Raw genomic sequence first — 66,153 nt, forward strand, 5'->3', positions numbered from 1 at the left:
TAGCAGCGGTTGCGATGAACTCTGTGATGTTTTGTGTTAACTTATTAACATGTTTTGTGGTGTTAGCTGGTTTGTGGGGGTCTAAAACATCTCATCCTGTTTTATTAAATTTACAGAAATCAGTAGCCTAAGAGAAAATCAGAACGTCTAAAGATGGTTAAGAATATATTAAATTCAAATCGGTTGTCACCTAAAACCACGTACTCAGCAATGGCTAACTCTCCACTTTTATCATGTTATGTATATTATTTCCGTTAAAGTCTATTGTAGCTTATTTCAAGTAACAATATTTTATGGGTTTAGTTAGCCTAACTATAATAACACAAAACAAAAAAAAAATTACTTTTATACAATAACAATTCAGGGTTTAATATAATAGGAATGAGCCAGGTCGCACAAACAGACAGAGAGACATCCAGAGGAAGGCAAAGGGCGACCGTACAGTTCAAGCGCGGTTTGTGCATCATGACTGTCCTGTCACCCTTTGGCTGCCCGGTGCGCACCTGATCTCGCGGCTGCGGAGCTGCTTGGAAACAAACTGCGGCGTCTCGAGTTACCGCGCGCGCGATCGATGGCTGATGTGAGAGAGCCCCGCGCGCCGGGCGACAGTATCGCGTTGCGCGCGCGGGGGAGACTGAGTATCGACGCGTGACCGATCGGTATCATAATCACACTTCCCCTCTTATCGCCTCAACTTGCTGAATAAAACATACCGCTTTCCTGCCAAGAGCAGTCACCCCGAGCAAACTTATTCAAGTTCATTTCACACTCTCTGGGGAAAAAGAAAAAGAGGAGAAAGATGAATTGGGAAGACGAGATAAATCCTGAAATAAAACATCGTTCATTCTTCAAATTAATAGCCTATGCTTGTGTTGTAATTTGAAGTATAAAGTCATATAACAGATTTTAAGAAATATGCTCTGGTCTGGCTCAAAAACGTTATTCGTTTTAACAATGGCATGAAAATGTTTCCAGAATTTCCATCAGGTGTTTGTTTCGTGCTTCGTCAGGTGGATTGTTGATGGGATTTTTCAACGTGTTTTCTGAAACATTTCCATCAGAGAAACGAAATGAAGGTGTGGAGAAACGCGTATGACAAGATCCATCAATGACTGGAGGGCTGCATTTTAGGTTCCCCCCATAGGCTACATTAGTACTACAAATAATACTACAAATAATTAGTGCTCTGTATGGGGGAAGGACGTTTTTCGAAGTTGTAAATAAAAGAAAGATTATTTGAGTATTACAAGAAAACAGTCTATTTAAGTTTTACAAAAAATAAAAAATAAATAGCCTAAAAAATCGTTTATTCCAGTGTATTATTCACTGATTGTTTGTAATTATTTGATTTCTGAGTGAAAATTGTTTCTACGCCATTTTTAGTGTAATATTATAATCTTGTATATATATTTTAGTGGCCAATATCACATTTCTAAGGTTTTATTCTGGTAGAATAAATTGTAAAAATTCTGCCTTTTTGTGTTACCTTCAGTATTATATAAAACTAATATTTTTCAATGTAAATGTTCTGTGGTCCGTTTTCATACAAATGTAGAGCCTAAAAACCCTTAAAATGGAGCTATCAAAAATAAATGCATGTGGCATTTTTAGTGGAAATAGAGCACTATTCTAAAGTCATATTTCATAAAAGCTTAATTTCAAGTGATGAAACAAGGAGTAACAGAAATAATATGCCTGATTATATTTCAGGATGTGTTTTTTCAAATGCATGCAAATATGCAACTATGACTTTCAAATAAAAATGCAATTCCACCTCTCATTCTGTATTTTGCTCCATGTTAACCACCTTATTAACAAGCTAGTTTTTAGTACCAGTGTTTGTAATATTATTAATATTTGTGAAAGTATATAATATGGTTTTATACACTGACAGTTTAACAACATTTGTGATATTTTTAGAAGTTAATGAAAATTTATTGACATTAAAATCATTCTACCTGCCATGTGTACAATATACTTGTTTACACCGTTTTTCATTTTTATCTATTTTATCATTTTCAACTATTCCTTTTTTTAAAAACAACAAAAAAAATCCTATTTTACATTTTACACTGACCATGACTCTCTACACCTGTAGAGGTTAAACTTGAGGAGAACTGACTTCACACGTCCACTAAATAGCACCCTAACTGAAACAAAAATAGCTATGTTTTATATGTTAGTTCTAAACATTATTTGTTTGCAAATTTGTATAAAATTGCTTTTATATTTTATGGAAAATAATTCAACGAGATTCAGAAATGTGGTTTTAGTATCCAAATATGTTTGGGACGAAAACTGTGTATAGACTGTGAAAAATGGGGGAAGAAACAAATAGTGCAATTATTATTATCACATTATTTCCCCTAAATATGATGGCATATTATTTTGGTACCATGGTATTTTTTGAAAGGTTTTTGAAGGGCAGAATCACTGAATTATGTCCTGTTTTAACATAGAAACAATCCAGATAACTACATTTAATAAGCCTGCAGTGCCAAATTAATTCACATCTTTTTCTAGAGCAATAGTGAGGGTCTGTTTTGGGTTGATTTGACTGTAACTGTACAAAGTGCTAGAAGTCACAACGGATCAAGTCTTAACCAATACATTTCCCAAAAGCTCATTAAAAGTTCCCTTTTTAGGTGTATGCTATATGGGTTGTTCAGGGTATTACATTATCCATTGTTTAATGGGATTATTTCTGTGTACAATCATGTAGCTGTCAAGAAAGTGGAGAAAATATTATTACTAATAACAGACACTAATATGCCGTAAGATCAGGAACATTATTTATTTATTTTTTACCTGCCAAGTAAGGATTAAGTATTCACTGCTGAGTGATGAGTATTTAATATTTAGACGGTACATATCATATTGTATAAACAAACCAAGGTCCAATAGATAATTCCCCACAAAATGACTCTTTGTTGAAAAAAAGGACAAGTCAAACATGACCAAAACACTGCAGACTTCAGCCTATAAATCACAATTGTGACAGCAGTTCGTGATAAGATCTAAGGCTGAAGCGTCACCTGTAAGTCAGGACTCTAGTATTCCGAGCTCCAGGCAAACCCACACGCAGCATCCAGGTGCAGCGGCCCAGGGGAAAACTCGCTGATGGACAGGAGGAACTGGAGAAGTACCTCAAGGTGCAGAACACAACTCAGTTCAGGAGCCTGGGAAAATGTCATCAACTGATTATCTAAAACACACTGGAAATCGTACAGTAATCCAATTTAAAATGTTTCTTTACCATTCAATCATTGATCGTTCTTGAGATCACAAGCAGCTTTTGTGAAGCTGATATTTTTCACAAATGTATTGTGCGCCAGCTTTTAAAGTAAAAGCTGTACAATTTGAGGTATCGTTCATGTCTACATGGTGTGGTGGAAATTATGATCTTAAGTGTAATACTTAAAAAAATCATAAAAACAGTAATATTTTGAAATATTATTACAGTTATATAACAGGTGTTATACAAGTGTGTGTGTATATATATATATATATATATATATATATATATATATATATAATTGAAGTTGTATTTATTCCTGTTATCTAAACTGTATTTTCAGCAGCAATAACTTCAGTTTTTAGTTTCACATGATCCTTCAGAAATCATTCTAATATCCTGATTTTTTATTTATAATTTTTTTAATAGAAAACTTAATACATTTTTTTAGGATTTTTTGATGAATATAAGGCTAAAAAGAACAGCATTTATTTAAAATAGAAATTATTTACTGTCACTTTTGCTGAATTAAATGCGACTTTGCTGAATGAAATAATTATTTTCTTACAAAAAAAAAGTTTAAATATTTAAAATAAAACACACTGACTCCATTAATAAAATGACTAAATCTAAATATTTTAATGTAGCCCTTATTAACAATTGATGTACCGTATCAAAGCAGATTCTATCAGCGTTCATTTGTTTTATCCAGTTTTGTATTAAAACACATTAAAAGAAACGAATAAACAAATTTAATGAATATGACACCAGTGGATAACAATAAGCCAAACTGATACAGTGTTAGATTTTCACTGTTCCACTGAATATTTAAGTAACCTGACTGAGACTGTCCTCTCAGGTCAAGTCCTGAGATAACCCTTTTGTCTATACACTTTAAAAACACATTAAATTTAAAGATTTATTATTAATTTTTTTTCATGGTAAACCCCTTTCAGAAAGCTCATTCTAATTTTCAAAACAAAGATTTTGGTCATTTTCAAAAACATTAGAGAAATCAGTTTAAACAAGAAGGAATGGTTTTAAGCGGCTTTTAGTACGAGGGGTCAGCGGAGCCCACGGTGGAGGGCAGGGGTGTGAAGTGACAGTCAGCACATCTGGTCACATTAATAATGCAGAGAGCTTTAAACGGCAGTTTGTCACTTATTGAGTGCTGCCTGCTGAAATCTACACTGACACCCAAGCTGCTGCCAAGGGACTCTACCAAATGAGAGTCGGATGGAAAGAGGGGGAAAGAGAGGATGAGAGGGGCACCAGACAGCGGGAGGGGAGGGAAGAGGACAAACAGCAACGTGAAACTTTTGTCTGACGAACACTCTTTCTGCTTTGTCTGTAAACGGTCAATTTCTGAAAGAATCATACAACAGATTTAAAGGTTTGAATATCCAAAAGTTTATTTAGAAAAAAAAAAGCAAATTTTTATACAACTTCAAAAAAAAAAAAAAAGTTTCAAATGGCATCTTCTTCGTATCTTTTCTTTGACCAGACAATCTCTTATGATGCTAAACATTTCGAATCAAAAATATGTACTGTTCCTCGAGTGCAAAGCACTTAATTTGCTCAAACACTTTAACACGGCCAATGAGAGTTGAGCTCACAGCTGAGCTGGTGTACGAGTGTCCAGGAGATCACCTGTACTTGAACAGACGTGTTACATGTCAGGTTTATTTCCCAGTGATGAGTGGGTTCCTCAGCACCACGATGACTGAATCGCCTCTCAGGAACATCTTTGAGATGTATCGATCCTTGTTCACTGGCTTTGACTTCTTCTTGCCCTTGCCACTCTTGGGCACCTCCGTCCACATTTCTTTGACATTCTCTAGAACCATGTTACAATGCCTGAAAATACAGAGAAGAGAGAAAATTATGTGAGGTCCTAAAGTATGAAAACTTTTTACCACTTTTATCTAAATATGACCCCATACATTTTTCAGTAGCTGTGTGTCTTCTCATTCTGACTGCGATAAATCTGAATTTAAATCCTATCAGAGGTGACGGAAATTTTTGGGACAGTCGTGGCCTAGTGGTTAGAGAGTTTGACTCCTAACCCTAAGGTTGGGGGTTCGAGTCTTGGGCCGGCAATACCACGACTGAGGTGCCCTTGAGCAAGGCACCGAATCCCGAACTTGGCTGTATGTCACTTCACTTAATCATCAATTATGTGTTAAAACTAAAAAATAATAATAATTGCAACGTAAAGTACAATTACAATCAGATTTGAAAAATTTGTATGTGATATGACAGTACTGTGCTACAAACGTACACACGATATACTTACTCCCTTAGGGGTAAAAAGAAAAAAATTTGATATACGCACACACAAATCAGGACTCACCAGTAACAATCACACTAAAATTTACTTAAAATGTAGGAACTGAAACCACATGAATGCAAAAATCATGCTCTTTTCATAATCATGTTAAGATTAAATTATTAGATATGTATATATTAGACATATAATATACTTATACCTATATACAGTAAAGGAGGTAAGAAAAACTGTGTTATAGTTCAAGCTGCAAGGGTTCTATGCATATGTACAGCTGGCTAAGGAGAGATCTGTAATCTGGGTTTGTATAAAAGGTGTTTATGGTGTTAGACATTTTTTTTTGCACACTTGGCATCGCTTGAGAATCTTGCTGCGCATATTGTAGGCGAGAGAGCATGTCATATATTTACTAAAAGTGATTAAAAGGTATGGAAAGCCCTTACAAAGCAATGAATTGGGTATGTTCTATGCAAATTAATAACCTTGGGTGCACACTCAAATTCATTAACATTAGAACAAGGCTATGTACAAATCCTTGTGTGTATGCACATGCTGTGAATTGGGATGACATTTTAATGTGCGTACAAACATGAAATAATCCACACAGTTATTACTGAACGAGACCCACTGTCTTGGCAAGCTTTTGTGTGTGTGTGTTATATGAACAGTGTGTTACAGCTAAAGCTAGTTTATAGTTACAACAACAACGTTCATCATAAGCCGAACACATCAGGTACCTGTCGAACGCTTTGACTCTGCCCAGCAGCTTCTTATTGTTGCGGCAGTTGATAAGAACCTGTGTGTTGTTCTTCACAGACTGGGTGAGCACTGAAAGTGGACCGGTGTTAAACTCTTCCTCCTCTCGCTTCTGGAGCTCCTCTGGGGTCATCTCAGATTTGGGCTTGTTTAACAAACTCCTAATAAACAGAATAAGGAATTTCAAGAGTTAAAAATGTCTGAATGAAGAGCTGAGACGAATATCACAGTTTACAGTGCATGCATATCTACAGGTACTAGTTATATTTATACCTAAAATACCACAAATCTAAAAACTTTCTTTCATGTTTAAGAAATAGATATAAATATTAAAAACACCAGCAAATTAACAGTATAACGACTCCAAAATAAAGTGCACAGAAGAAATCAATGAGAAAAACAACCAATCAATTGCACAAACGAAAAAACCCTTACAAGGCAAACACATAAAGATTATATGTGTATTCAGTTATAGAGAGGAGAATCCTAATGAGCAGTACAACAGAAGGTTCATTGTGGCTGCTAACATTAGCATTAGTCTTGCTAAATGACTTCTTCAGCGGTCATAAAACTACAAAGCTACTGTTTACGTCTTGGCAGTATCGCTCAAACACTTATAATAATATACTCTGAGCAGAAGAGTTAACTTACATGTTTTAGTAGGTTTCAGCGTTTCAACTGTTTTCAGTGAAATGAGACCAGCTGCACACAGGCGCCTCACGTTTCCTCAACGTTAAAGTCACTTCCGGGTCTGAGCCGCCTTACTCAGAGGTAAGTTCCGGTTCCGGTTTTCACCCGCAATGTAAATTTATAAACTTGTCTTTAGGTTTTATATAGAATTGTATTAGGTAAATTATAATTAATAATTCAATTTAAACTAAAATTAGGAATGTATGATATTCTGTATTTGATCTCCTACAGAAATATAAAATACAATTAGAAACAAAAACAGTTCAATAGTGTCAATAAGACAAACTCAGCCTTTCAAAATACTCTGACCATCAAAATTTTTAAATCATTAAAATCATTAATCTCATTAAACTAATCAACTCATTATTCAAATCAACAAAAAAAAAAATATAAAAAAAATAAAAAATTATAAAACAAAAATATTGTGAAATATTATTGCAATATTGGTTTCCTATTTTAATATACTTTAAAATATTATTTATTTCTGTGACGCAGTGCTGAATTTCCATCAGCCGTTACTCCAGTCTTCAGTGTCCCTTTGGTGAATAAAAAGTTAAAAGAACAGCATTTATTCTAAATATAAATCTTTTCTTACAATATAAGTCGTTACTATCACATGTTATCCATTTAACACATCCTTGCCGAATGAAAATATTAATTAATCTGTAAAATAATAATAATAATAAAGAAAAGAAAAGAAAGAAAAAAATTACTGACAAAAAACCTTATAACATTAAATTATAATTCAACGCAAAATAAACTTTTTTTTTTTTTTTTTTTTTTTTTTTACTTTTTATTTATCAAAGAATCCTGAAAAAAGTATCACAGGTCCCAAAAAATATTAAGCAGTGCAACTGTTTTCAACACTGATTATAAATAAACATATTGAAATGATTTCTGAAGGATCATGTGACACTGAAGACTGTAGTAATGATGCTGAAAATTCAGCTTTGCATCACAGGAATAAATTACATTTTGAAGTATATTAAAAATATTTCACAATATTACAAATTTCAAATTTATTTTACAATTTTTTTTTCTGCATTTTTGATCAAATAGATAAGCCTTGATGAGCATAAGAAACTTCTTTAAAAACATTAAAATTCTTACTGATCCCAAACTTTTGAACGGCAGTGTAAGTGTATTATTTAATGGCCAAATTACCAGATATAGTCTGTTTATATATATATATATATTTTTATTATATATATTTTTTTTTTTTACTGTATCTATTAATACACATATTGAATGTTAAATCAAAATATGTATTGGTCATAAAGTCTGTGTGTGTGCTCTGAGACACTATATGCTTTTAATGCTTTGTTACTTTTACAATATAATGCTGTCATGAATCGGAGCAGCCTGATCTAGTGATCTGCCTCACTGAAGTATTCATGTATCGATAACAGAAGAATGTGTCGTGGTGTGGGGTAATATTCATGGGGCAGGGGTCAGGTGTGTGGACCAAACAGACATCTCTTTGTTATGTGTGATGACTGACAGGGAAGACGGCTGTGTGATGGGGTGAGTTTGTGAGACAGACAAAGATGTGTGTCTGTACAACGCTTAAACTCCAGGGGATTGGCTTACTGCTCAGAGACAGGCGGGCGCCCACGAGCCACTATCCCACCCATGTGATTTCACAGGGTGGTGAGTTCACTCGGGATAATCGCACCCTATAGTGTGGAGATTTGAGGATCATGTCTGTGGAATTGGTTTACAAAGCTTAACTCTGGTTAGGAAATGCACACCGAGCCCAGAGTCTTTCAAGTACATCAGCTTATGTTTTCACCTCTCCAGATCACTTCCTTCCTCCTGGACTGGATTCTTTCTCGACTTCCACCAAGCATCTTTAGAGTCTTACAAGCACTCTTTACAAACAGAAACCAGAGCATGGAATCTAACCAATCAAAGTTGTTCAAGGAGAGCGGCTGTGCTTAAAACCTCCTTCAGTCTGTGTGTGGGTTTATTTAGCTATATTTGGGGACAGTTTGTCCCAGTAAGTTAATTATATTTGATAAGACCTCCATTTATACATAAACAAAACATTCACTACTGGTCAAAACTAAAGAAGTCTTTAACAGCAAAAAACACTAAAAACAGTCATTTTGAAATATTATATATATATATATATATATATATATATATATATATATATATATATATATATATATATATATATATATATATATATATATATATATATAAAATACTTTTTTTTCTTTTTAATTTTTTCTTTTTTCTTTTACATTTATTACTGTGATGCAAAGCTAAATTTTACCATAGTCTTCAGTGCCACATGATCCTTCGGAAATCATTCTGATGTACTGATTTGGTACTCAGTTATTATCAATTATTACTGGTGCTTAATTATTAATAATGTTAAAAACAGTAATGTGTTTGCTGTATAATATTTATTGTGGAAAGTGTGATACATTTTTTTAGATTCTTTGAAGAATAAAAAGTTCAAAAGAACAGCATTTATTTGAAATAGAAATCTTTTGTATCATTTAAATGTTGTTTCTGACAGAGTCATGTAGTGCTGAATATTAGTTTCTTTCTTTCAACGTTGATAATAATAGGAAATGTTTCTTGAGCACCAAATCAACACATTGGAATGATTTCCGAACACTGAATTAATGATGCTGAAAATTCTGCTTTGCATCACAGGAATCAATTACATTTTAATATCATATTAAAACAATACAGTTCCTGTTTTTACTGTATTTTTGAACACATAAATGTAGTCTTGGTGAGCATAAGAGATTTCTTAAAATATATATATATATATTGAACTTTTGAACTGTAAAATATTTTTACATTCTAAAAATTACATTCATAGTTTATAATATTTCCAAAACTCCCCTTTGTAGACATTTGTCGACATCCTCAAGTAGAATTATTAATAAATAACACTAAGAAGAAAGAAGAGGGAAGAAGAATATTTTTTTTATAATAACACAAAATGGTTACTCTGTAGTCATTATAATTAGCATTAATCATAACAATAAAAGTTAATTAATAATAACAGTAATTAGTGTAAATTCTGGTATGGCCATTAGATATAGTCCAAGCTTTATTTTATTATTATTATTATTATTATTATTATTATTATTATTATTATTATTTTATATATATATATATATATATATTATATATATATATAATATTATATATATATATATAAATGTCTTTTTAAGGTTGCCAAACTGTAAAGCTTTAGAATGAAATTCAATGTGGCCACAGAAAATGCCGCAAATAAACATGACGTTTGTACTGTACATCTGCCATTATATAACAAAAGAACTGACAACTTCAAAATAAATGTTTTTCAGTTAATATTCTGATCATTTGCTTTGGCTTCACATATAAAAGCCAGTTATTTCATTTTAATTTTATGAGTTGCATAATTTTATGAGTTGCATAATTTTATGAGTTGCATAAATCAAAATGCTTGTTTTGAATTTCGAAAGTTTGAAGACCTAACTAAGCGTGTGCGTATGTGTGTGTGTGTGGTCCAACACATGTGTCAATGGACTCCTACCAGCTTCAGGGGATCATGTGGAGAAGCACATGCTCAAAAGATTTTGATTTATATCTCAGCTGTTTCCTTTGCAGGCTTTGTACATAGTGTGATGGAGGTGTAGAAAAACATTATTCATATCTGTCAAAAAGAGGATGATATTTATGACACAAATGAAAGGAAAGGTAGTATCAACTTACAGCTGCCTTTGGGGCATCTCTACACCTGTCTGTTTGTTTACCTCTCAAATTCTCTCTTCATTTCCGCCTTCATTGCCCTGCAGACAAATTCTATAATTACTCAGCTAATGCTACGGTTTATCTTTTGCATCAGAGATCATAGTTTGCCAACAGTTTTCCAGTAAGGTTACAGTGAAGCTGTCCTGAGAGGTGTCTTTACACGTCTGCGTGTTCCTGCTCTACTCAGGTAATATTGAGAGGTGAGGTGAAGTTCACCTGTGTTTAGTGTAATGTAATGTGTAGGAATGTAGGCTGCAATAAGCCTTATGTTTTCTGTGTATTCTACATTTTGGCAATGTAAGTCATAAAAATATGCTATTCCACTTTATTTATAGTTTATATGTCCTTACAGTGTAAGTATAGGAATATTTCACCCAAAAATCAAAAACCACCACTGGCTCTCCCTAACCTTTATCTAAATGTATTACTTTCAGACTTATGTGCCTCTAGAAGCTTGTGTTCTGTAAGTGAATGTCGCTTTATTGTGTCATCCCAAAGAAGCTAAATGTTCCCTCCTGGTGGAATGATCTGCCCAACTCAATCCGAGCAAGAATCTTCAAGAATCGGCTAAAAACACATCTCTTACATGTTTATTTGACCCTCTAACTCTAGCACTCTCTATTCTAATTCTATTCTAACCAAACAAACTTGCCCATTTGAGACTTGCACTCAATTCATTTACTAACTAAAAAAACTAACACTATAACACTAATGCTAGCACTAACACATGCTTCTCTATTCTTTTTGTCAAATTGTTTCTTTTTTTATTATTATACAATTAACAAAAGCAAAAAAAAAAAAAAAAAAAAAAAAAAAAAATGGCCAAAATATGATTCTTCTATCCATAATATTGCTTTCTCCAGTGAAAAAAAAAAAAACCTGGTCTCATCTGAATCAGGCGAGTAATATGCACAGATAGAGCAGTGAGAGGACAACAGGGCATAATTTTTACTGGCCAGAAGCTTTTACTTCATTAATGTTTGACTGGAGTCATGTGTGGATTATTGTGATGTTTTATCAGCTGTTTGGACTCTCATTCTGACGGTACCCATTCACTGAGGATCTACTGATGAGCAAGTGATGCAATGCTACATTTCTCCAAGTCTTTTCTCATGAGAAATTTACAGCATATTTTAATTTTTCCTATACTGAGTACTATTATTTAACAAAATAATATAATATACTTGTTAGCATGTTAGGTTTAAGGTTAGTATTTACAGTTTTTCTATAGTAAGTACATGTAACATGTTTAACAAGGACAATGTAAAAAAAAGTATTACCCCATTTATTCACTGTAAATGATTCTTGACTATTTTTGATTTTCAAAATTTTAAATCAGGATTTAATACTTAAAAGCACTAACATTTTTGTTTTTTTATCAATTCAATAACGAATATAAAAATGAATAGAATGAATATAAATTTATTTGAATCACAAATTTGGAAAATGGCACAGACTTGGTGGCTTGGTGAGGGCATGTAAGGTCTGCTCATCGGCCCTTTTTGTGAGGTGAAATCTGTACTCACTAACTGGTTTCCTTGGTTCAAGGGCAACACATTTCATCGAGCTCACTCAGTTACCGCAACTTGTACAAATGTGAAAAACCACTTGTGTCTATTTGAAGTGGTGTAATCTGATGAGAGTGATTTTTTTATTCCTAGTGTGCTGTGGTTGAATTCTCTCTCTTTCTCTTTGAATTTCCTCTATCATCTCTTTTTATCTCTCCCTTCCTCAGCTATTTGAAAAAGGAGATCCACTTCATTACTGAGCTGAGGCTGTGATCGCACTCTAGGGACCCTCAGACATTGTGTGTGTGTGTGTGTTTGGGAGACAGAAGGGGAGAAAGATGTGAAAAACAAAGCATTGTACAGTGTTTTCAGGTTTGTTCTATTAACTGAAGCTTTTAGACCTGTTATTCATATCATTATGTAACGCCCCCACACATACAGTCGAGGCCAAAAATATTGGCCCCCTGGTAAATATGATCAAAAAAGGCAGTGAAAATTCATCTGCATTGTTAATCCTTTTGGTCTTTTATTTATTAAAATTCACAAAAAATGTATCCTTTCATTGGATAATAAGAATTTAAAATGGAGGGAAATAGATCATTATGAAAAATTAATGTTTTTCCTCAAATACTCGTTGGTCACAGTTATTGGCACCCTATAAATTCTTATGAGTTAAAATATTTCTTAAGTCTATTCCCATTCATATTCACAATTTGAGCACTCCAGATTGATTTATAAACATTGAAATCATCAGCTCTGGCTTCCTGTTTCACAGAAATATAAAGAGGAGGGAAAAAACAAAAGCCCAAATACCTTAATACCATCACAATGAGGAAAAACCAAATAATATATTTCTGATGTGCAGCAAAAGATAATGGAGCTTCACAAATGGGGAATGAAGTGGCTTTAAGAAAAGAGCTAGAGCAGAGAGAAATTTCCATTTGCACCATCAGGGCAATAATTAAGAATTTCCAACCAACCAGAAAATGTTACAAAAACCGCCTGGAAGAGGACGTGTGTGTCTATATCGTCCTAATGTGCGAATGAGAAGGAGAGTTGAGTAACTAAAGACTCTCCAAGGGTCACAGCTGGAGAATGCAGAAAATACTTGAGTCTCTGGTTCAGAAACCCGTTAAAAAAATTGTCAAACAGAAACTACATCAACACATGTTGTTTGGGAGGGTTACAAGAAAAATTCCCTATCTCATCCAAAAACACAACAACTCCAGCATATTCAGTTATCAGCCATGACTGGAACTTTAAGATGGGAATGGCTTCTATGATCAGATTGAAACTAAAAATGAGCTTTTTTTAGCAGCAAACACTCAAGATGGGTTTGGTGATAACAGGGTAAAAAGTACCACATTGTGGACACATGAAATATACTGCTGTATTTTTGATGTTGTGGGCCTATCTTTATGCTGAAGGTCTGGACAATCTTGTTTAGATACATGGATCATCATGGATTCTATGTAAATACCCACACAAGATAAAAAAAGCAGTAAGTGACTGACTCTGTTAGAAATCTTATAATGGGCCATGTTTGGATCTTCCAACCGTACAAAGAATTCCAAACACAAACCCCAAAAACAACACAGAACATATTTAGACCTGTTAAACTGACCCCTGTTTAAACTGGGCAATATGGAGAGGTTTCAAAAAGTATTGAATATAAAGGGGGCTTATTAATTGTGGCCAATGTGTATTAGAGAAAAACATTTATTTCATAATGATATTTCCCCCCATTTTAAACTTATTATTAAATCCAAATGAAAGGATAAATTTTTGTGAAATTTTTTAAATAAAAGGACAAAACGGATTAAAACATGCAGATGAATTTTCACAGTCTTTTTTGATCATATTTGACCAAGGGGGCCAACTATTTTTGGCCTTGACTGTATAAACCATTTCATAAAATATCACATTACATGTGAAATCATTAGGCCCATTGACATTCTAAATTTCATAAATTCTCTTATTGTTTAATAAAATTGATGATCCTATTCATTCAGGATGAGTTTTAGACGAAGGCGGTATGTGACTGAACTCCCCATTTCCCAAACCTCGCTTTGCACTTTAGGGGTTTTTTATCGGTTCTGTCATTATATATCAAAGCACATTACAAAATAAACATTATTATAATGTAAAAATATTAAATGAACATAGTTTATTATATTTGTGTGTGTGTGTACATATAGGTTTATGTTCATTGGAAAATAAATTTGAAAACTGTACCAGGTTCAGTCATTTAGTCTTGCTGATGTGAACTAAAAATTAAAAAAAGGAAACTACTGAAAAAAACTAATAAAATGATAACTTATCAGAACATTGTCGCATACACATTTTTAATATGTGGAAAAAACTATACTTGTCTGCAATTGCAGTGCGGAAATTGTTTTTATTAAACAATTAATAAACAATTGATTCTCATGAACAACAAAGGACTGTTCCTCCAAAATGTTTATTTCCTTTAAGTGGATACATGTTTGGGCCGAAAGCCAAAATACAGGCCAAAGACCTTGCAGGCTGGTAAAGCTATTTATTGTCTGAATAGTTACCCAGTCAGGATTATGTCAGTGACTGCTACTGAGAACACACCCGAAAGACTCCTGACAGTATAGAAAAGTACGGACAGAATCATGCCAGTTCATCTTTTTGCATTATACATAGGCAAAGTAACCCAATACTCTGTGCCATGTAAAAAGAAAAAAAAAAAAAAATAGAAGAAAGAAAGAAAGAAACACCGTGGCCTCAAACAAGATAGCATCAACATGCTTTTTTGAAAAGTCATATGTGGTTAGCAGAACCAAAACATGGTCGTTTCTTTCAGCTACTTCCTTTTTTGCAGTGCACTGTTTTTAGCCTTAACATGTTGCCGTCAATGTGCTGAAAATACTTGTGAGTAAACAAGTTGGGTTCCAGTGGAATTTATTTTTGATTTTTGAAGCTGAAAACTTACAAAAGAAAATTGTATTGTTTGGGACACAAATCTTTGGCCTCACATGAAACTTACTGCATAAGAAATATGGAAAATGATGCCCTTGGTCTAATACACGTACAGGGGTCCACAATAATTGGAATAAATTAAGCTATTTTTATTTTTATTCTTAAGTTCATCAAGGATGCATCTATATAACAAAAAATACAGTAGAGGACTAGTTTATATGGTCACCACTATTATTACAATTTGAATATAGTAAAAGTCTATTTCTTCTTTGATGATCAAAGCTGAAGTTTCATCTGCCAGTACGCCAGGTCTTCATTGTCATGTGATCATTCAGGAAATCATAATCATGCTGATTTTCCGCTTAAGAAAACAGTTCTTATTTTATTCCGCCAGGACACATGAAATTGACCAAGAAGTGGATTCCGGATAATTATAATGCTGCAAACCCACGTTTCTATTTAGTATTGTCAAAGAAATGTTTGTTCCTTTGAAACATTCAAGTCCATAAGAAATTCTAAAACAATGCATTGTGTGCTATAAAAATATTAAGCAGCAAAAACAATGTTTCAACAGTGAAATACATCAAGAAAACATTAATAACAATTGAGCACCAAAATTAATTTATAAAAAAACGCACCAAATCAGCATATTAGAATGATTTCTAAAAGATCACGTGACACTGATAAATGGAGTATTGCCAGGAATAAATTACATTTTAAAATAAATATTAAAAATAGAAAACAGTATTTTAAAAAATTGTAACTCATATTTCATAATACTAATTTTATCATATACTACCATAATGTATTGTTTTTTTACTATATTTTTGAGTAGAAGACTTTTCAAAAATAAAAGAACCTTAATTATTCCAAACTTTTGAACCGACAGTGTAATAATAATAATAATAATAATAATAATAATACTAATGACAATAAAAACAAACAGATAAATACTTTAAAAGATAAAAACTTTTTGATCAAAGAGCTGAAAAAAAATTGCAAGCTTTTCAGTGGCATGGAGCTGGCTTTGTTAAAATGAGGAAAAACATAACTGGGGAATGTCTGTTACATAGTCCTCCAATGTATTCAGAAGAAGGAGATGGCTTTCCCGGGGAAAAAAAAAAACTGTCCAGAAGGAGATGTTTTGAGAGAGGTACGATTCCTCCTGCGACCAGGGTGACAGTCCCGCTGTGTGAGGCACCTGATGAGAGTAAAAGTAAATGGACTGATTGGAGAGTACATTAAAAGGGCAGCAGGGGCGCAGAGAAAGGCAGAGGCACAGAGGCAGATGTTTCATAACCCATTCCGCATAATAAGTTGCCTCTTGGCTGGACGGGAGAAGGAGTCTTTCCGCTGCGGGACCGACCGAGCTCAAGTGGCGCGAGCTTTGGGACAGAACCGACGCGGCGTAGTTGTTGTGGTGTGCCGCGGGGTTCGGGTGACGATGCTGGAGGGTCACGAAAGGCGGGACGGGCCAGTAAAACGACCCTGCGAACGCAAGTCCGGCGGTGGTGGAGGTGGAGGTCAGCCGCGCGCCTCTCTTCATGGCCAGCTTGACTCGGGGGACGCCGCGGTAGACGGCGCCTGAGTTTCCCGGTGGTTCCACGATGAACACAATCATCACTGGATGGGTCCAGCATCCAGTAGTTGCCTTTTCAAGGGTCATTCGTAGTGGCGCGGGACCTTGACGAAGCACTTGTTAAGGCTCAGGTTGTGTCGGATGGAGTTCTGCCAGCCCTGCCGGTTTTTCTCGGTAGTACGGGAAGTTGCCCATGATGAAATCATAGATGCCGTTGAGGGTGAGCCGTCGCTCCGGACTCTGGCGGATGGCCATCATGATAAGCGCGTTATAACTGAACGGAGGCTTATCGGGTTTACTCTTCTTCTCCTCTCCATCAGTTCCTTCACACTTTGGCTCTCCAGCTGCCTCTTTTTTACCCCGTCCGGTCGCTAATTCTTTCCGCTCTCGAATCGGCTTGTCTTTTCCGTCATTTGACTGAATGGAGCGCGCAGGAGGCTTCGCGGCGCGGGAGCGCGGGTGCTTCGGGCGCGGCGGGAGCGTCGGTTCTCGCGCGCTCGTGTCGGAGCAGTAAGCTGCTGATGCTGAATGAGGACTTGTGGAAAAAACCCACGGGGGCTTTTAGTTCCTCCATGTTTAACAATACAAAGACGCTTCCAAAGGTGTCCAACAGAACTTAAAAGTTCAAGCAAAGTGGCACCAAAAGCCCCAGAAAATGCCCGTTCATTCTTCAAAAAAAACTCGATAAAAAAAAAAAAAAATAATAAATAAAGAGCTGATGAGTTTCCAGCACAGCCAATCTCTCGACTGATCGATGAACTCGAAGGAGTCAATTATAACTCTTCGGAAGCCGTTGAAAACTCAAGCCTCTCACCTGAGACCGCCCTTCTGTTTACACATTCATCTGACTGAACGCCTGTCAGAAACTAGTGAGGCAAAAAGACCTTATGCTAAGGAGTTCCGATATACGACAAACACTTGGAGATGAGTAACCAAACAGTTTAGGATGGACATGAACCCTAATCTCCGGAGGATGCATAAAGGGAGCGTGTCGTGCACATATTGGGCAAAATATCCAGTAGGCTATAGGCCTAGATACAGCTGAAGGAGTGTTGAAACACATCTCTATAACTGCAGCGCTTCTTGGCGCTATGTGCTTCAGACTTTGATATAATTTATTTGTCTGCTTCAAATGAACGTTGTTTTGAAATCTATATTCCTAAACTGTAAATGAACGTCAGACAGAGAGTACTGTTGTTTACAATCTATCCCGTCGTCAGAGTTAGAAAACACGCGTTTAAATTTTGCGTATGAAATTAGCCTACTGTAGAAATTAAATTTAGTTTTATGTTAAATACATGAAAGGCCGATATTTTATATCAATTAAATCCCTATTCAGATGATAGCTACCAGTCATTTTTTTTCATACATTAACTTAACTGTAATTTAAATTATCATATGTGAGAAAGATGTGAGATTTGAAGAAATTGCAAATTAGTTCTTGTTATGTAATTCAGAATCCTTAATTTTTGGATTCTGTGCTTGCATCTACTCCTATGGTCACCATGCTCATTTGTAACTGGTGTAAACTAACCCTAACTGATGGCTTTTAGTGCCATTATGTAGAGAGTACGCAATTTCCAGTTTTTTAAATATGTGTATAGTTGACGAATATATATATCTATATATATATATATATATATATATATATATATATATATATATATATATATATATATAATAAAAATGGTAGCACTTTATTTTACAGTCCTGTTCCTCATGTACATACTATGTAGGCCTACTTATTATTGTAATTACAACAACCTTATAACAAGCAATTACCTTACATCCTCATACCCCTAAACCTAACCCTACCCCATGTAGTTACCTTGTATTACTAGAACTTTCTTAGATAAATACACTGTAAGTACACTATATGTACAAGTACACGTACTATAAAATAAAGTGCTACCATATAAACTAATAAAATAGAATAGTAAACGTGCAATGACTAAACAGACAGATAAAGTAAAATAATTATATTTATATTATTGAATATTACTATGTAAAATTAGGTGAAAGAAAATACAATAGGTGAAACAGTAACAATAAATATGAGTTTAATGATTTAAACACAGACACAAAGACGATCATTGACTCATGCCTCATGAAATGACATTGATGCACAACATCAAATAGACATGTCACTGGGACAAAAAGGCTTCAAAAATAGACAGCCATATTTGCATACCTTTTAATTTTTTAGGATATATGACATCCTCACCTAATGGCCCCACCTGAGTACTATTTTATTGCACACTACTGTACAGTCCATATGAACTATGTGACGTTTTGGAGAAGTGATAAATTCTAACTTAACTGTGATTTAGGAGATTTCAAGAAGCCTAATCTTTAAAGAAATCATCTGTAAAATATATCTCATCCATAAATCATAAAGGACTGTTAATACGATTTCTATTATAATTTGTATCCAATCTTAAAGAAATGATGAATCCTCTTACTGGATAAACAGAATTTTCTATTTTTCATAATTTAATTCCCCAGTAGGACTCTTAATTATGGCCTTTAGGATTGGTTCCAAATTTTGATAAAAATCAATCCATCAGTATAGTACTTTAGGAGATTTTAATCAGGGGTTTTAACAAGGCACACAAGACTGTTACATGTAATTTTAGAGCAAAAATAAACCTATCATACATTTTCACATTCACACATTGCTACACACACAGCAGGGATTTAATGCAACGAGTGCACAGAAAAGAGTTCATTTTGTAACTGGTCTCTTAGTTTTGGTAGTAGAGCATATAAATGTTGTTCCCCGGACACTCAGTTTTTGCCACGTCTCTGTGTCCCACAAGCACAAAATTGGGGCTGTACATGACCGTGAAGCACTCCGATGTGTAGCAATCTCAGCAGAGCAGACAGTGATGCAGAAACTGGGCATTTCATCTACAGACAAACAGAAATTGTCTTTATAATGTGTGTATTTTTGTTCATTTGTATTGTATAGTTTGCTTCATTGCCAAAGTACAATTAAATTCTTATGCACGATCTCTATTTCTATTTACAAACCCACTAAACATCACAACCGAACAATAAATAATACATAGTGTGAATGTACAATAATTAAAACATGAAATTTAATGTGATTATAGAGGTAGATGCGTTCTCACAGTTGAAGTTGCCCATGAAGGCGATGCCAACAGAATTGAAATTGTGTTCCTTTGCATGGGCCCCTACAATCCCCCATCCTCGCCCTTCATACACCATCCCATCTCCAGAGATCAGAAAGCTGGAGGAAGACAGACAGAGTGGATGTGTAATGTGTAAATTGGAGTCAGTCTTGTTATGTCAGCAGAATTTAAATAGGACAAAACATGACTTTTTGTAAAAAAGAAGAAAATATGTGATTATTAATAAATAAATAAAACACCTTTAGAATCAGTCTTGATGATCTACAGGAGACTTATTGTTTTGTTTTTCTTCACATGACAAACAATGGCTTCCTATGTTGGTTACACCTCATGACTTTCATCTGTTTTAAGCCTTTTAAGTCATAACTGTTTTTTTTTTTTTATATTTATAATATTTTAAAACAACTGCTTTTGTTTAGCTTTTATTTGTTTCAAAAGTAAGCCAAAATAATAATAAATACATTATTCCAATATTAGGCTACTTAAAGAATTAGTCTATCAATGAGACTTTTTTCTTTTTACAGTAACACCACCTAGACATTTGTGTTTTTTTTTTTTTTAGAAAATGAAATAGAAAACATCCTTCAAGTAGGTTTTATTCAGTTGTTTAAATCGTATTTGTATTTTTATTAACTAAGCAAAGAGCAATATCATTCATTTTTAAGAAAGTTTATCTACAAGCATTTCCGCAAAATAATTACAAAATATAAAAAGCTTAATTACACTGTGATATAAGCTAAAGAACGGTCAGATAGGCTATTAAATATAGTGTGTATCTTACTTGTAACCGATATCGTCGAAGCCCCTCTCTTGTATGTGCATGTGTTGGATGTGAGCGAGCTGAGGGACGCTTTCTCGCGGATGCGCGCCAGAACCGGAGCGCTGTGTGGTGAATGATCACAGTCTGTGCGGGGACTCTTCATCTCGGTCCTGTCCCGAGGTTCCCCGGCGTTCCAAGCACGACGACACACTACAGCCACTGCGAAACAACAGTGCGATCAGATAAACATGCTAGAAATGTCACATACTATGCGCTCGATCGCTTGGTGGACGGTGGCTTTTACCTGCGTTCATATCCACGGGCTCTCCAGGTGTGTGTCAGTCCATATCCACAGCGAATGTACATGATTGTAAGCTGACACGTTTAATAGCCCTGAATGACTGACTGGGAGGGACAAATATGTTGAGCTTCCGCATACTGTACTTTCCTGTCTCGTGCAGAAATCCAGGTCGTGAGCCGAAAGGCGATATGAAGAAAATTCTAGTCTGCACGGCTTTTTTTATAGCAGCTTACAGCTAGAGTTGGTGGGAGAGCAGAATTTACATGATAATACTTCTCTACTTCTCCTTGCAGTGAATACCTTTATATATAGTATATTCCTCTTCAAAATACTGTCAGTAGGTCAGTTGTTGTAAACGTACCGTGTTTATGTATAGCACATTGTATTTTGTTTTTAGTTGATTATAGGTACGTAAACATTTTATATACTAGCATATTTATAGGTCAAAAGCTGACAGTAGATTAGTTGTGTATAGAGTTTATACTTTCGTTCCACTTAATGTCCGCACAATTGTAGCGGCAATGACAAATAAAGCTTGACTTGAACTTATTTAATTAAATTGCCAAACTGATATCACCACAAAGGTTCCATACACACTGCGTAGAATTTCTGTAAATGCAGTTGTCACTACCTGTATCTTTCAGGAGTTAATTCAGTTGTCACCTTTGTATTTTAGTGAATCATGTGTGTACAGAATGTGATTACGCACTAAATGGTGAACTGGCAACCAAAATTATCACATATCACATCTTGGTTTTATTTTATTGCTGTCAAACAATGAATCGCATCCAAAATAAAAGTTTTTGTTTACATAATATATGTGTGTATTGTGTATGTATTTGTATATGTATTTATTATGTATATATAAATACACACATACAGCATATATTTTGAAAGTATATACAAGTCTATTTTTATATTCATATATAATTTTATATCATAAATAAATAAATCTAATATATAAGCGTAACATTTTTCTTAAATATATACATGCATGTGTGTGTGTTTTATACATACATAATAAATATACATTTTACACATATATATATTATGTAAACAAAAACTTTTATTTTGGATGCAATGTAACTATACCCATATCCTTTTCAATACCCTAACTTTTCAAAATAAAAACTCAACATTTTCTGCAATATTTTATTACAAACCATCAAAAAATACACTGTGTGGATTTAAAATGTGAAAACTATATAAACACTTGGTCCAAAATCTGCAATTAAGCTGGTGTTTGTGCACTAAAAATTCACAACTAAAATGATACACCAGTTTATTAACAATGCATCAGTGACCTACAGCTGGGTCACCAGTAAGATATATCCACTCCACAACAGACGTCCCCTAACTGAGAAATAATGTTCTGGAATGGAACTACCCCAGGCTGGCCATGACCTAAAAACACCTCATCTTATGTCATTAAAGGTGGCTTTATCCTCCTCATTCTGTCCATCTGTGGCCGCAGTGTGGGGCAGTGCAGACATAGTAAAGCCTCATGGCATCCTGCATTCAGAAAATCAAAACACGTCATAAAGTTCAGTTTTATCCTAGATAGTATTTATGATATTTACTGTAATTAAAAATCACAGGCCTACTCTTGCAAACGTTTAGTACCATTCACACAATCTGTCATGTAGATGCAACGTATAATGTGAATGAAAGTTATTGTTAGTAGAGGAGAAACACTGTTCAACAAACAAAATATATTTTTTTAAATTGTAAATAAAGATTTCTGGACTACATTTTACAAGAAAATACTACTACTAACTACAGTGTCTGTGTAATTCAGTGTGTCATTTCTTTGTAACTATTAGTGAACTTCTTTACTAGCAAATTCTGAGTGAAAACTGTTTTAAAAGTAATTCTTTATTGCAGTTAACAAGAGACATCTGCTGAACAACCAGCAAACAGTGACTGTGCATCATTACCTCAGCCTTCATGCTGTGAGACTGGAAGAACACCGCCTCCTTGTGGCCACACCTAAAATCACACATCCATTATAAAATTGGCCCATTATAAGAATTAATGGGAATTAAAATAACATTATTTTTAATAAACATCTAAACCAAGAAACATATTTAACTCTGCGCTCCTTTGTGCATTTTGGGTCCCTCTGTCCCGCTGCTAGAGTTGGATCTGATCCCGTCTGCAATAACTGAGTGAGTTCACTGTGTTGGATAACCAAGCGTCAAGGTTAGAAGTTTTCTACACAAAATCTTCATCACAATTAGAGAATAGATCCAAGTTTATTAGGCTCTTTTTTATTTTAATTATTGATATTCGAGATTGCCAAACTGATTTTAATTCCTATTTACCCGCGTCGCTTCAGTCTGTTGCTGTTGTACTGTTGATGCATGAACAAAAACTTCACTCATTAAAGCATTAACTATTATTAGCACGAATAATCAACAGCCAATCCGCTTCAGGCTTTGGTACTTTTGTTATTGAAAACAATAAGTGTCAGGTTACAGATTCAGTCAATTTCATCTATCTGTTTAAAACAATAACAAGTTGTTAATCAAACGTTATTCAAAGAGCTTTATCTTTGGCCTATGTACTGATTGCTATACTTTGCGCTCAACAATGCATGGTTTATCAGTAAATTAAAATTCAACTAAATAAGATTACTCACTCAACCTCGTTTGGTGATATTTGTTCACATAGATGGCGCTGGTGTCGGCTTCTTGTCCTGATAATCGCAGTTTCTTCTGCACTGAAAATTTCAGGCCTGAACAAGTAAGATTAAGAAGAGTGACTGTCACAATAGCAAGGCCAATTTTAACAACAACAGCCTCTTTGAAGTCGGCTTTAAAAGCGAGCATTATGTAAACTGGAGTAGGCGCTCTAGCGTTTAATAAACAGACACTTGCACGCACTCCGCGGGAAAGAACATTCTTACACCGGAGCTACTTATCCAAGTTTAAGTCTATGGCGGATTCACGAAGTATGTGTGTTACTCCGCAAGCGGTTGTACGGACCAGAACAGGCCTCGAAATGTGTGTCCAAAAATAATCACTTATTCTAAATGTGCCGGGTAGTGATTTGAGATACGACAAACAAAAAAAAAAAAAAAAGCGATTTTGGTATATGAATTTATGATGTCCTCGTACCTATATACAGTCTTGCAACTTTGAACGCAGGGAAAGTTAAAGTGTTGCTTTAATATTTGGACTGTCATCATAACAATAACTTACAGCATAGAGCAGGATGCGGTTTTTCTTATCCCTTTAGCGATACAACATGTTTATTACTAGTAAAAAGAGTAGGATTATACAAGAGAGCAACGTTTCTTCCATCAAAACAAACAACACAATACGATCAACGACACGCAGGTTGAGGGACACAACTCTTCCTAACTCACCACTCCTGACAGAACCGGATGCCCACGGAAACCAGGATCATACGTGCCTACCCTCCAAAATCCATTATACAAGCCACCGTAGCTCTATATGACGGGTTCTTTAAGAAAAGGCTAAGGAAACTAGATAAAAAACACAACAAAGCTCTCTTGCACTCATGTTGCTTAAATGCCCAGCGAAAGAGAACGCTTGTTGCTCATGCGTGACCTTACGCTTAGTGCTGCCACAGATTACGTCACAGCGCTCTCCTCGTGGCGAGGACAATGACGATGATCTTTCCGCGGCCAGAAGACGTGCTGGCAAATGTTTTCATGTTGTCAGTTTTATTTTCTGTATTATCACGCGGACAGCTAGGGCTTCTTTCAAGGTCCGTTAGGACCGGTTACATATTTCCTTTAGGAGCTGATTCAATTATCACTAGTTTCAATGGCGCTCAATTTTTGAGTTAAAAAGAATTATTTGTAAGATAATTATTGAAATCTTAAATCAGATACGAAATAGCTAGGCTAATGTTATCCAGTTTAAAAAAACCTGTGAATAGTTTTTTTTGTTCAAACTTTCTCCACTTCTTGTTGTACAATCACTTCTTGGATGTTTCCCCGTCTACAAGCAAGATACACTGGGCATAGTCCAATAAACTAGCTATATAATGCTGTATCTTCGATATAACTACAGGCTAATCGTGGTCCAGAAATGATGATGTGTATTATGGAATTTTGTGACAGCTTGTTTTCTCTCACAGTTTAGGACACAGGTCGACCACAATGACCAGAACCCAACGTGAGGGTTCAATAGAGAGCTCATTCTGTTCTTTGGGAATATCTGGCGTTTCTGAGATAACCGAATACTCCCCCCCCCCCCCCCCCCCCGTAACCTATCATCCAAACTACTGAATGATGAAGCTTTAAGAGAGTCTTCTATATTTTTCTAAATACAACATATAACTTGTTTTTTGAGTTCCTTCCACAAAAATAATTACAACCATGGAAACCATGAAAATAACAAAAACAATAGGCACCTTAACGACTGCACTATGGCAGGTATTCTACAATTCAAATATTATACATAAATGGATTGATATTGACTGTTCTTTTTATGGAAAACCCATTGTAAGGAAAACAACTTCAATTTTATTAAAGTTTTGAAGAAAGATGTAATAGATATTTCAGGTTGACAGGTTCTGTTAATTAAGCCTAGTCTTACTGTAAGATTTTAACTAATAAAAGTTCAATTTACCACTAGCAATACAATTAAAATCAGGAACAAAGAATACATTTCATTTATGTTAGGAATATTTAAGCTAAGTCAGAAGTTTTTTTTTAAGTCAAGTATTCAATAAAACGTTTAATATAAGTATAATGCAGGTCTATATTGGGTGAAAAGATATTAAATTATTTTGCTTTGGTATTTTCACAAATCAGTGATATCAGGAAATCTGCCCGTCAGGTGTAATTAAATCATGTTGTGCTGTTGATTCTTTTCCCTTGTTAATATTTATTGTTTGGTATTTATTTTGCAAGACCATTATTTTTTGGCACCATTTGAAGCCAGACAATCAGACATTCCTTATTATGCAATCTAGACAAGAAAAAAACTCTGCAGTCAAAATTTCATGTTTGGTTGGATGTACATATTTTAGTGATGTTCCACTACAAAGGCAGAAGTAAACCGTTTCAAAACGGCGACCAGCTTGTGGATTGTAAATCAATTCAAATTAACACGACATAGTGCAATATCATTTTTTGGCCACAGGTGGAGACAAAACCACATTTACCAGAAAACATATCTCCGTCTGCTTCTCCAAAACACAGTAGTAAAAAACACGAGATAACCGCTAACTCTGTCGTTCACATTATTCTAAAATATAAACATTGCATGTATTACACTGTTTATAACATTCTGTTAGCAAGTATGTACTTTGAAGGGACAAGAAAAAAAGAAGCACTTAAGAACAAACATCCTTCTGCTATTTCAAGCTCCCAATGGAGCAACATAAAATGAGATCCTTTCCCGAACCCCTTCTGGTGCACCGCAATAAGTGGTTCATAATCTGGGAGTCTGCTGTGCGGTCACATTTAATGCAAGGATGTTGGCAAATTCAATTAAGACCACATAAAAAGATGATTCTAAAAAACTGTTGTGACAAATTGAAAACATGGAGAAACAGTGTAGAAAAACATTCTTGTGTCATTCAGCGATATTCTTCAATGTCCTCCAGACAGACTACTACTTTTTTCCCTTTATAAATGATAAAATAAGAGAGTTATGAGCATTATGGCAGACAGAAATTCATACTTCCATGAAATTCAATTTACATTTTCAATGCGAATTGGGTAAAAAGGGAACATACAGTGTCCCCAAAATGATTTGAAGCCTTGTGACTAGAAGCATTTTGTAAAAATGACTCTTATAATAAATCTAATCTTATACTGCAACCTTAGTCCTTTCTTCTCTTTTTCCCAGATTTAAAGTCCTTTGCACTTTTCAAAATGGCCCTGAATGTTTCTGTGGAGATGCGTGTTGAAACCTGGATTTTTATTGGAGATAGTTTAGCTGTCGAAAAGTTGGAAAAATTATTTAAAATCTCATGGGACACAATATGAGTATATATGAGTGACTTCACATTTCACACATGGGATAAATGTAACATCTTTGCATGAGGTCACTGCTGCCGCCTTAATGTTGTATTTCCATATTTAGATTCAAATCCATACTTGTGCTTGTCTCTCTTCGGGTCCTCTAAAAACACTTTTGCGCCATCTTCTCCAATGTGATTCTCACTGAGATCCAGTTCTAGGCAACTGGAGAACTTCACTATACTGAAAGACATTTATAGAAACATACAGTATAATGAGACTGCACATGTCATATTTTCTCAAAGAGCATCACTTGATGAATCAGGATCAACAGTTCAGACATATGCTAAAAATATTTATTCAGTGTAGCTAATCCAATCTTAAATCTACCATTTAAAAAAACGATTAACACAAACACACCGAGAAACAGTAACAAAGCTGTACATGATTTTGATTGTAAATGCTGACAGAGTGTATTTTAATCAGTGTTAATTAAAAAATATCACTGTGTTGCCAAAGAAATCAGTTTCTGGTTCACACGTTAGCCAAAGTTGTTTTGCGCCAAAAACAATGATAGTTTAATTGTTCATGATCATTTTCCACTCTCTCTCTGGCCATTCCTGTTTTTACAGGAAGCGAAGTAGCAGCGTAATTACAACAGCAGCTTCCTATTGTGGCTCTCATGCTGATCTTGTCTGGTGTGACGAAATGTATTATTTCCGATATAAATATAAAAATGGTCATAATGATGACACGAGATGGGGAAAGTTGTCTAATTTATATGAGAAAGGGAACTACATTTATATCCAAATTACTTTTACAACTAAAAACTACTTAAAAAAATTATTTACTGAATAGAAAAAACAGCTGTTTATGTGCCAGCAGACAGGTGTATTTCAAACACTATGCGAGTATTTTGCAAAAATTATTTTATGTCACCTTATAAAACTTTTGCAATTTACATTGTTACATAGTTTAGAATGTATTTTTTGACTTTCTTTTCTGAAGTCTTGCGTACTTTACTTGCAAATGCTGGTTCTTCTACAACAGCAGTGAATGCTGCAGTCTGTTCATATGGATGCGGAAATAAACAAGTGCTGCGTATCTATTGGCAGATGCTTGCGTAACTAGGCCGTGTTTTGCTGCTGTAATGGCAATGCCCAAAAATCTGTTCTCTGACCTGAGGGGGAAAAAAAATCAGTGATGCAAGAATTGCCTCATATAAGACTACTTTGAACATTTTCGGATCACTAAAAACAGTCATTTTTTATTGGGGTTTGTTGAAAGAGAGGAGGGAAATGCTTAATTTTTTAATAGCTGCTATGATCATAGTTATCATTAAACATATTACGCATGTCAATATCTGTCTAGAAACTTCCTACAGTAAATGCAGATTTATGTGCGGCTTTGGGATCAGCAATTTGACCGAAGATAAATCATATGTAGACAAAAAAGCACCCTGAGAACTGAAAGCAGAAGTTCTTGACTGAAATATTTTGCACTCTAATAACTAGGTCAACCATTATATTGAATCTGACCTCTGTGCATAAAATATGATGTGAAGACAGTAAAGACTTATAGGAAGCAAAAGACGATTTATTCCTAAACAGAACAGACGCAGCTAAATCTTACAGCATGTTCTTATAAAAAGAAGTGCACCTGTAAGTGTACCTCAAATCTTAAAAGTATTTTTACATGCAGATAATATAAAAATTAATGAACTGAAGGTCACTTAAGTGCACTTTAAGAGAGAACTGTTTCATGACACTTTTAAAAAAGTGCACTTTGTAATAATGTCAAAGTACATTTTAAATAATTGTTTCAAAAATTATGGGCACTAACTTAAAGAGACTGTTGACAAATATACTTAAATGACTTTTAGAGTTAGATTTTAGATTTAGTTTGACCTCCATTTACTCTAAACTGTACCCTGATGCTGCCATGCTGATTTTTGTAATGAATTGAGCCTCATGCTTGAAACTGTTTAATTGCATCAGTGAGTCAATCCTTTACCCTTTTTAAATTTTATATTAAACCTTGAACTTTACAGTGCTTTTTTGACCCACTTAAGTACGTCTTAAGGACATCTTTACATGTAATTTAATAATTATTTTGATTTTCTTTCTCCAAATGTACTGACAGTCATTTAGGGTCAACTAAAATATACTTTAATGCTGTACGTCATGTATTTAAATATATATTTAATTGCATATTTGCAATAAAGAAGTTTACATTTAGTACTTTAAAATATATTTACTTTAAACTTAATATTGTTTAAAACATTACAGTTAAAATTATAATTCAATACCTTACATGTGCTTTAGTCATCAAAATAAGTGTACTTCTTGAAAGCATGACATAAGATAAGACACATGACATAAGTGCACATAAGTATGTTATGAAACAGTCATGGAAGTGTTCTCTTTAACTACACTTAAGTGGCCTGTTATGTTACTAATATTATATTATCTGCAAATACAGTCTATACAGTATCATTTTAAGTACACTACAAGCACACTTCTTTTTCAACAGGGTAACAGGGAATGCTCATCAAGGGTGCAGACTTTTAAACCGAGGGCGAAGACAAGCTAATTTAGTAGCTTAGTCTGGTACAAGTAAACATTGCTTACAGCAGCGTTAAAGCTGTCAAAGCATTTCAAACATATCTGTGTGAAGTTTTGTGGTCAGAAATAGATCATATGTGTTGACAATTCCAGTCCCCAATAAAAGACAATTGACATTTTGGACATTATATACTCAGTCATGTACTGAGAAGGTGACACTTACATGCAAAGGATCTCCAGAAATTGATTGTTTCCTCCTTTCCTGAGCCAATCAATGGAATTATCACACATGTGCAGCTTCTCTAGCCATGGGCCTCCTGCGGCACCATGATCGCTCTTGGTTTTTTCTCTTTTCTTCTTTGTCTTCTTCCCTAACCACAACATGACATTCAGAGCTGAGACTAATCTGGCATCCATCAAAAAGACATGACACACTGCCTCCCCCCATTCATCAACAGATGGAATTCATTTTTATGATAACATAGCACATAAAAAACAAGATCATTTTAAATCATTAGGAGAGGCCTATAAATTAAAAACACACACAGTGGCAGAGAGTCGTCTCTCTCTGAGTTCTCTCAGTGGCCTATAGAGTAATGGCGCAGTTTTGGGGAAAACAGCCAAATGCCGTTGGCCACACTGAGCAAGTGACAACCAGCTTCACTCAACACCACAAACCACAAGTTGTGGCATCCCATAGGCCTAGTCACACCACACCAACAAATGCAGATCAACGCTGACAGCTGACCGAGTGCAATATATCACTTCTCAAACATTCCTAGCCCCACCAAACAGCATGTTCAACTGGTGAAAACAAGCACTGACCTTTGCCAACAGACATGGACAGCATTAGCCAACAAAACCTGACAAACATTGTCTGTTGCTGTTTGTTGGTGCAGTGTGAATTGGTTTTAAGAGAACATTATCAATGCAGGTGTGTGAGCACATTCAATATGTGTCATTTAGAAGGATTTGTGTGCGCGTGTAGTAATGTGTATGAAGCTGACATAGAAAATGAGCTTCAAGACCATACTATTTGTGTTTTTTCTTAACTTTTAAAGTCAAAAGTTGCAATAGCCTTTTCTTCCCTATTGTGATATATATAGCCAAAAGAAACAGCTTCCTGAACAAGAAAAAATGACGGTGGTACTTTGTTCATTGGGAATTGACTGGACAAGTAGATCATTGTCGTTTGACATTGCTGCAAACCAAGTTGTCCCACCCTTATGCCAGTGGACCCAGAGACGATTAAAATTTAATAAAATTATTAATAACAGAAAATTCAAATTTAATTCATTTAAAATGTAATATAATGATGGGGACAAAGAAACTGCTTGATATATATGACCACCTGGATGAGTCGTAATTGCACTCTTGGAGTAATTTTGGTAGGATGGCCACTTCTGGGAAGGCTCACCACTGTTCCAAGTTTTCTCCATTTGTGGATAATGGCTCTGACTGTGGTTCACAGAAGTCCCAAAGCCCTAGAAATGGCTTTATAACCCTTTCCAGACTGATACATGTCAACTATTTTGTTTCTCATCTCTTCTTGAATTTCTTTCGATCGTGGCATGATGTGTTGCTCTTTAAGCATGCTTCACTTTGTGACTTCTTGATTCCAAATGCTGTTTTGTGCAAGTGCGTTTTAACAAGAGGGAAACCAAAAAACCATAAGAACACCCACATATAGGCTGTATGAATATAGGCTGTATGAATAGCACTCAGTAGTTCGGAAAATCAGTGGTACCTTTGCTCTTTGCTTTCTTTTGTCTGGAAGATTTGGTATTGCTCCTTTGGGAGATCAACTCTGTTTCATCTAAAAGAAAGAAATGCTTGAATGACATTTCACTTTGCACAAAATGAGGTTACATTAAACCCTTTAATGTCACCCGATAAGTGATGGAAAAAGGATGATGAGATGATCAATCTCATAATTTATACAAAAAACACATTCCATTCCATAATATTACACACTGCATGTATGTATGTATCACACTCATACACAACTGTGTACCATACAGAACTCTGAGGTTGTATTAGGTTTAGAAAAACAGAAAAGCCTTAAGAGAGACGTCTTATCTAGACTTTTCAGGATAAAACAAGTCCCTGAGGCACAATTAATTCAGCAGTCTTACTACTGATAGAATGAATTAGGTGAGAGCAGACAAACTCACATACACACCTGTGATGGATGTGGTCCTGTTTTGGATCTCTGCCAGTTTTTGGCTGTTTTCAGCCACAGGTTTCAGCAGATCGGTGGCACCCACACACTGCAGCTCATTGCCATTGAGGTAGAGCTCCCTAAAGATGTGGATTGACCAATGAGTGCATTTAACATTAAACTATAGAGTCTGTTATGTGTGACTTGATGTCAGAGGTCCTTGTTTAAAACACACATAGACAACAAATTAGGCCCCTGTTTATCAGTAAATGATGATGAAAAATAAACAAGTTGCTGTATTTTCTCAATCGTAATGACTTGCAAGTAGAACAGCATTAAGACAGGTGTTTTAATTGTATCTTGAGTTACAGAAGCCCTCAAACACAATAGCTCAACCTCTTCTTCATTCATGGTTGATGAATTCAATTCTTGACAATAACCTATGCAGATTGCATCTGAAAAGTGCTTCCCTGAACCTTTATAAAGTACTTTTTTATTGGCATTATTGCATTATGGTCTTATGAAAACTGATTTTACAAGCAGCTTGTTCTCAAAAAGTGCACCCAGGATGGCCATGTGCTTTGAGATGACTTCCAAATTTCTGGGTGCCTGAAAATATTAACTTCACACACATTTTATAGCCTCATTTTGTTCTCACTGTGACTGTTCTTCTTGGAGTACTGAAGCTCAATATGGACACAGTTAGATGATCCACATGCTTTAGTGTGATGGATTGCATGGATGGAAATAATTCCTTCCTGCCATGGTATTGACCACCTCATTGTTACCTAACCCATGTCTTGAGTGCTCCATTATGTCACTTATTGTGCGACAGCACAACATGTAGGATTTGAGCCCTGCTTAGATAACCTTTTTTGTTCCATCTGACATTCCAGCATGATATCAAGCAAATTTCAAAACCAAAAAAAAAAAACCTCTCCTGGCTAGAGGCCAGCCTACAACTGGCCAGTGAGCAGTAGGGATAATCATGTATACAGACAGCACCAGCTATGCAAACATGATGGTGAAGTGTTGGCTGTATCGATTCAACTCCCTGCTGAGATACTTTGTTGACCAACTTGAAATACACTTCCTTTTTAATAGAAAATATACTAGAAAGTTATTGGTCTTGCTCTGGTCCTACTGAAACATTTTTCCTCGAATTTATGCTTTTTACAGTAAATGCACATCCCAAAAAATCACCAGATAGAGTTATTCTGTAAGTCTCAGAGACATATTCCCCCTCACATAAGGACAACTTCAGAACCCAGAGTACCTCCAGCATCCCAAAATGTAAGTACAAGGCCCACTCAAGTGGCTGCCTTATACAGTTTCACTGTGTATGCCCAGTACAGGAGTGAGATGCCAGGAAGATGTCCTAATATAGCTTACAAAGTTAAAATATGTGCACAAATAGATTTGCACACAAATTCTTTGATTTTTCTTTATGGGTCATATATTTCAGTTTTCTGGTCTTCTTGTGAAACCAAGGATATTTTTGGAGCCACTGCTGCTATAAAGGAATAGCATTAGAGTTTTTATCATATCTGCATGACTGTCTTGACTGTGAAGCATCACCACAGTAAGTCATATGTTAGTCTTGGCAGCTCCTGAACCACATTAACTCTAGTGTTCACTTTAAATTAGGCTGGACTCAACTCACACAATCTATTTAATTGGCCTAGTCCTGAACGTTCACATAACCTTTTTGCAGATCCTATTCTCCTCTTTCGTCTCCTGTTGTTTCCTGTCTCTCTCTTAACTTTCCCATCACAGAAAGGCCTAAATATAACTTGAAAAAGATATTTTGGTGTACTACACTTAACACTACATTTAATGAACTAAATCTTTAGGGGTGGAGCAACTGATATGGCAGGACTGAGGCATTTCTAGAAATTCTTGGCACCATATCATACCAAAACATAAAACACACATAGAAGAGTGGTGGAAAGTGTGCGGCTGATCTAGTGGATTGTCAAAATAGCCTTTCTTTAAGCCCACATAAGAGAGGGCCCTGTTACTCATATCAACTCATAAAACCCCTGTGGACCAGAAAGATGTCGTCAGCTGTAAGCAGTCATCGGCTGAAGCTCACATTCATGAATTAATATGTGATGAAATGTTTCTGCAGAAGCTGATGGATCCCAGGAGTCACAGAGACTCATAGGTTAATGAGAAACATAAGCATCAATGGTTGTAACAATCCGTACCTCACAGAATTGTTGACCACCAGTCAACAAACCATACAACCCCTCCATGAACCCAAACCACAATAACACAAACTCAGGGAGGATATTCGACTGGCCCCCAGACCTCCACTCAGCAAACCTTTCAACCCTTCCGGTTCCACACTGAGAGAGAAAGACAGACAGAGAGAACATAGAGGCCATTATTAAACCTTAAAAAAAATATATGCTGAAACTACTGAAACAAAGCACACACAAAAAATGTGATGTGAGCACAACAGGGAACCAACAGAAAACCAATGCATTTAAATGCAAAAATGTGTTCTGTCTGAAAGGCCCCTAATAAAAAGTAATGTTAGTTTGATTCCCAGGATTTTGGCAGTTTATTAAAAATATATTATGAGATTGTATCAAGATACCCCTTACCAAAAAGTTCATTTTATTAAGTACAGTATACTCAAGTAAAGTTCAAGTACATTTTAAGTATACTTTATGTAGCAAGTATACAAATATCAGTGTTCTAGTAGTATACTTGTAAGTGTACTGTTTCAATACTCCTTGGGACTAAATTGGCCCACTTTCTAGTATATAAAAGTATACTTTTAAGTATACTTTAAGTATAACAGTAGCAAGCTTTGAGTACACAACTAGTTTACCTCTATGTTTGTAGTTTGTACTGCAATTATACTAAAATTGAACTTAGGTATACTGATAGTTTACTAATTAAATACTTTGTACACTTTGAAGTATAGTCTCAGTAAACTACTAGTTTAGTAGATTTATACTGCAAGTATACTCATAAATTTTCTTTAAGTGTACTTTACATCATACTTTAAGTATACTACTATGTCCCTATTTAGGTTTTAATTTGTATATATTTTGTTATATGAATATCTGAACATACAAAACATCAAAAGAAAGAACAGGGTATCTGCTTGTAAACAAAAACATTTTGTTCTAGCTTCATGCATTCTTTTTTTAAACACTTTAATGTGGGTAAGTGAAAAAAGCTGAAAGCTGAAAAAAGACTATGAATTGAATTCAGAATGATGATCAAAACGTAGATGGAGTCGATCAACACCACAAAGCTTGACTGTAATTATTACCTCTTCATAGGTCAACATTTTATTCCATAATGTTAGTTTTGATGCTGTTTCATGTCAGATGATCATGTTGGATTACATGTGTTAGTATCTGTTGTTTCTTTTCTCCTTCACTAAATGTTTTTTTGGATATTCTGTACAGAAGATGTGTACTAGCGCCCTCTAACATATAACAATGAAAACACGGATTCTAGGAGCACAAGTATAGACTAGTTCAAATATATTTAGACTTTTTGTAAGTATAAGTCAAGTATACTTAAATGTCATTTTAAGTATATTTCTGAGAAGTACATAAAGCCTTTTCCTGAGAAGTACATAAAAAGTAAACTAAAAGCATACTTTCCTATTTTTACTTTAAAAGAAGTATACTAATAGCACACTTGAATAAACTTATTTTTCGTAAGGGACTGCAAAACATGTTTTTAAAAGAGCATTGTTACAATCACCATCCACTGTATTTCATTTTCAAGTTACAAACTAGAATGCTTGTGGTACACAAAATGTAAACGCAGCCTACAAGGACACTCTCAGTGAGCTCGTGCTTAACCATGAAACTGTGTAATTCACAGTGACAGCTTTTTTGATTATAGTTCAATGGAAGCATTGCTGCTTTGCTTTGCACACACTTTGTGTGACTTTTTTCCCCAAACCAGTTAAGTGCAAACCACGTCCTGCAGCCGATTCTGAAGAGATTTTATTGGTCATATCAATCACAGTGATGACTGCACATGCACAGCATTGTGCAATTTCTCAAGCTTTCAGGAATTCAAAGTGCATCTGAGGACATTCACACAATACACAATCAGATGTCTACTCACCATGTGTAGTCCAGGCAGAGAGTGGTGAGGTAGCTGATGCCTGCAGCCTTGCCTAATCTTTCCAGAGACCATTCAGTTAGTCTGCAATCAAGTAGCTCCAGTGAACTGAAGGTATAAACTGTCCTCCCCCTCTTCTCCAAAAGAAGGCACTGTCAGAACAAACACATATGCATTTAATTATGGAGCTGGGTTGGTGAAATGCATCTGATGCGGTGAATTTACAATCATGGATTTTACAATTACTATTATTTTCCACACAGTCTCCTTCATTTACATTACAACAATGTGCTGACAACCACCCACAACACTTTGTGATGGTGAGTTTTGCACATGCAGACAACACTCACTTTTTCTACAGAAAATGTACAAATTTGTTTCATTCAGTGCAACTTTATTTCATACTTTTTTAATAAAACATCTGTTTCTAATGCACACAACAGAAAGACCACATAATAGCACAATTTCCATCATAGTCATAGCTGATTTGTGCACTCACAGTCACTGCTAAGCAATTAGGAAGACATCACTCAACCGGCTTAATGAAATAAATACACAGAGATCAAAGCTGTAGTTCTTGACAAAACAGCTGTGTGTAATCGCTGTCTAAATGTGAGAAGAGTAATAATTACATGCAGGTATCTATTGTAGTCTATCTAAAGCTCCCCTCAAATGCCATTCCATAGATTAGTGATGATCTACAGCAAAAAAAAAAAAAAAAAAAAACTCCCAGAATCGCATCAACATCTTAAAAAATGAAGACCTCTTACAGAACTCTCAGGCACTTATTGTTATAACCGTCTAACCAGCACATATAAATCTGTGTGTGTGCCAAATTTATATGTTAAGATTGTCCTAACAGCATTCAAGTGCAGAACTTCAATTGCATGCTTATCCAACCATATTGTTTTCCTTACATTCATTGTCTGCAGGTCAGTGGCATATGGCAGTGATTTTCACAGCATCAAAGCTGTTCTAGAAGAAAATCTCACCTTTTAATTGGACAGATTTTTCCGATTTATATGAGCTGATGTGTGAACATGTTGCCCCTGGAAGGGAATAAAAATGGGTATGGACCACAGGATAATAAAAGTGTGGCAGTAGCCAGCCATAACATATAACCAGCAGAAGCATGCGCTGTCTGAAGAGGGGCCTTTTCAACGGTTATACAGAGTGGTTTAGAAAACGCCTCCGGTTACTATCGTAACCTCGGTTCCCTGAGAGGCGGGAACGAGACATTACATCTTCTAAGATGTATATGGGAACTCCTCCCTTCTCCACTTTCGCTGAAATCTTATGGGCTAACGCCAGCTGGGGACAGCTGGCCAATTGACGCGAAGCATGCAAATACTGACAGGTCACCGGGCAGTATAAAATGCATGGGCGCGAAAATTATGTCAGAATCACGACTGAAGGCTAGCACAGCTGATCAAACAGCAACCACAGCGGCTAACGTAATGTCTCGTTCCCGCCTCTCAGGGAACCGAGGTTACGATAGTAACCGGAGGCGTTCCCTATCAAGGGGGTAACTCAACATTACGTTAGCTAAGACGTATATGGGAACCGTATTAAATCCCGCCGTGAGAGCAGTGAAGATAAGCCCTGAACGGGGTCAATCACACCCACACATAAGCAAGACAGTTCTAGCCAATAGCCGCGTCACTAAGAGTACTCGCATCTGATAGGCAGAACTAGACCAATGAAACATCTGCTCCGACCCTAACAAAATTTGCATATCTTCATGCAATGAACACGAAGGCTGCACTGAATAGTCTACAACACAATGAGCACTCAAGCATGAGAGTTATACAAATAGAGTCGACAGCGTTTGCGGTGACAACTGCATAATCTTATAAACCATAACACAGAGTTAGCAGCTATGGTTACTACTGTATAGCTGGTTATAACAGTTCACAACATATGAATGAAACTTAACTCACCGAAGTACATGTGATGCTACAGAGGGTACATCCAGCTTGTAAAACCTGGCGAATGTGTTCTGTGAAGACTAGCCAGCAGCAAGACATAAATCCTGGATAGACATACCTCTAGCCCAGGTCCATGAGGAAGCAATTGCCCTCACAGAATGAGCTTTGATGTTGAGGGGACAATTTTTCCCCTGGCATTCGTAAACTAACGTAATAGCATCCACAATCCAGTGAGAAAGTCTCTGTTTTGAAACAGCATGTCCCTTATTACATCCACCAAAGCACACAAACAGCTGGTCTGACTGACGAAAGGCGGCAGAGCAATCCACATATATCCGCAAAGCTCTAACAGGGCAGACAGTGCTCTGAGCATCAGCGTCACGCAAGGCTGGCGGCTCAGCAGATAAGGCGGGCAGGGAAACAACCTGTGCTCTAAACGGTGTATTGAGTGACTTCGGCATGTAACCTGGTCTCGGCCGGAGAGTGACATTACAGTCGCCAGGTCCGAAACAGATTCAATCGTCATTCACCGAAAACGTGTGTAAGTCTCCAATGCGCTTCGCCGAGGCGAGAGCAAGAAGCAAGGCCGTCTTCAGGGAAAGCTCCTTAACCCCAATCGAAGCTAAGGGCTCGAACGGTGGTAGAGATAGTGCCCTCAAAACTCGAGCTAGATCCCACGTCGGTACGGAGGGCGGCCATGAAGGACTCAATCACCTTGCTCCCCTGAGAAAACTGATAACTAGAGCGTGCTTACCGATCGATTGCCCGTCAACCGGGGAATGAAAAGCAGCAATAGCGGCCACATACACCTTCAGCGTGGATGGCAAACTCCCGCAATCCAATCTGTGCTGTAGAAAGCGCAAAACATCCGACACGGAACAGGTCCCCTGGTCAATACCAATGTCCTGGCACCATTTTGTGAAAACTCCCCACTTCAGAGCGTAGAGCCGCCTGGTAGACGGCGCGCGCGCCTCCGTAAGTGTGCTCAGCACTCGTGAATGCAGAGCGTCCCGCTCATTTAGGGTCCCCGCAGCGGCCACACATGAAGGTTCCACAGCTCGGGGCTGGGGTGCCATATCGTGCCGTTCGCCAGAGACAGCAGGTCCTTCCTGAGGGGAATTTGCCATTGGGGAGCCACCACTAACTCTCTCAGGTCCGCGAACCAGGGCTGATTCGGCCAGTTCGGGGCCACGAGTATAACTGACGCTCTCTCCTTCCTGATTTTGCACAACACCATAGGCAGAATCTTCACCAGAGGGAACGCGTAAAGTCTGGCTTCCGGCCAACGCGATGTCAGAGCATCTCCCGGCAGCGGGGAGTGAGATAGCGAGAAGAACGCCTGACAGTGCGTGTTCTCGCTTGTGGCAAACAAATCCACTTCCGCCCTCCCGAATTGATCCCAAATCATTTGAACTGATCGTGGGTGAAGCCTCCACTCTCCTTGAGGAATCCCGTTCCTCGAAAGCATGTCCGCTCCACGGTTCAGGATACCGGGGATGTGCGCCGCTCTTATGGAGAGAAAGTATCGGTCCGCCCACAACAGGAGACTCACTGCCTGTTTGAATAGAGCTCTGGAACGCACGCCGCCCAGGCGATTTATGTACGAGACCACAGACGTGTTGTCGGTTCGAATCAGTACATGTTGCCACTCCAATTTCGACCGAAAGGCTTGTAGGGCTAAGGACACCGCTTCCAATTCCAAACGGTTTATGTGCCACCTTCTCTGTGACTCCGACCACAGGCCTGAGGCAGGTACGCCCAGGCATACTGCTCCCCAGCCTGCAGTTGACGCGTCCGTCGAGACCACGGTGCGCTGCATCACTATACCCAAGGGAACTCCTGGGCTGAACATATCCGGGCTGCTCCATGGTCTCAGAGTGCTGACGCAACTGTGAGTGACCGTAATGTGCTTGTGGCCTGAATACCACGCCCTCGGCGGAACTCGGGTCTTCAGCCAAAACTGTAGCGGCTGCATATGCAGCAGACCCAGATGGCACACTGAAGAAGCCGCCGCCATCAGTCCCAGAAGCCTCTGAAATTCCCTCAGTGAAACCGACCTGCCCGGTCTGAAACGACGCAGAGTCGATGAAATTGCCTCTATGCGCTCTTGAGAGAGATGAGCTTGCATCGCCATCGAGTCCAAACATACTCCCAGATATGTTATAGTCCGGCTCGGTAAAAACACGCTCTTCTGCATATTCACACGCAGTCCCAGCGTATCCAAATGGCGAAGCAGTGTTTCCACGTGGCTGATTAGCACATCTCTTGAGTGGGCTAAAATCAGCCAATCGTCCAGATAATTCAAGATGCGCATTCCGCTCGATCTGAGATCCGCTCGGTTGATGGGTCTCAGGTCCAGAATCGGCAGAGTCCACCATCTTTCTTTGGCACCACAAAGTAGTGGCTGTAGAAGCCGCTTTCCTGCTCGCTCGGAGGGATGCGCTCTATCGCTCCTTTCTCGAGCAATGGGAAGGTTTTTGGGCAAAGTCAGTGACGGGACCACGCCATTGAAGCGGGGAGGTCTGCGTTTGAACTGAAGAGAATATCCGTGCTGAATTATTCCCAGTATCCATGGTGAAACGCCAGGGATAGCGCTCCACGTGTCCATGAAGTGACACAGCGGACGCGTTAGCTCTATGGCAGGGATAGGCAACTCCGGTCCTGGAGGGCCACTATCCTGCAGAGTTTAGCTTCAGCCCTCATAAAAACTCACCTGCCTGTATCTATCTAGTAATCCTGAAAAAACTGATTGCCTTGTTCAGGTGTGTTTAATTAGGGTTGGAGCTAAACTCTGCAGGACAGTGGCCCTCCAGGACCGAAGTTGCCTATCCCTGCTCTATGGCCACCGTAACCACTGATGGTGTGTTTTGACCGGAGCCCTGTCCCTGCGTGGCTAGAATCACTGGCGGGCATTGTGTTGTGTTGGCACTCTCGCGCCCTCGAGAGGCCATTATAATCATGGGTTGTGGCTCTGCACTGCTCTGAGACAGGGCGAGTGACACAGTGTTGGGTGCAAGAGGAAGAAAAAGCTCTTTTTGTGGACGGATACATGTTTTTATTGTGTAATTCACACAAACAGCATTTAAACCCACATAGCAATCGTCGCCCGTAGGAACATGGGGATCATGATGCTCTTGAACATGGCGCTTGGGGGCGGGGCCTCCAGCGAGCTCTCTCTTCCTCCTTAACGGTCCGTCAGGAAGACGGCTTGGTAGCCGGGGATGGCATGCTGGCTCTCTCGCGGCGCGGGCTCCTCCTCTGACCCTGACGTTTCCTTCCAGGCCCTGACCACTGCTTGCTTCGGCCGAAACGAGCGTCCGGTTTGGGGTGGGGTGCCACGGCGGGCTGTCTAGCCGGTCCCTGAGCCTGGCGAGGTGCAGAAGAAGAGCGGGACCTCGCAGATGGTGACTGGAGTGAGCGACGGGGCATCACGTGGCTCATCGCCTTGGCGCGCTTCTGTGTCTCGGATAAATGATCCGTGACCGATTCCACAGCATCACCAAAGAGGCCGGAGGGAGTGACTGGAGCGTTTAAAAGCGTCTTGCGGTCAGCGTCCTTCAGGTCAGCTAGGGTAAGCCACAGGTGCCTGTTAAGGACGACCATGAACCCCATGGAACAGCCGATCGCTTAGTAGCCATCAGCGTGAGATCAGTTGCCGCGAGCAGATCCCTGATGACGTCAGCGCCGACTGCGCCGCCATCGAGGGATTGAAGCAGTTTCGCCTGGAACACCTGGAGTATAGCCATAGCGTGAAGAGCAGAAACTGCCTCCCCTGCAGCAGCATAGGCTTTGTCCGCCTGGTGGGCCGTGAATCTGCACGGCTTGGAAGGCAGGCTGCAGTCCGGACCCATGCATTTTATACTGCCCGGTGACCTGTCAGTATTTGCATGCTTCGCGTCAATTGGCCAGCTGTCCCCAGCTGGCGTTAGCCCATAAGATTTCAGCAAATGTGGAGAAATTAGCAAAACCCAAATAAAACTTAGCAAACATAAACCTGAACAACCCCATAGATATCCAACACTATGATATTACAGCATAATTTTGCTAAATTGCACACAATTTTGGAAACAGAAACTTGGCCATTTCTATACATTTAAGAGGTGATCCATGGTTGATTTGTTGGTTTTAAACCTGAAGTATACTTCTAAAATATACTTCTCCATCAGCTCAGAAGTTGTGATTTGATGGATTTTTCATGTACACTCTTAAAAATAAAGGTGCTTCACGATGCCATAGAAGAACCTTTTCGTCTAAACGGTTCCATAAAGAACCTTTAACATCTGAAGAACCTTTCTGTTTCACGAAAGGTTCTTTGTGGCAAAAGAAAGTTCTTCAGATTATAAAAAGGTAAGAAAGAGATGGTTCTTTAAAGAACCTTTGACTGAATGGTTCTTTGTGGAACCAAAAATGGTGCTTCCATGGCATCGCTTGAAGAACCTTTTGAAGCATCTTTATTTTTAAGAGTGTAACTTATTTATTGTGAAGTTTAATTGTGCTGTTTGAATTAGATTTTAGTAATGCTGTGCATTTTATGATATTATCAGCACAAATTCAAGTGATGTACATAGAAATATCTACAGTTGAAATTAAAATATGAGGGCCATTGTTCTCCAACTAAAATCAAACACCTGAACAATTTAAACTAAGTCTTCAAGTTCCACATTAAAATCTACAGGACAGGAGCAGTGTTAATCTGTTACCTGCTAGGCTATTTTCAGATTGAGAACCTGGGCATTCAAAGACCCCATTGGCTCAAAACAAGGCTGAAAAATGGTAAGACACTGCAAGTTGGCTTCAACTGTTTGCTGATAGGCCTACATAATGTATATATCAGTTTTAAACAAAATAAAATATTGTTTATCATGTGATGTCATCTCTCAGGTTTCTCTCAAGTTCCTACAGAAGTTACAAGTCTTATAGTGCTGGAAAAATAATCAAAATTTTGGCAGTAGCTGAGTAAAACTCTTAGGTCTTCATGGGTTTGACAACTCGCCATAGTCTCAGAGGTATTGCGGTAAATACAGTTGAAAAACCTTTAATCAAGAAATCAATTCCAGTATGCAAATATTGTCCCTTAATGGGAAAGTAAATTTCTGACCCTGCATAAAAGTATCAAGAAGTTGACCCTAAAAGATATACAGATTAATGTTTTTAAAGACATTGTCTTAGTTATGTAAAATGATGTGGAAATGCACAGACAAAAAGAATGTGAATTATGGAAAGGGAGAAAGAGAAAGCAGGTGCATTTAACATGTAAAGCCAAAATGTTTTGCAACAAAATGCAGAGATGACAGAAAAAAAAAAAAAAAATAAATCTGTAACCTGAAATTGTTGTGTAATGCAGAAATCTTTCCAAAGCTAAATTGATCCGGTGTTAAGATTAAATGTTAACAGTTATGCCTCATTTACTGCTGAAATAAAGGACACATATCACAGAACAATCATTAATTATGTTTCCAAACAAATTTTTTTTTTTTTTTTTTTTTTTGCACAAGAAGGTTTGGGTTGTATTGCAGCAGACTTGGCTGCCCCGGTGTGCTCTTTCTCTCTCTTGTGTGTTGGAGCAAGCATCCTGAGACTAAATGATTTCCATAACGGTCAATCACAAAACTAGGATATACAGTAAAGTGGGATCGGTGCTCACCAGCTCAACTATATCTTTTTGCTTGAGAGACAGACTCCAGATGTGAAATTCTTGTGCATGTGTGTAACGCTCATCTCGTATAGCCATTAACAGAGGCTGAAGGCTGGGGATAACAGTGTCTGAAGGCCCCAGCATTATCTACAGGGGAGAGAGAGGGACAGACAGAGACAGTGAATGAGAAGGAGATGCATGCAGTAGACATTTTAATAGAACATTAATTAAGAGGGAGTTTCATTAAATCTGTCAATGCACATGTCCATTTCACCTCAAAGGAGGGGGGGGGGGTAAATATTTAGATGAATCCCATTGGTTCCTGCAGATCATGTGACTAAACATCATGATGTTTCAGAAGTCATTACTTTCACTTTACACTTTCTGTAAGAAACTTCCTTTTTTAAAAGTCAAATAACGTTCAATTAACGTTCTGAAAAATGTAAAAGGCACATCTGCGGAAGTACTATGTGTATTTGGCGTCTTGTGTCATATTTTGGCTCATCATATTTGCAGTTGCAGGCCTATTTTCTATATAGCTGCTATAAACAAAAAAAAAAAAAACTTACCAACCAAACAAACAAAATATAAATACAGAAATACACACGGGAGTGGATTTATTTCACATTTGAAAGGTTTGAAGCACTTTCTTAACATGGACAAAGTATATTTGACTGTCATTACATGGACAAAAGCAGCTTAAACACCCTTAAAATATCTTTTGTGTTACACACTACAGAAAGAAAAGCTTACGAGTTTTGAACGCCATGACAGAATAAAGTAGTACTGAGTTTTCCCGTCAACTGTTTCTTTAAGTGTCTTCCAGTAATCTTGACAATCAAAGCTAACAGTTCATAAATGAACCATTTTGGGACCTGAATAACTTTTCCGTTTCCAGCCGACTTCATTAGCCAAATTTAACTCTTCAAGCAGCTACTCTCTTACCATGTGGTGAAGGATGTCCTGTTTGAGCACTGCACTGGGACAGCTGTCAGTCTGCATGCAGTGATGCTCGTATCTTCTCAAGAACGCGCGGAGCCGCACCACTTCATCATCATCGGCGGCGCTCGACACTGCTGACTGCGCCTTTCGCATTACGATACTAAACACTTTTCGGAAATTTATTAATTAGTAACAGTTGATGTGTTGACGTTAGAGTTTATCTAATGAGTTGAACGCAGTGCACTGAAACATGTCTGTTGGCATGTTATCAACTTTGTTTTGGAGCGTGTCAGCGCTCTCCAGAGCACTGTCTGTTGTCATAGCAACACCGAATGAAAACAGACCCTCCCTTCGCCGATACAGTTCATGTACTGTGTTTATACCGTTCCTGTTATCACGTTAAATTTAAATTGTCATCATTTAGCCTACCCTCGAGTCTGTGAAACGTAAAAGAAAATCGCATATAGGTTGTCAACATGTCTTCTTACGTCTGACTGAGGTAAAAGGGAGTTACGACAGGAAGGTGAATAAATAATGAGTGAATTTTCATTTTTTGGGGGGGTGAACTAATTCCTCGAAAGTGTTTATTTTGTAACGAAATCTGGTGAATTTATGGGGTGTCAGTGTTGTAAAACAGACTAAAAAATGATAGGCTATGCCAGACAAAACATTGCACAACTTCTTATCACCTTTTTGAAACCTGCTTCTGCAGATTCAGAGGAAACCATGTTGATCAATGCCGTAAGTGGCATTTTATGCAGCCACAGATTTACTGAAACCAAGCTGTATTTAAGCTGTCTACTGCCCGAGCAAAGCTTAAAAACTACCTACAGCTAAAACCAGCCTAAGCTGATTGGTTGCTTTGGCTGGTCTCCCAAGCTTGTTTTTAAGTGGTTTTGGCCACTGTTACGCTGGTCTTAGCTGTTTTTTACTAAATCAACTGGTTTTAGCTGGATTAGCATAGAAACATGCTAACAACATGCTAGTAACTTGCTAATCAGGCTAGAAACAAGCTTTTAACATGGCTTTAAAGTGGTTTTGGCCACTTTCACGCTAGTCTTAGCTGCTTTTTACCTGTTTTTTTTACGGAATCAACTGATTTTAGCTGGTTTTAGCTGGATTAGAATAGAAACATGCTAGAGACATGCTAGTTACTTGCTAATCATGTTAACAACATGTCAGTTACTTGCTAATTAGCTAGCAACATGCTAGTCACTTGCTAATCATGCTAATGACATGCTAGTCACTTGCTAGTCATGCTAGCAACATGCTAGTAACTTGCTAATCATGCTAGCAACATGCTAGTCACTTGTTAATGCTAGCACCATGTTAATCTTTTGCTAATCATGCTGGAAACATGCTAGCGACATGCTAGTCACTTGCTAATCATGCTAATGACATGCTAGTCACTTGCTAGTCATGCTAGCAACATGGTAGTCACTTGCTAATCATGCTAGCAACATGCTAGTCACTTGTTAATGCTAGCACCATGTTAATCTTTTGCTAATCATGCTGGAAACATGCTAGCGACATGCTAGTTACATGTTAATCATGCTAATGTCATGCTAGTCACTTGCTAGTCATGCTAGCAACATGCTAGTCACTTGCTAATCATGCTAACAACATGCTAGAGACATGTTAGTCACTTGCTAATCATGCTAGCGACATACTAGTCACTTACTAATCATGCTAGAAACATCCTTGTCACTTGCTAATCATGTTAACAACATGCTAGTCACTTTACTAATCATACTAACAACATGCTAGTGACATGCTAGTCACTTGCTAATCATGCTGGAAGCATGCTAGTGACATGTTAGTCACTTTCTAATCATGCTGGAAACATGCTAGCGACATGCTAGTCACTTTCTAATCATGCTGGAAACATGCTAGCAACATGCCAGTCACTTGCTAGTAATGCTAACAACATGCTAGTCACTTGTTAATCATGCTAATAACATTATAGAAACATGGTAATGACATGCTGGTAACTTGCTAGTCATGTTATCAACATGTTAGTCACTTGCTAATCATGCTAGCAACATGCTAGTCACTTGGTAATCATGATATCAAACATGCTAGAAACATGCTAATGACATGTTAGTAACTTTGTTAATCATCCTAATGACATGCTAGTCACTTGCTTGTCATGCTAGCAACATGCTAGTCACTTGCTAATTATGGTGGAAACATGCTAGCTACATGCTAATCACTTGCTAATCATGCTGGAATCATGCTAGCGACATGCTAGTAACTTGCTAATCATGTTAATGACATGCTAGTCACTTGCTATTCATGTTAGCAACATGCTGATCACTTGTTAATCATGCTAACAACATGTTAGAAACATGATAATGATGGTAGCAACATGCTAGTCACTTGTTAATAATGCTAACAACATGATAATGACATGCCTGTCACTTGCTAATCATGCTAGCAACATGCTAGTCACTTGCTAAACATGCTAGTAACATACTAATCATTTTAATGACATGCTAGTCAATTGCTAATCATGCTAGCAACATGCTAGTCATTTGCTAATCATGCTATAAACACACTAGTGACATGCTAGTAACTTGTTATGTATGTTAGCAACATACTAGTCACTTTGCTAATCATGCTAGCAACATGCTAGTTTACTATTTCTTATCTAATTATCTATCTATCTATCTGTCTATTTACATACAAATTAAATTGTATTGCCTTCAAACCCTCAAACTTTAAGCTTTTAAAATTACTTCAAACTTTCTGGCTAGGCTTTTTCAAGCCAACTTACTAACTTACTTACTACAAACTTTACTATCTAGTTAGGGGACAAGCACTGAAGGTGCGTAGTCACCTATTGTAATCATTAGATTTCTTATTAGGGGACAAGCACCGAAGGTGCGTAGTCACCTATTGTAATCGTTAGATTGCTTATTAGGGGCCAAGCACCGAAGGTGCAGTGGCACCTATTGTTTTTGTTGGCATTATTAGGGGCCAAGCACCGAAGGTGCTTAGGCACCTATTGTATCCGTTAGCATGGTTTTCTTCTTCTTCTACTTCTGCCACAAGTCTATGACAGCCCATAGAACCGCTTGTGGGAAAGTTGTGAAATTTGGCACACTGATAGAGGACAGTGAGAAAAGTCACCATAGCAAATTTGGAGTCTCTAACTCAAACTCTCTAGCACCACCACTTGTCCAAAGTTGCACTCATGTTTATGCTAATAACTTTTGAACCGTAAGCCAGAAAATTAAAATCATGCCGAGCTGAAGGAACCCGCAAAAATCGCAAGGTTTAATTTTATTCGTAAAACCTACTTTTTCTAACACGTCCTAGGCCGTTCCACAGATTGTCATGAAAATTGAACCAGATTATCTTCAGACTATGCTGGCAAAAAATTATAGAATTCAAGTTGATTTGTCCAACCGTTCTTGAATAACATGCAAAAGAATTTGTGGAGCTATATCTCCACAACGGCATATTGAGACCAAACTTGGTGTGTGTTATAACAAGCATGACCTGAGACTACCTGGAGCGTTTTGGGACTGTATCACCTAGCGGTCAGGAGATATGAAAAATGCATATTTTTGCTTATAACTTACATTTACATTTTTACATTTAATCATTTAGCAGACGCTTTTATCCAAAGCGACTTACAAATGAAAACAGTAGAAACAATCAGATCAACGAGAGAACAACAACGGTATACAAGTGCTATGAGAAGTCTCAGTTAGTCTAGTACAGAACACATAGCCAGGGTTTTTTTTTTTTTTTTTTTTTTTGAATATGATGGACAAGAAAAAGAAAAGGTAAGTACTAGTATTAGTTGGTTAAGTGCAGGCGAAAAAGATGAGTCTTTAGATGTTTTTTTGAAAATGAGTAAGACTCAGCTGTTCGAATTGAGATCGGGAGGTCATTCCACCAGCTGGGCGCAGTCCAGGAAAAAGTCAGTGAGAGTCATTTTGAACCTCTTTGGGATGGCACCACAAGGCGCCGTTCACTTGCAGAGCGCAAACTTCTGGAGGGTGCATAAGATTGAACTAGTGAGTTTAGGTATGTTGGCGCCGTGCCAGTGGTCGTCTTGTAGGCAAGCATCAGTACCTTGAATATGATGCGATGTAACCTGATGAGGAGAGGAGTAACATGAGCTGTTTTTGGCTCATTGAAGACAACCCTCGCTGCTGCATTCTGGATCAGTTGTAGAGGCTTGATAGTACATGCAGGAAGGCCCGCCAGGAGAGCATTGCAATAGTCCAGTCTGGAGAGAACAAGAGCTTGGACAAGAAGTTGGGTGGCTTGCTCTGAAAGGAAGGGTCTAATCTTCCTAATGTTGTATTAGGCAAATCTGCAGGACCGGGTCGTTGTAGCAATATGGTCTGTGAAGCTTAACTGATGATCCATCACAACTCCTAGGTTTCTGGCTGTCCTGGAAGGAGTTATGGTTGACGAACCCAGCTGTATAGAGAAGTTGTGATGAAACGATGGGTTAGCTGGAACCACCAGCAGTTCAGTCTTAGTAAGGTTGAGCTGAAGGTGATGGTCATTTATCCAGCTAGAAATGTCACTCAGACAGGCTGAAATGCGAGCAACTACCGTCGGGTCATCTGGTTGGAATGACAATGCTTTGTTAACAGCGGACAATGCTTTGTTAACAGCAGACTGGCAGTTCCAGAGACCAACTGGAATAGAGAGCGTTGTAGTAGAGGTCAGAGGGACAGGCTTTAGATTTGTCGGGCAGGCCTTTCTTCGACGTACATAGCGTGCTCTCTGACTGTTGGTAGTGATAGTAGAGATCTGAAAGCACATAGTGACTACAAGTGACCAAAATAAGTATTTGAGGACGAGCTGTACAAAAATTGAAGGGGAGAAAGCAATACTCAAGTGCCCTGTCAGTGTCCTTGCTCGGTGGAGTCGCGCAGGTAGAGTCGATGGTCTTTACACTCGTCGGTCTTCACACTAGGAGGCTTCACACGAGGGCTGCCACGACCGCTGCCGCGGTGACACCTACCACTTATATATTTGCCTGATTACCTGTGATTGAAGTCAGCTGGTCACGCCTCCCTATTTAGCAGACCGAAACTGTCCAGTCCCGCTATAGGCAAACGCAAAACCAAACGCCACTTCACACGTATTTACCCAGGGTAAGACACACAGTAATTAAAGCAAAGTTTCCCTAGCAATGATGATCACGCAGTAGTCTAATGAGAAAACGAGGCAAAAACACCTTACAAACTGCTGTCCTTATCTGTCCCTCGACTGTTTCTTCTGACAAGCGCTTACAAAACAGCTCTTTAAGTAGTGTTTACTGGCTTACTGGCTATAGTCACGCCTCCCTATTTAGCAGACCGAAACTGTCCAGTCCCGCGATAGGCAAACGCAAAACCAAACGCCACTTCACACGTATTTACCAGGGTAAGACACACAGTAATTAAAGCAAAGTTTCCCTAGCAATGATGATCACGCAGTAGTCTAATGAGAAAACGAGGCAAAAACATTTACAAACTGCTGTCCTTATCTGTCCCTCGACTGTTTCTTCTGAATGGTTGGGCCCAATTTTCCCATGTCAGCCATTTTGGGCGTTGGCCATTTTGAATTTTGTCATAAAATGCTATAATTTACAAACGCATTGACGTATCGTTACAAAACTCGGAAAGCATCTTTAACACCATGCCCTGATGGGTTCAGCACCACCTTGTGGTCAAAAGTTATGATGAAATTTATAAAAATGCTAATAACTTTTGCTTACATTAGCCTATTGTAATGGGACTGATGTTGACAGATTCCTTGGATCATGCCTAGAACATCGATACCAATTTTTGCCATAATTGACTGAACTTCCTGTCCACCATTTTGATTTATGTTGAAAACCTACTTTTTGAACTCCTCCTAGACCGTCAGTCCAATTTTCAATAAATCTGACTTGGATCATCTTCAGACCATGCTGGCAAAAAGTTATGGATTTTGTGTCGATATTAGAAACAGTTCTCGTTAAGCACGTCAACGAATTTGATGGAAAGATGCCAAACTGAATCTGAGGGCCGTATCTCTGCAACGCTTTGACATATTTACATCAAACTATATATGTGCCATTGTCACCTCAAACTGATCACGCCACATCAATTTGGTAACAGCGCCACCTATTGGTCAAGAGTAATAAACCATTTATTAACTGTTAATTATTAAATTTCCAAACATTTTCCTTGGGTCATGCCGACAACATAGATACCAATTTTCACTTAGACATTCCGAACCTCCTGTCTGCCATTTTGATGTATGTTGAAAATTTACTTTTTCGAACTCCTCCTCAACCATTGGTCCAATTTTCATCAAAATCGAGTCAGATGATTTTCCGACTGTGGTGACAAAATGTTATGGATTTCGTGTCGATAAGTGAAACCATTTTTGTACATCGCTGCTAAAAATTTTAGGCACAGTGCCAAACTGCATCTGAGGCTGTATCTCTGCAAATATTTGACATATTGATACCAAACTTTGTATGTGGCATTATCACCTCACCCTGACCATGCCACATTGATTTGGTAACAGCGCCACCTATTGGTCAAGACTAATAAGCCATTCATTAACTGTTAATTATCAAATTTCCAAAAATGCTAATAACTTTTGATTGCATCAGCCTATTGTAATGAAACTGGTATGAAACTAGTCGTTCATTAGGAATCTATGTCGCTCAGGGTGTATCACGCCGGCCGATAAACGTGTACCCTACAATCACAAACCCTCTAGTCTGATCATTAGTCAGAGGTTATGACTAACTATTTAATAGGTCACCCATGCTTACCATAATTTAAATAGTTGTTCTGTTTAGCCCCCTTCAGTCACCCATGTAACAACTTAGTTAAAGCTCAAACAGTAATCAGCGGTTATGCTAGTACTATTTGCCTAGCCCCTGATAATTAATATAACTATGTACCACTTAATTAAATCTGAGACAATAAGCAGAGGTTATGGCCAGTACTATGAAGTATGCCCGAACCATGCTAATACTGCAATAGTATTTTGTCTAGCCCTCCACAGTTAATGCAACTGCATAACAACTTAACTAAAGTCAAGCAGTTAGTCAGAAATCTATAATCTCACCTGATGTGCCCCATGCTCCATCTAACTTGAGATTTAGTATGTACTAACCCTAGACACAGATTTGCAGTAACATATGCCTTCACTTAATCAACTTGAGAAAATAATTTCAGAATAAGTCAAAATAAGATCCAATGTAACAATTTATTGTCACTCAGGTGAATATGTATTATGGCAATTACATAGCCAATTCAAAGATATCAAATCAATACAAGACATGTAATTCTCAAAGATGAATCTAAGAGTAAGATGCATACCTGACTTTTAGAAAAATACAAAAATAGTGGACACACTTCATGCTATGGGCTCATTCTGGCTACAGAATCTCCCCAACCCTTTTGCTGCAATCCTTTAAATACAACACCAAGATAAAACATCCCCCAAATGGAGGCATGTAAAAACAATTGGAATTTGCATTAAGCCAGGTTCCAGACCTGGGTGGTTTATACCTCAGTGGGAACAAAATGTTATTTAGATGGAAGACCCTGGGAAAGGGCACTCCCATTACAGTAAGCAAAATATCTCTTAACTCTTAGGATCTCTATTATCTATATTATCTGTTAGTCTACTTTTGTAAGATTGAGACCATTGTACCACTCACCCTGAGACTATTCAAATGATACCAAACATGACTATAAATATTACTTGCATTCATGTAGCACATTATACTATTGACCATTTTGAGTGAACCAAATGGAGGGAGGATAGGTAAAGGGAAGTAAGGGGATGAGAAGGAACTGATACATATGTAAGAGAGGCGTTATCTGCATCTCCACTCTGTGGGGTGTCTCGAAGATGCCTGTGTATGTTTGTACTGTCTGTTTCTCAGGAGATCAAAGTATCTGGGGTTCCTTCATCCTTACAAGCTCATGTTTAATACCTTTAAATGCATTTAAAATTGGTCATATACTTGTAGTATTAGACTGGTTGTTCCTCAGCCAGAACGCTGGAGTCAGACATTGTCCTGCTTCACCCCTTCAGGGGGTCCACCACTGATGGTGCTGGGAATACAGATATAAATAAATCATTAAAAAACAGTGAGTGATTTTCTGCTTTTATTTGATTGTTTTGGTCATGTTAAGAGCGTAGACAGCAGTATAGGTACTGTGTATTATGCTGCTGTCACTTCCCAGCAGGTACACAACGTCATATGACATTGATATTTGGTTAAATTTCGGTTGCGATGTCGGGTGATCAAAATTCAGTGTCTATTCAACGTCTAATGTCAATTTTAATTTGATGTCCAATACAGACGTCAGCTGATGTTGATATTTGTTGTTTTTAGGTTGTGTAACCAAAATCCAACGTTAAGCCAATGTCAAATTGGCATCAAATACTGACATCAACCGATTTTTATTCTTAACCAAAATGCAACATCTGTCTTGACATCATATCCAACATCAAAATGATATTATATTGATGTGCTGGGTTAATACACAGCTCTAATATACTGTAAGCATGCGATTTCTTTCCCAGCTGTTTACCTTCACAGACAAAACCGACTGTGTTTTTGTAACTTCTGTGTGTTTTTAACATGGACTTGCGTGTAATTAACAGTTTAAGCACAATAAGACATGAAAGAATTTAGTCCTCACATACCGTGTGACACCCGCTTTCTGAGATTGTGCTTCAGATGTGTGTGCTTTGAAAACTGTATATCAGAATTTTGAACCGATATGGCTTTAAAGCGCATGATTTCAGAGTGATAGAGTGATAATCAAAACCAAACAGATGTTTTTGGCAGATAATCTAAAGCAGGAGCTGTAAAGGCACAGTATTCTGGAAAAGGGGGCAGGGAGCAGCAGGTCATTTGCATTTAAAAATACATGGAAAAGTTACACCATGTACAGTAGAGTTGTTTGATAGATAGATAGATAGATAGATAGATAGATAGATAGATAGATATCCCACCTACAAAGTAGTTACAGCTGGATTAAAGCAGGAGGGGTTTAATGTATTGCTTTCTGTTCACTAAAGTGCCTCCCCTCATGAAATATGTTATGAAGAGGATTATGAGGGGAAGATGTTCACAGAACTGAGGAGGATCTCACACCAACAACGAGACAGAGCAATAGAAAGAAAATGATCAAGACAGATCATGTCTATAGAGAACTTTGGTGCCTGTTTGTGAAGGGTTTCAAGTACTTTAGCATTTTGCCCTTGACCTTGTAAGGCTTGGGAGGATCCATCTCCCCTGGTAAGTGTTCAGGAGTTGAATGTACAGGTTTGTGTCTGTATGGTATTAGGGTGGGTGCTTTCAAAGGAAAAAAATCTGTTAGACAAATTTGAAGGATATGAGTATGTGTCTCAGAAGACAAATGCACAATTACGTACTATAATGCTATTGTCTTCATTCCAAATTTCCAGTATTTGGTTTTAAGAATGCCACGTTTAACCCTCATAGATCCACTATTTTTGACACAGCCTAATGAAATTTTGGATTGTGCCTGTGGGTTAGTCTAAGATAAACCTAATTTAGACTATAAGGGGTTTCAAACTGGGGTCTGGGCAATTTTATTATTATTATTATTATTATTATTATTATTATTATTATTATTATTATTATTATTATTATGTTTAACAGTAAAATTTGTCAGAAAAACAAAATCTATAGCCAAGTGCGCTTTACATATCCACCATTACTATAATAATGGGCATAATTTACAGAAAATTGTTTCATTCTTTGCTTTGGTATCAATACAGTAATAATATAAAAGCCAAATATTTACATTTGTGGGCAAAATGCTTAAAATATCCTGCTTTTTCTAAGCATTTTTATGTTTAAATGGGTCTTTACTCATGAAATGTATAGTTTTCTTAATATTCTATAAAGGGGGTTTCTCATAACGGCATAATCATATTTGGGGTCCTTGGCATCAAAACATCTATGATTACTGGAAAGACTTTTATAAAAGTCAAAGGCACTGCAGTTTTGATTTTCAGGAGGGGGAAATTCCAGGTCCGTGAAACTTCAAAGGATATCAGAGCACAATTTCAGCCTCCTAGCTTAAAAGTTAAAGCATGTGTTGTTAAAATACTTAATGATGACTACTGTGAAATTTTGCCTTTTATTGCAATTTTGCAACATTTTCTAAAAATTCTAAAATCCAAAAATAAAGTATGACACAAAAGTTGATCATTATTTTTGTTACATATAGCCATGATCCATTATGTCTTTGATTGTATCTGCTGCCTGTTTAACAACCCAGATTAACAATGACTATATTGATGGCTGTATTGCTTAAATAAAATATCACATCATGTATTACTAGGGCTGTTTTATACAGGGGAAAAAAATCAAATCACCTAATTTAGATGTTAATATATGACGGGATTCTAAGTTTTTATAGCAGACAGCTGTTTGCTTAAAACAAATAATATTCCATAATGGACATTCAAACAGCACTGTAAAAAAAACTTATTTATATACATTAGGTTATACAATGTGAGTTGTAACACAGTCAGGTTACCCACCTAGAAATTAGAGGTGACACATTTAAATGATTTACGTGACAAAGACCAATTTCCAGAAAGAAATATCAACATTTCACCCTGGTATTGGAACATATTGTAATAACAGCACTCATTACTTGCATTACTTAACATTACTTTATACAGTTCAAGGATAATGTTGGTTTCACAACCACTTTAATATGTAGCAGATGAACATGGGGGAAAATGAGTTAAAGATGTTAAAGTGAAAAAGTGTTACAAGCACCCTCAGTCTCATCAGTTTTGATGCAGTGAAATCTGAGTTGCTGTTTTTTAGTCTTATGTCAGTGAACCCACATTGACCAATCCTGACCATCACTGAGAGTTCCGGAGATTCTAGTTGCAGGCAGAGGCAAAACATCACCCACCAGGCTCCTCACACCTATCAAATATATCATGCATTGTTGTGTGAGTTTAAACACCCTGCAGTATGCAGAAGAGATGAATAAAATATGCAATATGGCAAGAGATATATAGTAGACAGCAGACCGAGTTTAAAATTACGTATAAAATCTAAGCTTTAATCACAATACAAAGTCAATTTTTCACTCCTCACTAGATCCACCTGCTATCCATAGAGGAGCGTGTTGAACAACAGAAATAATTTACAGCCTGGCAGGAATGTGACTTCTAAATGAATCTCAGATAGAAAAGCATATGCTGCAAACTTAATACAGAAAGGCCAGAAGCAGTACAACACCTTCAGTGTTGTTATTTTATACCACCGTTTTCGATAAATGTGTTCATACCTTAGAGTACATAAAGTACATAAATACATATACATAAAAATACATTTAAGTATTCTGTTTCTCTCTAGGGTATATTGCTCTTGTACAGCAGGCAAGTTTTCAAATAGTTTTTAGTCACAAAAAAAATAACATTATAATAAAGAATAGACACATCTGAACCTCCTCCCATAAATAATTTTTTGCATGTTCCTTTGACTAAAAACTGATACAAATCAGTATTATAACATCACTTTGCTGAGTTTCCCAGCAACACGTTACATTCAAGAAACTGGCAAGTGTTCAGAGACTAAATCAACATGTGATAATTTTGCCCATTTGTGTAGTGAGACTCATATTGCTCTATAATCTTGACACTGAAATAAGAGACAGAAAACTGAAGCACCGTTTTGCTTATTAATAACTCTTATGGCTTTTAGTGTTTAATAAACTAACTACAATAATCTTTTTCCTGAGCCATTATAGCTTTTTTAGGTGGCACTTTAGTCATTGGTACAGTTTAAATATAAATTTTGAGTTATAATAATTAACTACATGTACTTACTATGGCTAAGATTAGAATTATATGGTTTGGTTTAGAGTTACTTGCATGTAATTATACATAATTAATTGTTATTATAATAGTGAGTACATGTTACACATGTAACAATGACACCTTAAAATAAAGTGTTACTTTATTTTACAGTCAAAACTTTAAAGTTTGTGTCTTTACAGAAAAAATTTAATAAATATACGCTTAGAAATCTTCACTGCAGTATTACAAGGTGACAAAAAAGCATAATCTGCAACAATTCCTGAAGAAGCATTACAACAAAACCATCATCAAATAGTCAAAACAGTCCGTTTTGCCTCAAACTCTATAAATAATATCACGTAACGCTACCAGGTAAGACAAGTTTCAGTTGAACTGATCACTTTGTTCAGACTCTAATATTTCGTCCCTGAATTCTCCGGAGGGCGCTGCCACCACAATAAAAACTCAAACAGTCACATAGTCACGCACAATCATAAATAACACCAAAAATGACAAACGCACAATAAAAAACACCAAATAAGAAAAACCACACCTTCACACGAAACTACACGGCGCGACGCCAGTCCTACACACGCTGCTGCAGGTAAGTGTTGAATCAGATATCAAAAATATGGACCATTTAGCGTAAGAAAGAAAAGGTTAAATTTTGAAAAATAGAAAGTATTTTCTGTATAATACGTATTATTGTTAATGAATGAAACAGAATGTCTGCATTGACCTGCACTTGTCATTTTTACACTAAAATAAAATGTGTTTCCAGTCGAAACTATTTTATCGATTAGGCTATATTACTGAATTTGATAAACATAGACTGTGTATTGAGAGACTTCAGCTCAGGTAAAGTGAGTGGGACCTCAGGTAAAATAGAACGATTTTTTTTTTCATGATTGGTTGTATTTTAAATATTAGTAGACAATCATATATACCCGTCATTAATAATTATTTTCATTCGAAAAATGTTTTTATTTGTCTGACAACCTCATAGTGCATCAACCTTCAACATATGGATATGTGTTTTAGTGTGTAATAAATGTACCTTAATAAATTAGATAAAGTGAGACATAATTTGAGTGTTATTTAAAAATATTTCATACCTAAACTGAGTTTGTCAGTCAAGAGGGGAAACCTGTACTATGTAGGCTATTTTAGCAGATTTAAACTGTATTTATGTTACTGATTTGCAATCATTTAAAAGTAGTTAACTCCTAAACTCTCTCTCTCTCTGGTAGATGCAGTGAGGATGAGGAGAAGAAAGGCTCAGTGGCTGGTTTCAGGCATGTTAAGTCTGTCTTTGCTTATTGTAGTGACGGGTATCTACACCAGCACACGCACTGAGAGCGTCAGCATCACAGGATACATGTCAGGAATTGTTGAAAGCATAAAAATCTCAAAAAAATTCTTACATAGAAAAAATTCATAAACACATATCGACAAATGTTTCAATATAGTATTTGTTTTCTTTGGTATTCATTTGTTGCTGGTTTGTATTTGTTTTCTTTGGTATTCTGCCTAACTATGAGACCCGTTGACATTCTTGATCTTTTTGTACATACCTTTGGGATCTCAACTAAAATTCAATCCCATCCAAATAAATAAAAAATTACATATGATCAATAAAAAAATAAACTTATGTCCTCATTCAGTCAAACCGTAATCTGCTAAGAAAGTAGTCATTTGAAACTAATCGTCTGTCAAGAAAAACACTAATTTCGGTAGGAGCAGTAATTCCCCCAACAACCCAAGCCAAATCCACTGCTCTGACTCTTATTTAAAACTCATAGAATTCAACAAAATAGACAAAGACTAGCTAAATCTTTCCAAGACAAATTTTCATGAGAAAACCACACACTCAGTATTAGCAACAGAATCGTACTCGGTTATAAATGTAACATCGGTTCCCTGAGATATGGGATAGAACTGCGACTGCTAAAAAGCTATGGGAAAAAGTAGTTTTTCTCCTAAACTGAAGCCTTTTTCAATAACGCAGTGTAACTGCAAGGCCATTGATTCGTGCAGTATGCTTTAAAAATGAACCAATGGCTCAGCAGCGGTGCTGAACGAACCTATGGCCACAAAAGCCCGCCAAAGCCCGCCAGAATGGGCGGGACCATCTGGCTTTTATAAGCGGGCACTTCGCCATAGGATTCATGTTACTTTGACTAAAGCGACAACTGAGGTCGTGCAGCTGCATAGCATGGCTAGCAACGCAGTACTCGTCGCTGTATCTCAGGGCACCGAGGTTATATTTGTAACCAAGCTCAGAGCGGTACTGTGTAAGCTGTTGCATGCAAGGCATGGACGTCCAGGTTATAAAACCTAGCAAATGTGGAAGGTGAGGCCCAACTGGCTGCCGCACAAATTTCTGCAATGTACATGCCACTAGACCAAGCCCGATAAGAGGTGACGCCTCTAGTTTAATGGGCCTGTACTCCAATGGGGCAGTGCAGGCCCAAGGAAGAGTAGCCTAGCATAATAGCGTCAATTATCCACTTAGAAAGTCTCTGCTTCGTGACCGGATGCCCTTTAGCGTGGCCACCTAAGTAAACAAAGAGCTGTTCAGACTGCCTAAACGGGGCAGGACGCTCAGTGTAAACTTTCAGTGCCCTGACGGGGCAGAGTAAATTCAACTCCTGGTCCTCTTCTGAGGGAGGAAGCGCAAAGAGTGAAATGACCTCTGCCCTTAATAGAGTAGAGAGCACCTTAGGTATATAGTAACCATGCCTCAGTTTTCAGGACAACCTTAGAGTCACCATGCCCGAACTCCAGGCAGACAGGGCTCACAGAGAGCACCTGTAAGTCTCCCATTCATTTGACTGATGCTAATGCTAGCAGCAGAACTGTTTTTCAACGACAGGGACCGAAGGTCAACAGACTGCAGCAGCTCAAAGGGAGGACGATCCAGGGCCCTCAGAACAGTGGGCAGGTCCCACGTAGCTACAGTGATGGGAAGGGTGGATTCAGCCTCCTAGCTCCCCTCAGAAAATGGACAACAAAGTTGTTTTCTGCCCACGACTGGCCTGCTATAGGGGCATGAGAAGCCTGTTATAGCTGCTACATAGACCTTGAGCATGGATGGGGAGTGCCCCTTATCCAACAGCTCCTGCAGGAAGGACAATATCACCGATACATCACAGATGGACGGGTCCTCGCTGCGGGTTAAACACCAGGCGGAGAACAACATGACCACTTAAGGGTGTAAAGGCGCCTTGTAGATGGAACTCTAGCCTGAGAAATGTTGTTTAGAACACACTCTAGCAGGCTTGCAGGTTCCTGTCGAGTGACCAAAGATGCAGAGCCCACAGCTCGGGCCGGGGGTGCCACATCGTCCTGTTCTCCTGAGAGAGGAGATCCCACCTCAGGGGAATGGGCCAGGGGGCTGCTATGAGCAGCTGCGACAGCTCTGATAACCAATGATGGTTTCTCCAGAGCGGGGCCACCAGGAGAACCTTGCATTCTTGTACTGTGATTCGTCTGATTACTTGCAGGATCAGGGCAATCTGGGGAAAAGCATAGAGAAGGAGGTTGGGCCAGTCATGGGCAGGGCTGGATGGTAATCGGGCATTGTGGGCATTTTCCCAGTGGGCCGACGCACCTAAGGGGCAGACAGAATTCTTTAAATTTTCTTATAGTATAATGTCCACCATAATTTCTTGTTTGTATATTCCAAAAAATATTTAAAACAATCTCATAACATCATTCAATGCAATTGTATTTTTTCAGTGTAAATGATTTAATTTGATAACATAGAGATAACAATAATCCCATTATTAAAATTTAATTTATAGATTAAATGTAAGAATTTGAAATTAAAGATGAAGTATTAATGAGGTTAGGGGGAAAATGCCCTCTATAAAGGTAAAAAAAAAAATAAAAAATATATATATATATATATATATATATATATATATATATATATATTATATATAATATATATAGAGATATATATATATTAGTGGTGTCAAAATATCGCATCCCAAATAAAGATTTATGTTTATTTAATATATGTGTGTGTATTGTGTATATTTATTATATACCGTATATATAAATACACACAAATGCATGTATATATTTAAGAAAAACATTTTATATTTCTATATTAAATATATTTCTATATAATATAAATTATATAAATATAAAATGTAAATATTTTCAAAAAAATAATAAATATACACAGTACACACATTATTATATATACATAATAAATATACACAGTACACACATACATATATTACGTAAGCAAAAACTTTAATTTTGGAATGCACAAATAATCGTTTTGACACCACTAATATACAGTAGCCTCAAAAGACAACTCTCATTGCCCAATTTTTAGTACATATATATATATATATATATATATATATATATATATATATATATATATATATATATATATATATATTTATTTATATATCGAAGTGGTAGTGGGCCATCTGGACCAAAAAATTCCAGGGCCGATTTTTTTGTCCCAGTCCAGCCCTGGTCATGGGCCAACACATCCTTGTACTTGTAATAATAAATTGGGCAATGAGAGTTGTCTTTTTAGGCAAAGAGGTCCACTTCCACCTTACCAAAGATCTCCCAAATTTTTTGAACCATCTACGGATGAAGCATCCACTCTTCTGAGGGGGACCTTGCTTCATGACAACATGTCCACTCCTTGGTTCAGTTTGCCCGGAATGTGTGCTACTCTTAGCGAGCGCAGGTTGAGCTTAGCCCATTCCAGGAGGCGCTCTACCAGCACAAAGAGGCGCCTTGAGGAAAGCCCTCCCTGGCTATTTATGTAGGACACCACGTTCTGGTGTGAGCGGACCAGAACGTGGTGTCCCCTCAGGTCTGGTAGGAAGGTCAGACCCACATACTGCCAGCATTTCGAGGCAGTTGATGTGAAGACTGTCCTCTGCTTTCGACAAGGTTGCCGAAAGCCGGATTTCCTTTCGCACAGAGCTTTCCAACACATGTTGGAAGCATCTGTCAAACCCTTTCTACTGCAGACCGTTCCCCAGGGGGACGCCCTGTTCCATCCACTGAGCATTCTTCCAAAAGAGTCAGGGCTGTTACACCAGGCCTGGTCTACCCTGATAAGCAGGCCTGACGTCACGCATGATGGAAACTTGCAGTTTCAGCCAGTACTAAAGGGGATGCATACAAAGAGGCCCAACTGTAGCACTGGAGACGCAACCACCATAAGGCCCAGCATCTTTTGAAATGGCTTGAAGGGGTGAGTGAGAGCAACGGCCTTGAAGAAAGCTGCGAGCTGCTGTATGACCAGAGTAGCTATGTCGCGATGACTGCTCTCATTTGGGTTAAGTCAAACACTGTTCCCAGGAATGATACTGGGGGGACAGTGCACTCTTGGCAAAATTGACCCTGAGCCCCAGGCATTCTAAGGTGCCTGAGGAGGAGGGCTCTGTGAGATAGTGACTCCACCTCTGATTGGGTCAGAATGAGACAGTCTTTGAGGTAATTGAGAATGCGGATTCCCTTCTGCCTCAGAGGGGAAAGTGCCACATCCATGCACTTTGTGAAAGTGTGTGGAGCCAGGGACAGTCCAAAAGGGAAGGACTGTGTATTGATAAGCCACTCCCTCGAAGGCGAATCTCAAGAATTTCCTGTGGTGGGGGGCTATCTGGATGTGAAAGTAGGTGTCTTTCAAGTCCAGAGAAAAAAAAAAAAAACAGTCCTCTGGGGCGGATTTGCGAGTAGATCTGCTTCAGTGTAGACATTCTGAACGGCCGTTTCATGAGGGCACAATTCAGGCATCTGAGATCAAGGATGGGGCCACAGGCTGCCATCCTTCTTGGGGATGAGGGAAGTAACGGCTGTACAAGCCTAACTTGCTCTAAGCTGGAGGAACTGTATCTATGACTCCCTTTGTCAGAAGATTTTTCACTTCAGAGCGCTCTGAACCAAAGTGGGGACCACCCCGCTGAAATGTGGGGGTCTTCGTGCGAATTGAATAGCCTCGCTAAACCACTCTGACACTCCGAGGATGGCTTGTCATGCCTCGGCCCCGGAAGTAAGGGATTGGATTAGTTTGAGTGCCTGGTCGCTGCAAGGGGACACGGTACTCATGAGAAATGGAAGAGGAAATCTGCTCTCTTTTTGGAATTTTTTGTGTTTTTGAAATCTGCCTGTTATAAACAGCAGATCGCCGCTTGGGCACTTGAACAGACCCAGAGTTTTCAGCAAGCACATCGCCAACTGCACCCGAAACTGGACAGAGTGATTAGAAGCTTGAGAGATGGAGCTTGGGGGGGGGTCCGGTTGCAGTGAGACTTGGCCCCCTCTTTCTGTTCCATAGATCAGGACGACGCCTGAGGTGCAGGGTCTAGTGCTATCTTGGGCCAGGGTCTCTGGTGCTTCGGAAATGGGTAGCATTTGGCCGAGCGGGAACATTGTCGAGGCTTAGGTTTTAGCTGGCTTGGCAGTGGCAGCAACAGCAGGTACAGACTTCGCAGGCTGCTGAATCGGCACAGACTTGGGGGCAACTAGAGGCCACTGCAGAGCAAGAGCGTTTTGGAATGAAGTGCCACATGGCTTGGGACGACATTTGTGCCTCTGTGAAACACTCATCGAAGCCTTCGACCGCTGACCCGAACAGACCAGTTGGGGAGATCAGAGCATCAAGGAAGGGAACCTTGTAGGTGTCCTTGATTTCCGTCAAGGTCAGCCATATGTGGCATTCGAGCACCACCAGACTGGCCAGTTTCTTGCACAGACCGATCGTTTTGTGTCTTTACACGTCAATGTATCATCACAAGCCGCAGGGTTTATTGTGCTTTTGTTTGTCTATATTTTTTGACTCTCAAAGCCGTGATTCCCATCCACTTACATTATATGACTGACAGACTGCAACCGTTTGAGTTAAAAATCTTCGTTTGTGTACTACTGAAGAATCAAAGTCACCTACATCTTGGATGCCCTGGGGGTAAGCAGATAAAGCAGATAAAACAAATTTTCATTTTTGGGTGAACTATTCCATACAGCCCATATATGGACTGTTACATGTCTGTGAAAGAGGAAAACATAAATGCAGGGTGAGGTGGAGAAAGAACATTTTGCACAGCATGAAGTGTCCAGACAGATGAGAAGAATGTTTCACAGCAGATGGGAATTTCATAGCCTGTAATTCCAATGTATTGATGAAAAAGATTTCATAGTCCAGAAAACATTTGTTATCCCAGGGAGAGTGTATTTAGTCTTTTAAAAGGCTATAGACTCCTATTCCACAAGAGTGTTTCTCTGGACAGGCAGAACCTGGGTTTTTTGGAAAAGCTGTTGAGATACTGCAGTTTACGAAGAACAGTAATAGGATACATTAAATCTGTCATCATTTACGCACCCTCATGTTGTTTCATAGACTTTCTCTTTCTGCGGAACACAAAAGTGCATATTTTGAAAAGTGTTAGTAACTAAAGCTGTGGTGACTATTGACTGCCATTGTTTGGCGAAAAGGCACTGAGGCATTTCTCAGAATATCTTCTTTTATGCTCAGCTGCAGCGAGACTTGGCCCCCTCTTTCTGTCTCATAGATCAGGACGACACCTGAGGCGCAGGGTCCAGTGCTATCTTGGGCCGGGGTCTCTGGCGCTTCGGAAATGGGTAACATTTGGCCGAGCGGGAACATCATCAAGGCTTAGGCTTTAGCTGGCTGGGCAGTGGCGGCGGCAACAGCAGGTACAGGCTTCGCGGGCTGCTGAATCGGCACAGACTTGGGGCAACTAGAGGCAGCTGCAGATAGCTAGAGCGTTTTGGAACGAAGTGCTGCGTGGCTTGGGATGACATTTGTGCCTCCGTGACTGCACACAGAAAAGCCTACGACCACTGGCCCGAACAGAAAGGTGGGGGAGACCGGAGTATCAAGGAAGGGAACCTTGTCGGTGTCCTTCATTTCTGTCAAGGTCAGCCATTATTCTCACCCAACCAACACAAGAATTACCAATGAACAGCAAGGGATGAAATCGCCCTACACTTCTTGGATCGAAAAGCCACCCCGTGATGTTGCCGTGCAGTTGCACTGCGTTATTGAAAAAGGACATTTTACCATAGCGTTTTAGCAGATGCAGTATGAGAGAAGTATCGATAGGGAACTAGTGTTCCTTTCGTCAACAAAAATTGTGACTAAATATCGTTGTCAACGAACCTTTATCATGTGACGAAAAACGAGATGAGACGCAACGTAAATGCTGGTTCATGTGACGATGACTATAATTAAATGTATAATGCAATATAGTTGGACGAATAAAAACAAGACTAAATGTGGTTTACAAAAAAAAAACTATGCTAAAATGTCTCTTCATTTTGTTGACCAAAACGAGACGAAACAAAATGTTATAACGTTTTCTCTCGTGTCATTTAGTCGCGTTATTTTTATTTTGCAGTTTTTTTTGTTTCCTATGTCTCACTGCGCAGACGCAACTAACGTCACTTCCACAAGCCCCACTCATGGGATTATTTAGAAGACGACAACAAACAAAGTTAAGCAGGATTTATACTTTCGCCTGGCTCCGCTGACTGCGAGTGCTCCTTCCCAAATGGACAAGGCTTTTCATACTTGTCACGTTCGCCATTGTACTATTCTTTGAAACAGGGGAGCGATGAGGAGTAATTGTCCTCTAAAACCGTCGGGAATCACCGGTGAGAAGAAGTTATTTGCCAGTACAAGTCTTGTGATGAATGAGTTGATGAATGAATAATTTCTTTATGTACAAACTTAAAACAATCTTAAACTATTGGATGTATTTCGCATCAAACACAAGACAACTTTAAGCACATAGTGTATAATTAATATCTAAATGAATTCTAATTCTATTAAAAAATAAAACGTACTTCAAATAAGAAGCCATGGACAAACTATGCAAACTTTTTTTTCCAAACAAACGTTTTCCGTCAGAAAGCACCTGATGGAGTTTGAACCTCACATTAAACTGCTTTAGTTTCACACAAACGCCGGCACAGACGTGCATGTTCGGATGCGGAGCTATGCGTAAAGTTACAAAAAATGCTGTGCACTCCGCCACACAAAATTAGTTTGCACACACTCAAAGCGAACTTCCGGCAACACCATGATGATGTCATATTTTCCAAGGTCACCCAAAACGAACTTGCGGACTTGTCGAGTATAAATCAGCCCTTGACACAGAGAAAGGGACCGATGGCCGGCCAGCCGGGGTTCGTCATTGGGAGAAAAATTTGCAGATTTTTAAAAATTGTTTATTTTATTTATTGTTTTTATTTATTTTATTTAAATTTATTTGTTTGTACTTGTACATGTTTGGTTGGTAAAATAAATGTTGTAAATTCAAGTCTTCTGTGTCTGGAATGGATGTATTCTTAAGTCTATAAGGTAATAATAATATAATAAGAAAACCTTATTTGAAATGGGTTTGGCTAAAATAAAATTTTGGTTTCGTCTATACTTCTAGGTACTTGTACTATATTGACTGGGTTAAATTAAATTGCATTACGAAAAAGAGGCTAAAATACCATTTTCATTGGCTAAAACTAGACTAAAATGTCATCAGTTTTCGTCGACTAAAACTTGACTAGACTAAAAAGAGTATGAACGTGACTAAAACTAAAATTAAAACAGGCCGCCAGAAACAACACTATAGGGTACTCACTTTTATCTGAAATACAATTTTTAAATGCAGTTTTGGATTTCACCACACCCTTCTCAAAACCCTTAAATGCACAAAGATATTGACTTTATGATTTACCCTGTGCTCAGAGATGACATAATTATGGTCATGGCCAAGGAAATTATGTTTTACAGTAAATGCTATAAATCAAACAAATATAATTTAACTGTCTTTTGGAAAATAGCAAGTGTTGTGATGTGGGTTTTTGTCATTTTCATGGTGATTTCATGTGATTATAGACCCACACCTTAATTCCCTTCATGTACAGTATCAAGTTTAACATTGTAACATGTTAATTTCTCATTTTATGAATATGACAATTATCATTTTGTCACATACTCAGCAGGCACATGCAAATTTTTGTGGGCAAAAAAAGGTTCATTGTATTTTGTCAATAGTGCA

General features: G+C 37.9%; 1 protein-coding gene, 1 long non-coding RNA gene and 2 pseudogenes across 2 annotated transcripts; all 4 read right to left on the bottom strand.

The window, feature by feature from the left end:
• Window positions 1-4,621: 4,621 nt before the first annotated feature.
• Window positions 4,622-7,068, bottom strand: LOC109110894 (small nuclear ribonucleoprotein Sm D2). The gene is made up of 3 exons (XM_019123848.2): window positions 6,930-7,068; window positions 6,260-6,439; window positions 4,622-5,092 (listed from the first exon to the last, which is right to left on the bottom strand). Coding segments are annotated over exons 1-3 (357 nt in total). The 5' UTR covers window positions 6,932-7,068; the 3' UTR covers window positions 4,622-4,917.
• A 5,920-nt stretch (window positions 7,069-12,988) lies between these two features.
• On the bottom strand, window positions 12,989-17,412 carry LOC109087878 (annotated as a pseudogene).
• A 1,404-nt stretch (window positions 17,413-18,816) lies between these two features.
• On the bottom strand, window positions 18,817-21,025 carry LOC122133985 (annotated as a pseudogene).
• An 8,762-nt stretch (window positions 21,026-29,787) lies between these two features.
• Window positions 29,788-32,096, bottom strand: LOC122148663. The gene is made up of 3 exons (XR_006162539.1): window positions 31,670-32,096; window positions 31,235-31,303; window positions 29,788-29,858 (listed from the first exon to the last, which is right to left on the bottom strand). It is a non-coding gene; the product is annotated as an uncharacterized LOC122148663 (long non-coding RNA).
• Between the last annotated feature and the right edge of the window lie 34,057 nt (window positions 32,097-66,153).

Source organism: Cyprinus carpio, chromosome A18 (genome assembly GCF_018340385.1).
Source record: "Cyprinus carpio isolate SPL01 chromosome A18, ASM1834038v1, whole genome shotgun sequence".
Classification (NCBI taxonomy): Eukaryota; Metazoa; Chordata; class Actinopteri; order Cypriniformes; family Cyprinidae; genus Cyprinus; species Cyprinus carpio.

Excerpts from the sequence above, each read along its gene's own strand:
- LOC109110894 (XM_019123848.2), bottom strand. Across the intron at positions 5,093-6,259 it reads AGAGTCAAAGCGTTCGACAG|GCATTGTAACATGGTTCTAG; the intron begins GTACCTGATGTG and ends CTGTATTTTCAG.